This window comes from Pinus tabuliformis, chromosome X (genome assembly GCF_031772625.1).
Source record: "Pinus tabuliformis cultivar Carrire ecotype Pingquan chromosome X, CPIR1, whole genome shotgun sequence".
In the NCBI taxonomy this organism is placed as follows: Eukaryota; Viridiplantae; Streptophyta; class Pinopsida; order Pinales; family Pinaceae; genus Pinus; species Pinus tabuliformis.
Window position 1 is genome coordinate 624,464,124 of NC_142308.1, and position 72,089 is coordinate 624,536,212.

The 72,089-nt window shown below is 37.3% G+C and overlaps 1 protein-coding gene across 1 annotated transcript; it reads right to left on the reverse strand.

Moving 5' to 3' along the window:
• Positions 1 to 5,206: 5,206 nt before the first annotated feature.
• LOC149141557 (BTB/POZ and MATH domain-containing protein 1-like) lies at positions 5,207 to 27,034 on the reverse strand. Its single transcript, XM_089449583.1, has 4 exons — positions 26,179 to 27,034; positions 6,249 to 6,597; positions 5,870 to 6,146; positions 5,207 to 5,758 (listed from the first exon to the last, which is right to left on the reverse strand). Exons 1-4 carry the CDS (start codon positions 26,595 to 26,597, stop codon positions 5,553 to 5,555), a joined length of 1,251 nt encoding a protein of 416 aa, XP_089305709.1. The 5' UTR covers positions 26,598 to 27,034; the 3' UTR covers positions 5,207 to 5,552.
• Between the last annotated feature and the right edge of the window lie 45,055 nt (positions 27,035 to 72,089).

The window sequence follows — 72,089 nt, forward strand, 5'->3', positions numbered from 1 at the left end:
TAAGGAATAGTTTGGGTTCCTCAACAATAAAAATATCCACGATGTTGTGGCTATTGCTTAAGAGGTTTTCCATTAAGTAAAACCACAAATTTGTGATCGACTATTCTAAAATTGGATCTATCTAAGGCCTACGATAAGGTTAATTGGACCTTCCTTTGCTTGTTCTTTTATAGGTGGGCATTTCCCTCTAGGTTGTTAATTGGATTATGGGTTGTATATAGTCGGCTTCCTTTGTGGTCCAAATCAATGGAGCCCCATCAATTTTTTTCAAACAACAAGAGGGCTCAGCGAGGGCTACCCATTATCCCTGCTATTATTCTTAATTATTGCAAAAGCCTTTAGTAGGCTTATCAGTGAGGGGGTTCACTGAGCTCAAATCTCATGGACATATTCTTGGGATAAAAGTGTATGAAGGGGTGGCATTACCCACTTGTTATTTGTTGATGATGTCTTCCCCTACATATTTGGGGATAAAAGGGATGGTGCTTCTCTTAAAGGTGCCCTAGAGCTTTTTTGCAAGGCAACAGGTATGGAGATAAATGAAAACAAGTCTTGGATTATTCACAACAGTTTTTCAGTGAACTCCCTCTCCCTAGTCATGGAAATTTTCCCCTTTCTTGTCAAAAATCTGGAGGATGGTTTAAATATTTGGGCTTCTATATCAAGCCAAACAAGTATCAAAATGCACACTGGATGTGGATGGTCCGAAAAGTTGAAGCTCGGATTTCAATTTGGTCAAATCACCTTCTCTCAAGAGGAGGTAGGCTCATGTTAGCAAAATCAATTTTGGAAAGCATCCTATCTACTGGAATTCAATATCGGTTGTACCAAAAGGTGTCTTAAATATGATCAAAAAGGCCAGCGTCCATTTTCTCTAGTTTGATGCCAATCGCCACAAAGGCATCCCCCTTGTCTAATAGTCTAGACTAGCAGCTCCAAAGGAGGTTGGAGGATGGGGCTTAAATGATTCTACTCCCTTGGCTCAAGTTCTAGCCATCAAGGGAATTCTCTATGGTACAAGGTGTTTCAAGAAAAATATTTTCTTAGAATAGCAATGGTTGATTGGTTTAGTGTCCCAAGTAAATCTTCAAATGGATCGATTGTTTGGAAATCTTTGCTTTAGGATTTTCCCTTAGTAGGTAAATGTGCCACTTGGCATGTGGGCGATGGGCAACTAGTCTGCTTTGGCCTTGACCCTTGGTTCAGTGCAAGGAATGATTACAAGTAGTCAACTCCTTTATTGGATGAACTTAAGCATTCGAATATCCACTATTTGGTGGGCGTCAAGGCCAGAACGTCTTGGATGGAACTTTGCTACAAATTTAGGATTGTTGGGAGCCTTTGTTTCATAATGGGATAGATACATGAACCTGCTCTTAGAGAACTTTGTCACCTTAAAAGACTTTATGCCTGATTCAATATGTTGGTCCAAGAATGTCCACACTGGTTCTTTCACAATGACACTGGGATATACAGCCTGGTTTGAAGATCGTTTATTTGAAGTGTTGGTGGTGGAAGGTGTTATGGGGAATATGCACTCCTCTAAAAGCAAAGATGATTGCGTGGATGACCCCCTTTAATAAATTGCTTACCTGCAACGAGCTACAAAAGTGGGGATAGCAAGGGCCAAATCAATGTCCTATATGCAAATCCCATGATGAATCTCACTATCACCTTTTCTCAGTCTTTTGAACACATCACATATTTTCATATCCTCCATGAACTCAATTCAGAAGCCAATAGTTTGTCTAAAGAAGCTCTCACCTTGCCCATGTTGAGAAGAAATCGAGACTATGGTGACAAAAGTCTCTTTCTATTTTTTTTTCTTAACATAAGTATTACGATGCGGAAACAATCTTTACTCTTTCCATATTTTTATAGATGTACGCTGAAATTGGTCTTTTTGTCAAAAAGAACACCATTTTTTTGGATGGCATCAGTGTGATCCACAAGGTTTAAATCGTTGATCTTCACACAAGGAGTGCTTCAACAGCACAATCTATTATCAACCATTATACAACCCATGGGCTAAAATAAACTATATATTAAGATGTGGGATGTTTCCCAATATTTATAGGTTGGTTTTGTATACATAAATTAATATCGTGTCCATCAGATCCATGAAATCACTTTAAAGTAGTGGTCCAAATGTATGGTTAGACCTAAATGATCTTGTAACCCATACCTATGAATATACCAAAGCCCATGTTTCTCCTTTTTTTTCAAACACTTACCACATTATGGTTCTTGCTACAACTTGGAGCAATTGCAATCCAACTCCAAATCATAATGAACTTGCTCCTCCCAACGTGGGCTTCACCAATTTTAGCGCGTGCTTAAGATGCCTTCGTTGCCCATGTTATATAGAGCCAAAAGTTGTCTTCTTGAGCTCTGCAACAAAAATAGTGGCAGATTATAAGTGCATTGAGTTATTTCCCTTTGAGGTAAAAATAAATTAAAATTAAAAACGGTCACAACCAACTATATATTAAGAAATTATGAAAATCAACAATTATAGATTTTGCTATTTCAAATATTAATTTATCTAAGTAATGAAGACATCCCTCCAAAACTTGCTATCTTTGTAAGTAATGAAGACATCTCTTTCCAAAATTTGCTATCTTTCTAAGTAATGAAGACATCTCTTTCCAAAACTTGCTATCTTTCTAATGAAGACATCTCTTTCCAAAACTTGCATGAGTGTCTTGTAAATGGATTATCATATCAACCTCCACTTTTCAGTCTAATATTTAGAATCAGGAAATGTGAGATGTTTGGCATTAAATATCTTTACAAAACTACTAATGTGGTAGATATCACATTTATTTTACAAATATTGTTTATTAAAACATAAATATCCTCAATGCAAAATTACTTGCAAGTATTGAGATGATTATAAATGCAATTGAGAATACTAATGTATTGAGATGATTATAAATGCAATTGAGAATACTAATAAAATTGAAGGACGTGATATAATACCTCTATTCAATGCAAAATTACTTGCAAGTATTGAGATGATTATAAATGCAATTGAGAATACTAATGTATTGAGATGATTATAAATGCAATTGAGAATACTAATAAAATTGAAGGACGTGATATAATACCTCTATTCAAAACAAAGACATGATATAAAAAAAATTGGCAGAAACCAAAATCACAAGACAACCTAACAATGAAGAATCGACAAGGCAAAAAGCTGAGACCTACAACAAAAGTTTCTTGTACACTCCCAAACACCGCATAAAAATACTCACATTGCAGATTGATATGCAAAGGCGTCGAGGTATTGGTTGTGTTTGGAAAAGTTATCGGATTATTGTGAAATGGGACCAGATACTTTGGCTTATATTGTGAAATGGGACAAGATACTTTGGCTTGAAGAAACATCTTAATATGTTAAAACGCTCAATAACATTCAGAGTGCATTTTAATGTGAAATTACATCAAAGAATTATTATAAACAATAGTTTTTATATATATAATATATATATATATAATCAAAAATAAACATGTGGTGTTCCAGAAATGCTGTTAGACCTAAATAATTTGGGATTACATTAACAAATCATTATAGGTTAAAACGCTCAATAACATTCAGAGTGCATTTTAACGTGAAATCACATCAAAGAATTATTATAAACAATAGTTTTTATATAAAATATATATATATAAACAAAAATAAACATGTGGTGTTCCTGAAATGCTAAATGATTGTTAGACCTAAATAATTTGGGACTACATTAACAAATCGTAAATAGTGTTTCAGAAATTCTAAATAATTGCTCAGAACACATTATAATTTGGAAATACATGCGAATGATTATATAATAATACACTGCGCACAAAGAGAAAACCCGAGTTTTCACTGATCAAACATACATTGATTATAGATGGTTGTCCAGATTACTTACTAATGACAGACAAAATCAATCAAACAAAATTATTGCATTACTCGCTGACATTCTAATTGGCAAACTTCAAATCATATAATAAGTACTATAGCTCACTCTTTAGCTGTGAACAACGTTATCAAACAATATTATATTTTCCCGGATTGAAATAACAATATTATATAATAGATGTACCTCTGAAAAGTCCATCTCAGCCTTTAACATACATGAAAAACAATCCAGGGACAGAAAACACCCCTACACTAATTTAATAGTGATTTCCAAATATAGCCAATTACAACCCTAATGTCTTTCTGTTAAAAAAAAATCACTGGGATTTGGGTTTATCGGTTGCTTGTCGAGTCAATTATTCCTAATACATCATACCAGAAACACTGAAAGGAAATAGCTTTTTCTTTAGTATCTAGATCACATAACTATAGCAATTGAAACTTAACGACATGTTTCACAGAACATGACTAGCACTGGCAACCAACCACTCTGAAAGGTTATTTAACATCTATTCCTTGAAAAATGAAATCCACAATAAGGTGAGCCCGATACTCTAACAAATGCCACAACAAATATCTCAAGATGCAAAATGTTCACCCATTTAACAAGTTGAAAATTACTTAGATAGATAAATTTCTGTTTTCAGAAAATCCAAGAGCAACCAAACTAAAGATACAGAAATTCAGTGACTGACTGGTTTAGATACGATATCAAACTATCAGAGAAGCAAAACCAATCATCAATAGCGACTTCTTATATGAAGTATTAGTTGGGCAAAGGTTAGCACACACTTTGAAACGAATAAAATATAGGTTTCCAAATAGTAAGTTAATTGACGATATAGTCATACTGTAAACGCTAAATCAGGCATACAAAAAACTCAGTCATACGCATTTCTCTCACATGTTGTATAAGAACCACTTTGGATGGGAAAATCGGAAGATGTGCCAAACCTAACTAGAAATCTCAAATAGGAAAATATGCACGGAATGTGCAAATAAATGGACGAGACACTCAAGCTTTCGTATACAAGAAGCTCCGTGAGTAACTACTAATCTGCATGCCTGAGAGAACAAACCATGCCAACCTACTGGTTGTTAATACTAACATTCCATTTGCTTTATGGAAGCATGGAATGAGAAGCCTAGGGAATCCCCCATGATTTTACAGCACTAGCTCCCATTTAAGTATACTATCTAACAAAATATGATTCTATAATACAAGCACATGTGAAGCAGCCCTCCGCCCCACCTGCTCCCCAAACCTACAATAACAAAGAGTTTATTTATTTCATATAATTCAAGAAACCAAAACAGACTAAATTATATTCTGATAGAAAAAGCTCACAGAGAAAAACAGGTTCCCAGTTCTTGGTGATAGAAATCATAAGTTTAATTTGCAAAAAAATCACTACATCCATGCATAAAGAATCCGTTCCATAAAGTATGAACAACAACATCAACCGTGTAATTTCCAAGTGAATAATCGTACAATCGCAGATTACTTCTCTGCCTGCATAAACCAGGACAATCTTCACGTATGAGTGAATCAATGGATGTCCAGAGTTTTTAACCAAACATCCAATAAAGCACGCAGTTCCATGAACATATTACTATGTACCAAATCTCCGTGTATTTTGCATGATTATGCAAGAGGAAGATAATGTGTTCTCTGCCTAACGCGCCTTCCATTGACATCAGACCCGTCATCTATTTGCACCCAGCCATTGTTTCTTTTTCTGCTAGCTGTCTTACATTCATCCTCAACTCCTGCAACGGTTCCTAAAAGCTCAGTGACAAGAGAACCGCAACTCTCTTGCAGGTATTCAAATCCCTCCGTTTGCATTACAGCTGTTGAATAAAGACAGGACACAAGCATCAAAACAAATTTCAAGTTTTACACCATGGATGTGTTCTAAAAAGACAAAATTGCTACCTATCATTTGGATTCCAATTACTTGCCTCCTAGATTTTGTGGGGCTGCAGCAAACTTCAGGCAAACAGATTTCAGTTGAGAAGAATGATGCTGCTCTGCAAGAGCTAAAGTGGTTGCAACTGTCTCAACAGATACTTCTTCACATAACTTGGCTTCACATAGTAACCGGAGCCTATCCAACCCATAGCGGTCTGCAGCTGCTAGCAGGTGTTGGGCCATCAATGTTGAAGCAGATGTTGACACAGTCCCCATAAGTTCATGTGTGTCTGGAAGTTCATCTAGATAGATAAATTGAAGCATTGCCTACAGTCAACAAAGGCAACATCGACGTTAGTTTTCTGCAAAATGAGTTCCTGGTGAAAATAATTCTATAAAAACTGGCATGAGGGTAAGAGAGAATATGACCTTAAACACTGGTGCTTCCATATCTTCAATCTTTATGTTTTCTGTGGTGCGATCTCTCATCGGTCCATAAAGCTGAGCCTTAAAGACAGGTGAACGGGTTGCAAGCACCAACTTGTGTGCCCGGAATATCTCCCCGTCAACTTCAAAACTGACATCAGCACCCTCGCCACTCTCCAGTAATGCTCCAAAATTTTGACCCAGATCTGAGCTTGGTAATGGAATGGCATACTGCTTTGGTCCTTTGGTATGGCTTACCACTACCCCTACAGTACAGAATATATCAAGGCTGTCATCCTTGAGGTAATCTGATGTTTCAAGAGCTGCCCTTCTGAAAAAGCGTTTGTAACCCCTGTGTAATTTCCAAAAGTAGTCAAATTATAAGCACTGCCAACTGATAAAACACTCCTACTTCCTCAATTTGTCCATTACATTAACTATTCACAAAATCTGTTCTCGTACATTAGATGAAATGCAACAAAATCAAATGCAGATTCATCTGGTGAAATCTGAAATAATTTCCATAAAGTATTATGCACTATTTCAAACACTTCAAACATCAACTATTTCAAACACTTATTAAAGGAGGCACTTAAAAAATACCACCCACATGATCTCATTAAAGATAAAAATCAATTCAATGTATCAACTTGGAAAATGTAATTAATTTATGGCCAAAATTTAAGTATAACATCATTTGGAAAGAAAGAACAAAAACTGAAAAGCACAATATGGGATCAAACAAATAATAAACTTGAAAGATAAAACTAACCTTGCATGAACACAAGTGCAAGTAATAACATAACCCCAAGCTTTTAGTTTTTGCTAGCCAGTAACCATGGTTAAATAAAAGGGCAACCTCCAAATAAAGGCCAGCAGACAAGTTCTCCTGAGTAAGAAATTAGAATAGAGATGGACTCCCCAAGAAGATAAACTAAATTATGATGGCGCTGACAAAGTCAGTCCAGGATGTGCTGCGGTGAAGAGTTTAACGGAATCAAAGCGGGAAATCCTAGCATCTTGCCTCTTGACAAAGTCATGACTGAAATCTTTGGCACCTATCTCTGCATGTGAACTTTCCTTAATTTTTGTCATTATGAATATGGGCACTATCAAAGACGAAATGCTTGGAGTGGCTCTAGTATTTTGGCTTAGAAAGAGAGTTTATGGCACAAGGATCCAACAAGGTTTAACTCAAGGCAATCGCAAACTCCAAGAGCTTACGCAATATTTTGTGATGCTTTTCATTCTTTAAGACCCAACACATGTACTCTACAGAGTAGTCTTTTATGGTGCACCAAGTTAGAGAGGTCAAGACAATTCTCTGCGGAGTCAGATAAAATGTGGGAAGATCATTGGTGACAAGTGACTGTTGTAAATCCATTCAAACAACCCCATAAGAATGGGCTTTGTCCATTCTGTATTTTTCAGCATAAACGGGTCATGAATGACTGTTGATTTAATTTTACTTTTTAGTCATGTTAATTAATTAATTGGGGTTTTAGTGTACCAATGTTCTCTTCATTTTTATTAGATTTTACCTTCGTTCCTCCTGAAGGTGGTTCTCCACAGTGATGGCACATTCCAGTGGGAACAGCGGGTCAGAAAGTTGGAGCAGCAACATAGGAACAATGAAGCCACACAACAGTTTTCTAGCGCCAGTGAGGATGCATGCAAACTCAAGAATGCATGCACTGACCTTTAGTTATTTCCATACTTAACTGCTGTCCAGAATTAATAATTTCCAGATTAAGATGAACTTCAGTTTGACTTTGTCAGAGTTAGCAATTTCCAGAATTAGATACGGGAGGCACTGATCCAAAGAGGAGGTTGACGAGCACTGCACGAGGCTACCCACTCTAGTTATGGCACAACTATCTAGAGGTCCCAGAACATGCACTGCATGCAGGCTGGGTGCTTCCACCAAGGTGCCTGTTACCCCCACATCTAGGCATAATTAGAAGAGACTTTTCTCTATTAATTCACATCAGAGACAGTGATCCCAAAGATGACATTCAGGGTCCTCCACAAACAGTTGCCCACATATACCTCCCGTAATATGCTCAGCTCACTCATTTGATGATTATGGTGCTTGATACAAATGAGGTACATTTGTTCATTGCTTCAAATTAAGTGATAATGCATAACCTGTTTGGCATGAAAGTAGTGACAATGGGTTGAATTAGATAATGAATCATGATGCTTTGAATTTTTTCCTTGTTTCACCTTGGTAGTCATCATTATCTCTTGGATAGAGTTGTATTACTGGGGACTTTGATTGGGGTAATGTGTCCATGTCCCAATCCATACATACCATGCTCCATCTTTGCCATTTCCACTGTTGTCTCTTGGGTCGGTTGTCATATGTCTAACACATAGATTCACGCTTCATAAACCCATGAGAAGGAGGAGCTGGGATGCTTGAGGTTTATGCAACTTTAAAAAAATTGAAAGAGAAAAACAAGCATTAAAAGGAAAGCCAAGTCAAGAACCAAGGAGAATAAAGCATGAGTGATTCCCCCTTGCTACGAGGCCATCGCCCAAAGTCCAATTCAATGGATGCATATCTAAAAAGGACTTAGCAAATGAAATCAAAAGCAGAAAACAGTTAAATGAATAAAGATAAGGCAACTCAAATGCCTAAGTGCTCTCTCATACAAAGGAGCTCGTGAGGATGAATGTCATACATAACCTTGCATGACTGTGCCACCACCTATGAAATAAACCCCAAACCATCCCATATGTCATTACAATTTGAAAGAGCAAAACACAGGCATTAAAGAGAAAGTGGAGTCAAGAACCAAAGAGGATAAAGCACGAGCAATTCCCCCTTACTACGAGGCTACCGCCCAAGTCCTATGCAATGCATATTTAAAAAGGACTTAGCAAATGAAATCAAAGGCAAAAAACAGTTAAATGAATAAAGATAAGGCAAAATGGGTTTGGAAAGACAATGTCAAGGAAAGGGAAACTCAAATGCCAACTGCTCTCTAATACAAAGCAGCTGATGAGGATGAATATCATACATAACCTTACATGACTGTGCCACCACCTACGAAGAAAACCCCATACCATCCTATGGGTTAACAATGATCTCCCCATACTTAAACTCAGTAAATTATACAAACATATGAGCTAGTGTGAAGTTTGAAGATGCTACTTAATGTGATCTACCTAATGGTTTTTACATTTGACGTGCCTCACTTTATATGTTGCATTGACTTGTCTATATGCCCTGAATTGATGGTCACATTGGGCACTTGGAGCCCCTCCTTAGACGATGCACTTCACATTGACATGACATGGATATGAGCTTTGAGTTCTTTGGAAGGGGACGTTGAGGGGCTAGTTAAAGGTTGTGATCCAGGATTAAGATGGAACTATGCCAGAGATAAATCATAAAACTTGCTAACGGGCACACATCGCATGAATTATCCTTTCCACTTTCCTATTTCTATAGAGCTGGGGTTTGTATTTGTAGAGTTTTTTCCTCTTTTGTAAGTTTTTCCCCATGCTCTAGAAAGGAGGCGCTTGACATGCTCACTGATTTTGCTTCCCTCTCAAGGATCTGTCACATTTTTCAATATTTTGAAGGAATAAAATTTCGTGTATGAGTTTCGTTCGATTGTTCCATGTGTTATGTAATGAGAGCTTTGAATACATTGCAGTCGAATAAAGCTGAAAATTAAGTGTCAGAATTGGGATGGCTAAAAATAATAATTAAAAATAGACAAAAATAAGAATTGACTTTTATTGCCATCGAGACTGCAGTTAGCAGTCATATTTGTTTAGTGATAGTCATTTAAGTTATTGTAGAAGTCAGCCAAATCTTCATGATGATTACTAAAGCCTTTCTGAGCCAAACCAATGCCCATCATAAAAACACAAATTAAAATAAAATAAAGTAGCACGTTGCCACATATAATACAAACACAAAATAAATTGCACTATCACTTTGGTGGCCGATCAATTTCCATTATTTCAAGTATATGACTATTATCAGTCATTTTAGAAATAAAACAAGTTAAGTTTGCCACTCAATTGTTTGGTACTTCTATGATCATTAGATAGTGAAGACTCGAAGCAATTCAGAGATTATTGCAATGTGATTTGTATCCAAGCCTTGACCATTTTCTTCAACCTTTTTGATTAGAGAGCTAAGCAACAATGTGGATTTTTTTCAATGTCCTTTTTATTGTTTTTTATTTAACCCCATTTATTTGAAATTTGAAGTTGTTGAAAGATACTTTCCATAGGTTAAGTTGAGTTCTTTGGAAGAGAATATGCTAAGTTCAATATATATTGAAGACAGCATGCTAGGTGTTGTGAAAGAAAATCAAGGTGGTTCGATTTGCAAAATTCAAGTGACATATGTTCCATCACTGCATCATTTAATCATAATGCTTTTAGATTTGCCAAAATATACGATGGAGTATATACTATCTATTAAGAGCATGTCCACAATTTCTATCTGGTATCACAGGTGTTTATAATGGAATATTTGAACATAAAAGAGAAAGTGGGAGATTAACAATCCTGGTTCTTCACAATTCAAAATATAGATTTGAAGATGCATGTTATATCCAGTGAGTGCACAGCTCTCTTGCACATATTGTGGATTTAATGTTCATCCCTTAAATAATAATAGAGTAAAAAAATCTACCAGTTATAATTTATTAATGTCCAATGAATAACCAAAACTAGGTCAATGGGACTGCTCAATACAAATGTGTCATTACAAAGTGGGAGTTCAAAGGCCACTCTTATAGAAAGCAAATACAGAAAAAGCTAATCTATAAAAATCTAAGCTCTATTGGTGCAAACTGCAAAGCCAACATGATTCAAGGGTCAAACAGATAGCCAAAAGAAGAAAGCCTCATGAATCCAAGTGCCTATTTCCTGAAGAAGAGGGGAGGGTGTCCTCCTAAGGTATCCACTGTCCAATGTGCAACTCCCCTAGCATCCAAGGCTGAAGATAAGAAACTTTAGGCAAAGGACTGGCTAGAAACACTAGAGCTGGCTTGGGGAAATGACTATCTAGAGGAGGAGGTTTGCTGATAGGATTAGGAGGTCGATTGCCTCTTAGGTTGATGTAAATTGTCCTATGGTCTAAGACAACAACTCCTCAAGGGTCTTGCTAGAGCTCTGGGTCGAACCACTCTTAGGACTTTGACAAATGAGGGATCCAAGAAAGCATTGCCCTATGCCTGTCCCTTGGTGCCCTTGTCCACTAGGAGATGTGATCCTATGAGCCGTGTCATAATGGGGGATTGGCCAAAGGATGTGAGATCTAAGCCGAAGGGCCTCTCCCATGGCCTCATGACTCCAAGGGCTTGTCACCTAAAGGAGATGAGAGATTATACTCTTCTAAGACATCCAAGGTCCAATGTGAAACTCCGTACCATTTGAGGTCAAAGAGAAGAAACTATAAATCAAGGACTAGCTAGATGCACTAGAGCTAGCTCAAGGAACGAGTTTTTGTATAGAAGAGACAATTTGTTGTTGGTAGGTGGAATATCTATTAGGTTGGAGTAAAATATCCTATGGTCTAAGATGGCAATACCTCAAGGGTCCCATTTTAGTTGGGGGCCATGCCACACCTAGGAGTCTAACAACTCTCAAATTCAAGAAAGAATTGCTCCTTGCTTGTCTCTTGGTGCCCTTGTCCACTAGGAGCACCAAAAGGAGAGATGTCACCCTATAAGTAGTGTCAAGTTGAGGGTGTTCATGAATGATGTGAGATATTATTTGAAGGGCCTCCCCTGTGTATAAAGTTGGGCATCATTGGTTAAACACCCATAGAAGGTGAAGCAGTTATAGGACTCCATGAATAAACAGCACAAACATCCCCATATTTCATAGTATTAAGGCCATGTTAACATAAAGTGATCCTCCAACTCAATCCCACACATGTAGTAGAGCAAAAAAAATTATATCCTCTCATGGAACCTATTGCTCAACTTCCCCTCGACATTGGAGAGCCCACCCAAACGTGCCTAAGGGGATCCTAAACCCATGCATCCAATGCAGCAATGTATAAGCGGGTTGAATAATGAGGCCATCTTCAAGTTCCATAAGTGCTCCAAACAAAAGGCCATCCTTAGCTTCAACCCCCAAAAAAGGGTGCTTTGCATGACCAAGATACATTGCTTATATATATCCTCCTTGATCTCATTCATCCCCTGCTTATTAGACAAGAAACAACCAAAAGCATCTACAAACTACTTCAATGAGGGATGTTGATCCATCAATATATCAACAAAATGTAAGAAATATGATGCCCGTGAGAACCAACAAGTTCTGCCCAAGGGGGTACAAACCAAGTATCTAAAAGTAATAAGCAAGGATATCCATCCTTGTTCGCTACTAAGTTAAAAAACTCCAAAAACAATACAATAACTATGCTAGTTAGAAAATTGATGCAAAATAAAATCTTATATAGTTTGTCATCTCCTTTGGTATTATCTAGGTGGAAAAACTGGAGCTATTGGCTTGTAAGGCCCGTTTTAGGAGCAGAACTCGCTTTGGTGATTTGGGGTCAAGAAACTTTGAGAGCCTATTTGAGGCCTTAAACCACTGATTTTTAAGGTCAAAACCTTGTATTTTATGTTCCCAACATCTCAAAGTTGTTCTACACATTGAGAAATTTCCAACGACACAAAGATCACTTCAATCAAAGTTGACACTTCTCACAAGTTGACCTATGTTGTTGATCATTTTGATATTGAGTGGATGTCATGTTAGTTCACATTACTCACACAGTGGAACTAATCACATATGGACTTTCAAGAAGATTCTAGAAGGTCCAAAACCCTAACCCTAATAGATATGAAGCATGCAAAAACCCTACCCCTAATACTAGACAGCAACTTGGGCATATAAACACTAGGTTACAAGGAATGGGGTTCCACTCTCATTGTATTGTTTATTGTTCCACAATTGAACAAAGCATCTAACAATGGGATATTGAAGCAAGCCAGAGGATGTAGATCTTGTGGTAGCTATACAAGCCACAGTGTCCCTAGCAACTTCATAACGAATAAACTTTCTTTGTATTTGCATTTCATCACTGAGGAGAAAAGGGGAAGGCATAGGCCTCAGCTTCTCACTAGGTTTTTCCCATATTTAGTTTTACCCATGTATATCATGTGTTTATTATGTGGATGGTGCATTGTTTTCTCATCTTCTTTAAGTTAGTGAACTTTCTTTGTATTTAGATTCATCGCTAAGGAGAAAAGAGAAAGGGTCCCAACTTCTAGCTAGGTTTTCCCATTTAGTTTTACCAAGCTATATCTTGTGTTCTTTATGTGTATGGTGCATTAGTTTCTTATCTTCTTTCAACTTGGTTTTATTTTATTTCATTATTTTGTGGACCGGGGAAGTAAAATTAAGTATGAATTTATAGGAAAACAATGCATAATGAGATATTTCATAATATTGTAAGCTCAATTGTGAGGAACTATTCTAGTGCCATACCAACAATAATTTACAAATCAAATTGGTATCAAGCTAGTGTTTTTTGGGGTTTTGGTGGGGAGTATTAGGATCTTGGAATTGGCATAAGCAAGAAGTCTTAAAACCCTAATCATGATAGATGAGTATAGTAACAACCCACAAGTTGAGTCGGGAAATTTTCAAAGCTAGAAGCACAAGTCATTGACATCTCATGCAACATGGTCATCCTCATTTCAACTCTAGAGAACAAGTTTGGGCCTTCTAGGCGTTTTGTTGCTCTAACACAAACATTGCCTCAAATAAGAATTATAGAGATAACATAAATGCAGAAAAAGAATCCCAAAAAGAACCAAAGAAAGAGAGACCAAGTACTAGTTCCATCGCTTCTTCCCAATCTCTGTTTAAACTGAAAGCAAAAGTGGATGTCGAACCCTACCAAGGCGAGATTGATGTTAAATTGAATCAATGCTTGCAACAATTAGAAGTTTATTTTAGTGTCCAATAGCTAAGTTGACACTTAGAGTAGAGGATGATCCCCCAATAGCTAAGTTGAAGGTGCTTAAAACCATCATTCAGTGCCAATTCTACCCTAACGGGTATGACAAGGACTAGCAGATCTATTAGCATTACTTCCAACCGAAGCATAGTGTGCAAGAGTACACCACCAAGCTTAGAAAAATGAGCACTGTGTTGGGTATCTCTCCCATAAATGTACTTGTTAAGTATTTAGGAGGTCCACATATTTAACTATGAGAAAGGTGATGCTCTTTAAACCTAGTTCAATTGATGAGACCAGTGTGTAAGCACAATATATGAAGAATATGAGTAAGAATGAAGGACAACCAAGTGGTTTTAAGCAAAAAGACCACCAAGATGCTTCCAAGAAGACAACAACCATAGCACATCACTGCAAGGATTCAAACAACCAAGGTAATCATTATAATATTGATGGTCACACCAAAGGTAAGCATTGGAAGCTACAGCCAAAGCTAAATCCAAAGAATCACAAGAAGACAAACATGTTAGTTTTGGATTTAGGCAACTATATAGGCTGCAACTCATGTAGATGAAAAATATTACTTGCACTACAATGCAAGAGGAGGTGAGCCTAAGTAGACTCGATTCTAAGGAAGAGCAAGAGATGACTAAATTCTTCTATATCAAGATCTAGGTCAAGAAGGCAAAAGTGAATGTTCTATTTGATTATGATTCACGCACCAACCTCATAGTAGAAGATACAACTCAAAAGCTTGGATTAGGAGTTCAAGACAAACCTCACCCATGTCCATTGGGATGGTTAGGTAAAGATGCAAAGCTTGAGGTCACTAAGCAATGTAAGACTAAATTTGCTATAAAGTGCAAACTAAATTGATGAAGTGGAGGTAGATGTAGTACCACTTGATGTATGTGATCTAGTGTTTGGAAGCGCCTACATGTACACAAGGGACGTAATCTTCATGAGGAGAGAAAACCAATGCCACCTAATCAAGATCTCTCTGATAAGTGTTAACCAAGCCAAGATATTGATCAATTCTAGTATGAAATTTATATTACTCTTTTATAAAAAGAATCAACTAGTTAATGAATCAATAAAACTGAAGGCATATCTAACGGGATGTAATAAAGAGAAGTGTTCCAAAAGCCTGTAGGGTTACCACCTAAAAGGGAAGTGGAGCACGAGATATAGTTGTTTCATGTCTCCGCATTGCCAAACATTGGGATATCCTAACAATACATTCTACAAGCAAATGCAATAAAGACACAGTTGCAACAATAATTTGACCAAGCACCTCACCTTGTGGATTACCAATCATCATAGTACCCAAGAAGGATGGAACTTGGAGAAAGTGTATCAGCTATAAAGCTCTAAATAAGATCGCCCTCAAGAATTGATACCCTCTATCCAGGATTGATAACTTGCTAAATCAATTGCAACATGCCAAGTACTTCACTAAATTGGATCTCAAATTGAGATACCACTAGGTACATATTAAAGAAGGCACTTGAAATATCACATTTAAGGTAAGGGAAGGTCTAAATGAATCGCTAGCAATGCCTTACGGTTTATGTAATGCACCAACTATATTGATGAATGATGTATTACATCCCCTTCTAGAATCATTTGTTATAGTGTACTTAAATGATATATTCATTTATATCTCACCTACGAAGAGTATATCACACATCCCGTGCAGGTGTTAAAGGACCTAACAAGGCATCAATTGTTGGCAACCCTTAAGTGTGAATTTTCTTGCAAACACTGATGTATTTAGGGTACACAATTGGTGGAGGGGAACTCAAAATAGATCCCATAAAGATAGCAACTATCCTCAAGTGACCAAATCTTACTACTGTAATTGTGTGGAGGCAACAGAGTACCTACAAAAGTTTATAGCATCCTTTTCAACAATGACTACACCATTCCATGCCATAACAACAAATGAGAAGTGTTGAATTCATGTTTGGTTTAGCAACAAAAATAAAGTGTTAAAAATTAAAAGCAAAAGTGCCTTTCCATAAAAGAAAGAAAGAAAGAAATATTATCACAATTATGATAGAATTGGACAATTGAATTCAGGATTGTTTGATATAATGTTGTGACATTACTTTTGGATGCATAACTAAAGTTTGATATAAGGAAAGATGTTGATGTGAAGAGAAATCAATTAAAATTAGCAACTAGGGCCAAACTCCATGTGGATCACCTTATTTATGGCTTTTGATATTTTTCCTAGATTCCTCTCATTGAGAGGTGTAGGATTGATCTAAAGATCATCCGATTCTGATAAGTATTTATGGAGATATGAATTTATTTTGATTATGGACAAATTGTCAAGGTCGGCCAGCAAACTTATGTAGGCTCAGAAGCCCAACAGTCATGTCTATTCAACCTCAACGTTTGCATATAAATACAAGGAGCATTCTCCTCATTTGGACAATTCAATTCACCCATCTTCTCTCTCTTTCTCCCCTACGCATAAAAGGAGCCTCTCTCTCTCACACGCGTGGCTGAAAGGAAGACGTCCTAGGGCAAAGAAGACGCAAAAAGGAGGACGCTAGGGCAGCAGGTCATCTCTTTGACCAACATTGACCAAGCGTTGACCTTCCAGAAGTGTGGATTGGGTGGGGTTGCCTCTCCTAGGCAGGCTGCAATTTTTGGCATGAAAATCGAGGCGATTTGACCTCTGGTTTGACTGGTATTGACTGCCCTAGTTTAGGGTTGCAATTGACTTCAGAAATCTGCAAATTGACTGAACTTTTGGGGTTGTTCAAGGACAAGTTGATTGGAAATTGACCAAGTATTTTAGAGGTCAATTTCAGCTAGTTTGACCAAGTTTGACTTCGCTGATCTAAGGTTTGTTGCTACTGATATAAAATTATAGAATTCAGATTTTGTATTATTTCTCTCTACTAAACTATTCAAGATAACAAATGATTTGATCAAAGGGTTTCCCCGCATTGGGGTTTGTCTTTGGCTAGCCAGCATATCTTGTGTCTCTTGTCTTGGCTTGTTTTCTGTTGATCATTTAATGTTCTATCTGCACTTTACTTAATATATATGTGATTGTCAATCTGTGGCTAATAAGAAGAAAAATAAGTAAATTGCTCTAAGCATAGAACATACCATAATTTAACATGGTATCAGCGCCCTGTATATTTTCATGTGCCGAAAGAGAAAAGGAATAAATTGGGCGCATCTGGAAAGAAAGGAATCTTCATGGCTATAGCGAATCTTCGAGATTAGTCATGATGTCACCTTTGACGAAGATATGGCTCTTATCAAGGTAGACAATCTTCCTACTTTAAGGGGATCTAAAGAAGCTGACACCAGGGAATCGAAGGAAAAGGAAGATGAGACGATGCCCGATGTGGAAGAACCTATGGATCCTATTGATCCTCCTCCGCAAGAGCCTTCCTCTTCTAAGAAGAGGCCTTCATGGCTTAGGGGGACACTTGATGACGCTGAAGGACACATTGCACCCCAAGGAACCTTCTGTGGAAGTAAGAAGCTGAACAGATATCAGGGATACCTGACCATCATGAGCACGATCATCCAAAATGAGCCTTCGTCATTCACAGATGTCGTCAAGCATCAAGTATGGAAGGATGCTATGACCGAGGAATATGAGTCCATTATGAAAAATGATATTTGGGATGTGGTCCCCAGACCCCAGGACAACGCAGTTGTCACTTCAAAATGGCTTTACAAGATAAAGTATGCAGTGATGGAAGTACGGAAAAGTATAAGGCTTGTTTTGTCACTCATGGCTTCTCCCAAAAGGAAGGTATATATTATGATGAGATATTTGCACCTGTTGCCCGATATACCACCATTCGCTCGATCATAGCCCTTACCGCTTCGCAAGGATGGAACCTACATCAGATGGATGTCAAGACTGTGTTCTTACATGGTTCGATCAAAGAGGAGGTCTATGTAGAACAACCCAAAGGATTTGAGATTTATGATCGAGAATCTCATGTGTGCAAGTTGAAGAAGGCCCTCTATGGGCTAAAGCAAGCACCCCAAGCATGGTATGAGAGGATCGATAGCTACTTGATGAAGATGGGATTCACTAGAAGTGAAGTTGACCCTAACCATTCCTTTAAGATTATAGATGAAAAGCCTCTCATACTGGTGCTATATGTTGACGACCTCTTTCTAACAGGTGCAAACCCTCTCATTCACGAATGTAAGAGGGAGTTGGCTTCTGAGTTCGAGATGAAAGACCTAGGACTTATGCACTATTTCCTAGGACTGGAAGTCTCGCAGAAACCAGGGGAGATTTTCCTATCTCAAGGAAAATATGTGGTGAAGATATTAGAGAGATTTGGCATGGTGGACTACAAGCCCGTAACTACCCCAATGGAGCTTGACTTCAAGAAGTTAAGCGGTAGTGTTGCCAGACCTATTTTACGAAATGCTACTGAGTATCGTCAACTCGTTGGAGCATTAATGTTCTTGGTGAACTCCCGTCCAGATATATGCTTTGCAGTCAACATATGGTTGAGCCTCACCACTTACATTGGATTGGTGCCAAGAATCTGTTGAGATATCTTCGTGGCACAACCACTCATGGGTTGAGATACACTGTCCGAAATGTGAGACTACTTGGGTATACTGATGCTGATTGGGCAGGCAGTGTGGTGGACCAAAAGAGCACTTTCAGGTGTCGTTTCTCTTTGGGATTTGCCTCGATATCCTGGATGAGCAGGAAGCAAAAGTCAGTGGCTTTAAGCACCGCTGAGGCAGAGTACATTTCTGCTAGCATGGCCTCCTATGAGGCAGTCTGGTTGCAAAAGCTCTTCAGTGCGCTGTTTGGATTTACATTGGATACCACCGTGATTCTGTGTGACAACCAGAGCGGGATCCGTTTATCAGAGAATCTCGTATTTCATGATCGCTCCAAGCATATCGATATCAGGTATGACTATATTCGAGATATGGTGCAGCGAGGAGCAATAAGGCTCCAACATATCCGTACAGATGAACAGGTCACCGACATTTTGACAAAGCCCCTAGGAAAAGTCAAATTCCTGACTTTCCGAGAACAACTTGGTGTCATTCAGAGACCCTCTTATGAGGGTCAAGTATGATGTATTGAGCTCTGGGAGCTCCAGGGGGCGTGGGGTACTTCTTGGAGCGACATGTGACCATAGGGCGACTCACCATCCCCTGGTGGTGCACTATGTACAGGGTAAAGGTTCAACTCTCCCCTGCGACACCTCGTGGCGACTGTGGAACAGGATGATTAGTTCTCCTGTGGGCCAGGATGATTCGTTCTCCGTGGCGAGTGTGGAGTAGGATGATTAGTTCTCCTATAGGCCAAGATGATTAGTTCTCTGTGGCATCCAATGGACAAGATAATTCGTTCTCCTGTGGACAGGATGATTAGTTCTCCTGTCGAGGCATCCTACCCATGTAGTCTGGGACTCATGGGAAGTACCTCTCATCTGATCAATGAGCAGGGAAATGAGGATAGGGACCATAGTAGTACTATCGATGGACGCATGGCTGTATCTACCGTATTCCCTATGCTAGGATTACCTCCATTGACCTGGTACCAATGATACTAATCTGCGATCAGTGAGAGTGGTTCACACTCTGAGACTGACTTCGGTTCAATGGAGGATGGTATGATACATCCTCGATCATTTCTTCTTATTCATAGTTCAAGCAGAGCAGAGTGGGGTCAAGTTGTACATGACAGTGCATTTGATGGATGGATAACAGCGACGGTCTAACGGATTGCAAATGAAGTTCTCCCTAGTTGAGAGGGAGTGTTAAAATTGGCAACTAGGGCCAAACTCCATGTGGATCACCTTATTTTTCTGATATTCTTCCTAGATTCCTCTCATTGGGAGGTGTAGGATTGATCTAAAGATCATCTGATTCCAATAAGTATTTATGGAGATATGAATTTATTTTGATTATGGACAAATTGTCAAGGTCAGCTAGCAAACTTACGTAGGCTCAGAAGCCCAACAGTCGTGTCTATTCAACCTCAATGTTTGCATATAAATACAAGGAGCATTCTCCTCATTTGGACAATTCAATTCACTCATCTTCTCTCTCTCTCTCTCTCCTACACATAAAAGTAGCCTCTCTCTCTCTCTCTCCTACGCATAAAAGGAGCCTCTCTCTCTCTCACACATGTGGCTGAAAGGAAGACGTCCTAGGGCAAAGAAGACGCAAAAATAAGGACGCTAGGGCAACAAGTCATCTCTTTGACCAACATTGACCAAGTGTTGACCTTCCAGAAGTGTGGATTGGGTGTGGTTTCTCTACTGGGCAAGCCACAATTTTTGGCATGAAAATCGAGGCGATCTGACCTTTGGTTTGACCGGTATTGACTGCCCTAGTTTAGGCCTGCAGTTGACTTCAGAAATCTGCAAATTGACTAAACTTTTGGGGTTGTTCAAGGGTTGTCTCTTCAAGCTGTTCGAGAACAAGTTGACCAAAAATTGACCAAGTATTTTAGAGGTCAATTTCAACTAGTTTGACCAAGTTTGACTTTGCTGATCTAGGGTTTGTTGTTGCTGATATAAAATTACAGAATTCAGATTTTGTACTATTTCTCTCTGCTGAACTATTGAAGATAAAAGAAGATTTGATCAAAGGGTCTCCCCACATTGGGGTTTGTCCCTAGCTAGCCGCCACATCTTGTGTCTCTTATCTTGGCTTGTTTTCTATTGATCATTTAATGTTCTATCTGCACTTTACTTGGTGTATATGTGATTGTTAATCTGTGGCTAATAAGAAGAAAAATAAGTAAACTACTCTAAGCATAGAACATACCATAATTTAACAAAATCACTAGAGCCAAAGGGCATCTATGAAGCATCAAGTGCTAGGGACCAAAACCATTTAAGTGTTAGAAACCATGCTCTCAACAATATTGAGATGTTGAAGGGAACCCTCCAATGGAATTCAAGTTGGCTAGGACAAGTGTTGCATTGGAGAATTAGGGACCTATAAGGGAGTTGAAAAACTATATCCACACGATCCTCTTACTATCCAATCAAGTGGTTATCAATATACCCTTCAGAGAGTACCTCTGAGGAGCTCAACCATAAGTTGTAATAGATATATCTTTGGGACCCTTCTTAAACACTTTTTATTTTGCCATATTAACACTACAATAAAGGGATATTGAGAATTCATAAAACAATTGCTCTAAAATGAGTAAATGGATTTGTTATTCAATTGTGACAATTGTAATGATTTGTCTAGACATGAAGATAAATTAACCACTCCCCAAATGACCTTATGGTGCCTTAGCCCAATTTCAAAGTAACACCTAGCTATGGAAGTTCCTCTTTATAACTAGCAAACCCGCTTCTTAGGAAGCATTCCTCCATATGTTCAATTAGATTAGGGGGGCATTCTAACAATGGAATAGGGGACAACTGAGCTCTAAATCCCTCGTGAAGGTTAAGAAATGAAAGAAAGAAAGAAAGAAAATGCCTAATGCTATAGGGGATTTGTAGACATGAAATTGATAGGAAGGTTAAAAAGCACCAAGTCTAGAGAGTTGGGATTGGTATATACGAGCAATCAAAAATGGCGGCCAACGCAACAAGCAAGAAGGTTGAAAATTCTAGTTTGACAAACCCAAAAGGATTTTAGAAGGGCAAATATTTTCATAGTAACTACTAATTTAAAAGAAGAAATTTATTCAACTTTGGGAGGTCTAGGAGAAATATTTATTACATCAAATATAGAGAGGTCCAAAACCAATCACGAGTAAAAAGAACGTCTAAGGTTGTGATACATTAATAGACTACAATTCTTGAAAAACCTACATGGAAAGTTTATGGGTAGAATGTCATGCCAACAAGTAGAAACAGGGAAAATATTCCAAGAGACCCAATTTTGAAGACGATTACTTTCGACCTATGGGGGACTTGAAACACTAGATCGACAAGATCCTCTTATTATCCAATTAAGTGGTTATCAATATACCCTTCAAAGAGTACCTCCAGGGAGCTCAACCATAAGTTGTAATCGATATATTTTTGGAACCCTTCTTAGACACTTTTTATTTAGCCATGTTAACACTACAATAAAGGGATACTAATAATTCATACAAATTTTGCTCTCTAAAATGAGTAAATGGCTTTGTTATTCAATTGTGACAATTCTAATGATTTGTATAGACATGAATATAAATTAATCACTTAAATCATTTATCCAAAAAGGGTGACATGCACCTAAATTCTCATGGATAAAATTTAAGCAATCAATAGCCATAACATTATGCAAATGTGCTTGATTAAAAGTTTTATATGTTTTATAAGGCTTCAAGGACTTTGAAGTATGATAATATTACTTTTTAAGTTTGTATACTTGCATATTGGACTTTGATCTATTAAGTTCAACAACTTTTGACACATAATATGTCTATCATAGGCAATATCATGTTAATATAGAAGGTTTAACAAAAATTTAACAAATGCCAAGGATGAGAAATAGCATTACCATGCAATGGTCCTTTCTTGACGTCTACCACTCCCCAAATGATCTTATGGTGCCTTAGCCTAATTGTAAAATAACACCTATCTATGGAATCCATAACTTCCTCTTTATAACTAGCAAACCCACTTCTTAGGAAGCATTCCTCCATACGCTCAATGGGATTAGGGGAGCATTTTGACCATGGACTAGAGGGTATCTGAGGTCTAAAGCCCTCGTGAAGGTTAAGAAATGAAAGAGAGAAAAAATAAGGCCTAATGCTATAGAGGATTTGTAGACATGAAATTGATAAGGTGGTTAAAAAGCACCAAGTCTAGAGAGTTGGGATTGGCATATACAGGCAATCAAAAATGGCAGCCAACGCAACAAGAAGGTTGAAAATTCTATTTGGACAAACCCAAAAGGATTTTAGAAGCGCAAATATTTTCACGGTAACTACTAAATTAAAAGAAGAAATTTATTCAACTTTGGGAGGTCTAGGAGAACAATTAATGGAATCAAATATGGAGAGGTCCGAAACCAATCAAGAGTAAAAAGAAATCCTAAGGTGTGTGATAAAGAAATCCTAAGGTGTGTGATACATCAATAGACTACAATCCTTGTAAAAACCTACATGGAAATTTTATGGGAAGAACGTTATGCCAAAAAACAGAAAAGGGAGAAATACTCCAAGAGACCCAATTTTGAAGACACCTCCCCTCCATCAACACCGCAGAGGAGAGAAGACAACTCCAAGGAAGGCCTTGCACAGCGAGACCAAAACGAGTCAAATATGACTTGTAAAGCATTAGGTTTCTAGCATCACAAAATATTTGTGAAGTCAAGTCATCAATATTTAGTAGCAGTAATTTGAAAATTTCACAAGTCTGAAATTTAGTTTACAAACTATGGAAAAACAGTGCCGGCTTTCTGCAACAGTAATTCTTTTCATTTTTGTTCTTTAGTAGCAGTAATTTCACAAGTCTGAAATTTAGTTTACAAACTACAAACTATGGAAAAACAGTGGCAGCTTTCTGCAACAGGAATTCTTTTAAATTTGATTACTCTGCCTTGTAATGTTGTGTATTCTCAATAAAAACTTCTTTATTAGCAAAAATAGTTAACGGGGACAACCATAAGAGCTATGTATTATAGGCATAGCAGCTAATATTTGAAAAGCCTTTCATCATAACAATAATTTCAGAAATCAATTACCCCCTGTCAAGAGCGTTCCAATGTTTTTCTAGTCAATATCTGAACTCAATAATACAGTGTAAAAGGTTGCTTTTAACATGACAATTTACCGCATTCCCTAGATTTCGGTTGTGTTTTACACTGTTCACAATTGAGAATAATAATTTGCAGCTATAAAATTTCAGGTGAATTAAGGAACTATTTAAAACTAATCCTTGACAATTCTGCTTTGGTTTAATATAATAGCTAGTTTATAAGATACAGTGTATTGCACCTTTCCACAACTCAATGGCATCTTAATATTGTGACATTAATTGGTCTAATGCTTCTGAGTATGCATAAAGGTTACATGAAGTTAACTGACCCCATATTTTTAAACACCTCCATATTAGTCATGAAAGAATTTAGATTCCTTAGATGAGATGGCTGCATGCAAGGAACACTGGTTGATATTTGTACCTTAATACATCCAAAATCATTATATTGTTTTGATAAATGCATCATCAAATTTAATTATAATAAATTGTGTTCAAGTATCATCATTATCATGTTTTGATGACAATATTTCATTATAATAAGCTGTGTGCAAGCAGCATGATAATGTGAAGTTGGGTTGACACTATCAACCTGAAGTTCATGTAGCATACCCAACTCTCTCTTTGAACTCAGTGTTAAGGAAGTGGGGCACCTCAACCTAAAGCTCTCAACCAATTTTGCTCGAACACAGGTGAACAGGATGTCAATTGATCATAGACATGACAGATTTATACAAATCATGCATTTAAATAGAAGATGCACTCACTTGTGACAGATGCAACCCTAAGCAATTAGGTTAGCAAAAACTCGAAATGGATAAACTTGCAATAAATTGAACACTCATAAATACACCCATTTCAACTTTGTTAGTATTTCAGCTAAAAGAGGTGATCAAACACAAAACATAAACTCACCAAACACAAAATATATTTGGTACATGCTATATAAGTGAGAAAACTTTGTATATTCGGTCTCTAATTATTTGGATTACATCAGTATACATGAATAAATTTTTATTGAAATTTAAATATTTTTTTGTATTTTATTTAATTGATTTTTTTGGTGTGTTATACATAATTTTAGAGTATTTCAATTCCACTCTGGTTCTGGTTCCTATTCTAATGACTTTGGATGGTGTTTGGCTGGCAGAGCAATGGGAATGATGATGATGCTACAGAAGCCAAAAAATCTCAGGCTTTTCTAAATTGTCATGTATGCATCATGTATTATGCAATTTGTCATTTTAAAGTGTATTATGCATTTTGTCATTTTTAAGTGTTATGCATTTTGTCATTATGAAGTTGTTTTCATTTTTCTTTACAAGCTTTCCTTCTTTCCATTGTGGAGGTGGAGAGGACTGCAAACTATCCCTTGCTACAGTATGTGACAACAGTTAATACTGATGGTTACAGGAGATGGTTATGAAATATTTCCAACCATCGTTTTCAAACTTAGTACACCAGGGTAATTCGTCATCTTTTGGGAAAACCTAGGCATGCAGTATGTAACACGTATTTATCATTAGTACTCACTATACATCAAGTATGATGTATCATCTATCCTGTTTAATTTTTTAAATTCCTATTTGCAAATTTTATAGCTAGTTTTTAAATTTAGTCCAAACCTCTAGCATTACTCGAAACCTGTAGTTGTACACTCGTTCGGGAAATTTGTGTGACAAAGAATATTATGCTACATGAACTTACGCACTGCACACAGAGGCGGAAATAAAATTTTGGTTTAAAATCATACATTACTTCTTTGTTGCCTGTTTGTCAACACCTAAGAATGAGTCACGTGTCATTACCAAACAATACATGGCTTCAGGTTATAGTTGAAGCACAAGCCTTAATTCTTGGTTACCTCAATATGGTTAAGTAATTATGGAGAAAGTGTTAGCCTACATAACCTATTCATGCCTTCGGGCTAAAATTCGAACAATTGATGAAGAACGCTATAGACAGCCCACGTTGTCAATTATTATCGTCTTATTTTCGACATTTAAAGACTCCTCAAAGGAAATGCATGAGAGTAAGGACTAAATATTTGTGACCAGTGTAACCTGTAGGTATTTTCATAAGCTGCGTGTGTTCAATTGTTCAGGAGATGGTCATTGCCTACATATATTACATATCCTACACATCATGGACATACTAATCTGCCAGTGGAATCAATTCCAAATTGAACTGACAACCAAAATTTTAAACAAAAGGATAAAAATAAAGATATCATACTTTAAAAAAGATCCAAAACACTCAAGACCAAATATAGAATAAGAGAGAATTCAAAACTTACCACATACTCCCTCGGTATTTCAAGGTGTAAGGACCACTCTCAAGCGCCCGGTCGAAATGGCTATGAACCTTGTGTTTCTCCTTCCCGCTCTGGTCCCGGAGAGTCAACTCAAACAATGCCCTGACATCGGTGCCATCACTGGCCAAAGCAATGAAAATTGAAACGTACAAGGAATTGTCCTCTGCATTCTTCCCATCGGGATAAAAATATATCGCCCACTGATAACCTCCTACTGTAAACGTGTCGCTCGTTATGTACTTCCCTACCCCCATGCCCTTGGCAAGGGAATAGCCATTAATGACAAAATGGTGGGAACCATTTGTGGTTTCCGTTATCGATTTCGAACCAGAAACAGGGCTTGAAGACGGATGTCTCGAATCCCCAGCAGGTCCATCAAAAGCCGCATGCAATCTCGCCATTTGATTTTAAGCAACAATCTCTACGAAAATATCTAAACCTTTCTCTTTCATATGCTTTTTTGCCCGTTCCATAACCCTAGAAACCCTAGAATCCCTCGAATTCAACCATTTCTAACAGGAAAGATACCAGGAGACACAGGACCCGACGGCCAGGAGGATTATGAGGCTGATTTCTGAGGAAAATGGCTCGTGTCCGTGCTAAGTGTACGAATTTGACCTGGAAAAAAAAGGGCTTCACAACGGACGTGGGTTCAAATCCTGTATGCTATTGTCCCCTTCTACCAAACGTCCGAAACAAAACATTTCATTCATTTTTCATTCCTGTCGCGTTTCTTATAGAGATGTTGGCATGTATGTATGTCAATGTGCATGTCGGTAGGTATCATGGCCATCCACGCACATATGGTCTTTCAGTGGGAGTGGAATTGCTTTATCAGTAATAATTAATCCAGACTTTACCCCACTTTCTTTTCATTTCCAGGTTAGTGTTTCCACAATTCGTCCCTCTTAAATTTTCCGTGGAAATTCGCCAATATCGCTTCATCCATAGATTATTGAACTTCTGTGTTTACAACGAATATTGCATTTGTCATGACCACACGTATCTTCCAAAATTTATAAATCTATTAAAACAAAATACTTTTAACTTAATTATAACCATTTTTTCTTATTTTAAATAAATGGCTATGAATTTTTTATATTTAATTATAAGAAATATTTTAAAAGGGAAAAAGGGGCATCACGACGAGGGGAGGGGTCTTGTTTAGTTTAAATCTTGTTAAAAAGTATGTATAGGGATTGGGACAAATTTCAAACAATGCAGAGATGTATGGATTGTTGCAAGGTTTGATATTGGACAAAACTATACAAGTGACAAATATGAGCATCTTGGGGGATTTGCTTATCATCATTCAATATTTATACAAATGAATGTCACCCAGGGACAAGCATTTGGAGAATCTTCTGAAGAGAAGAAAGGGGTGGAAGATAACTTATAAAAAAAAAGTACTTTCAAATCTTAAGAAGTTGAAATGAAGAAGTTGGCAGGTATGCAAACCAAGCTTGTCAACTTCAAGCAGGGCAATTAGAAATAAATAGTGATTCACAGTGGTAGAACCTACCGTAATCTCAAAGACATAAACATTGTTTTATGAAAGGATCCATTACCTATGTCAATCTATTAAAAATTTACTACAAGACCCGTGATTATAAAACCAGTGTTTGGGGATGGGCTCATTATAAAAATTGAGAATGGGGCCCAACGGATATCGTGGCACCCCAGTTATTTTATCTCTTATAAAGGAAACGGATATGAGATTTTATATTAAAAAAAGAAAGTCAAGATCTAGTCCCTTGTGGGTTTGAGATTGAGCATGATAGCTCAATCCAAACCCTCAAGCGAATACTCCATAATACAAAAATTATATTTCCTTTCTAGGTAAAGACTTTCCAAAATACTCCTAAGGTCCAACTACATTTACATTTCATTTTTTTTTGCTTATCGATTCAACTTTGACTGACATCTTATTTTCCTCAGCAAGATGTTTCTATCCTTTTTTCCAACTTGAATCCATCCTGTATTTTCTGCTAAATCCAAGGAATCGCCCTTATGTGGGTGATCCTTATTGTCTTTGTCACTTTTCCCATTTTCTTGATCAACCCAAAAAAATGCTTTCCCACTCTTGCTTCCTGAGAATTACATAGAGGGTCCAGAATTGGCAAGGGTTTGATGGGCATGGGCCTCCTATGTCTCTGGATTCGGTGGATCCTATTTTACATTCATTTCTTCCTAGTTGTCTTTTGCTTCCTTCGATGAATCCTCTTTAACATGCACTTCTTCCTGGTTTTTTGTTTCTTTCTCCTTAACTTGAGTCTCTTCTTCTTTGAATACAGTGTAATGTTATATCTAGGCACCTTCCCACCATTTGGGCCTCCGTCTATTTTTCCGGACTTTATTAATCTATAGTTGCTTGAGGCAATTCTTAATTACATGCCCTGTTTCATAACACACTTGGCATCAAAATGCAACATTTTCATAGTCAAGCTTCTGAACCCATGCATAATATAGAGTCGTTAGACTTATTTCAGCAGCAAAACCTTTATTAAAATCCATCTCCATACATATTCAAACATAAGTGGTCTTGAGGAAATGCTCAGTTTATGCGTTGTTATGGTAAAATTTCCCTATTGAATTCCCAATAGAAGTTAACGAAATAAAATTCCAAATATGTAGGCGAAGGTTCTGAAGCCTTACCCAAACTAGAGTTGAGTAGATTTTTGTCATAACCGAATCAAAAGAAGGAGTCCAGGGTTGCATGAAGAGACCAACACTACCCCAAAACCATGGCCTAGAATCCCAAATAATATTCGTATCCTCATGGTTTTCCAATACAACAACAACAAAAACCCTGAGCCAAAGGGTAAATATTCAACTTGTTAGTCAATAAGGGTTTCCATGAATCAGATATCCACTTATGTAAATTAATCAACCGCGGCCAAACCCCATTCTACAAATCAAACCTAGATTTGAAGAATATTTTGCACAACTTAGAGATTTGTCCTCCAAGGGTACATTAAAAGCAGGAACTTCCTAAACTACTAGAAGAGCAAAATTGGATTTCAACACATCACTATGAGAAACCTTGGCTTCAGTTGCCTAAGAAGAAGAGCCTATCATACCAGTTGTCATTCCTTCATGAGATGTTGTCTTCTCCACTGAATCACTGGAATTCACCATTATTCGATGGGCTACAGAAGTCTACAAAAAGATCCTCTCAATAAAGGAAGGATCAACCAGGTAGGGAAAAACCCTACCCATTGATAGGTTATGTATAGCCCATTCCATCACTTTCTTAGCACCCCAATTATGTTTGATGCATGTAGAAGGCATAATCTTGCAACCGCTACAAAGAAGGGACACAACTTGATGGTCACGGTACAAATCTGCCACAAGACATCCACATACAATGATGATTGTATTTAGGGGAATGGAAATTAAGAAAAGTTATGCTACTATAATGATGGCCACATGTGGGATTTGGTGATAGGTGTATGAATTGTTACTGAAACAACACAACAAACCAATGTAGCTTACCATTTTCAAAACTCATCTTGGGGATAAAACGCTGAGGGATTCGCAGAAGGATTTGGTAGGTCTCGTGGAGTAAATCATACACTAGCCTAGTGTGTCATTTTCCTCGGCGGGGATAATTCGATTCCAAGTTAGTTTTTGCCTTTGTTTTGAGTTTTGGATTATTTTCAAGCCTACTAGTGATCTCTGGATTTGGTGGGTGGGAGAAAAGTATTTGGACTATGGCTAGTTTATAACATGAGGGCGAGTCTCTACAACATGTGCATGGACTCAGCTCTTGACGGGTCAACCTGAATGGAAATTTGATGAGGGAACAATCATTGTCTTGACATACAGAAACTCGTGTTGGTCTTAGAGAACAATAGCTTTTGGGAAGCATAGAGATTCCTATGGCTGGCTTTGTTTGGTGACATTATGTAAAATTGGACAACCTGCTAGTTTGAGGGTTATCATTGGATCAAAATTGGGTCTGAGCCCGTTGGTTTTGGCAATGGGTTCACGTATAGGCACTGAAGTACAAGGAGGCTACACAACTACATTAGAACGAGACAAAAATGGGAGAATGGAGGCAGAGAAACAGTCTTATGGCTCTGGGTTGAATGCTTATGAGAATAATACACCAATTTGGGAGACCTATAATTGTGCTCGACGTGGCTCGAGGGGAACAATGGTTGAGTGTATATTGAATAGTTGGTTGAGCCAGCTCCTGGAGGGGGGGTACTATGGGAAGCAATCGATAACAAATACCATTTCTGGAGCAATAGGATCATGATGTGAAGAGGTAAGGAAGGTGATTTTGGCACCAACAACTATGATAGGTACACTTGCTGCAAATGCAAGGAGATGGTCACTCAATTAATGGAGAAAATGGATGCCCTTCAACTCTATTTTCTAGTGATAAATATGAAATTGAAGGAACAGATGGAGTGTGAATGTGTTGGAGGAGGTCCAAGCTTTGATAGAGAAATCATCCATGCAAATGGATGAGACATAGGCGCTTCATTGGTAGAGAGTTGATTTGCAAGGATAGGTTCATATCCTAAATATCAAACTCAGTGAATATAGTACTGAGAATTGGAAGGAAAGGGAAAAATGCTCGGGCCTCAATAAGCCACCAAAGGAGGAAGTTGACAACCTCAAATGATGTATGCATTGTTGCAAATTTTGTCTTTTGTTAAGAAGTTATTGTAAGTTGTATCTCTACAAGCATATATGTAGTCCCTCGGAAATGGTAATACTCAATATCCAACACAGGGACAAGATAGAGAAAGAACAAAATGCAATACATTTCTTATATGCTTATTTTAACCAACACAAATTTAATAAAAGATATATACTCATTTCAGTTAATTATATATATGTATATATAAACTAGTCCAATATAAAATATAATCTAACCAAAAAAAACTTGTGATTTTATTTTGGCAAACCTAAGGTATTGTTTTTTATCTTCACTTAATTGTACTAAATATTTTTGAACTAATAAAAAGGAGAACAAATTGCAAAGCGAGTGGAAGATAAAGAATAATCTACTTTAAAATGCTATAAAAATTATAATACTAAAATTATTAGTATTATTTAATTTCATGAGATTTTATGGAGAAGGAGAACGAGAGCGCACTCGATCGGGCTGGATGTTCCTGCTAGGGTTCTTGCGCAAACCCTATCATCCGTCTCCGCTGAGCACAATGGTTTCTTGACTTCGCCTCCTTGCTAACACTAACTCCATGGAACCGCCTTCCGGAGGGGTGGGCACAGCCCCCCCTCCCCCCATCAGACCCTCTTCTGACAACTCTGCAAGTGCAGATGCAAACGCCAGTCCCGGTCCTACCCGTCTGGCCGTCCAAGCTACCGATCCTGTCATTGACAGCGCTGGCAACTCTGATACAAGCTCCGCAGCCGCTAGAGACAAGGGAAAAGATCAGAATGCCTCGACGTCACAGCCAAAGGCGTCCTCTGCTACATGCATCCCCAAGGCTTCAGAAAGAACCAAAATAGATCTCCCCAGTGAACGAATCAACGGCCAAATCCAATATATGAGGGATCATGCACTCATAGGCAAGTTCTTAGGACTCTGGCCTACTGAAAAGGCCTTGCAAGGATGGATCGCTTCCAAATGGAAGCCAAAGGGACAAGTCACCCTGCAGCTCGGTCCCAAAGGCTTTTTCACTGCCATATTCAACTGCTTGGAGGACAGAACCCGTATCTTTGAAGGAGGCCCGTACTTCTTCAACTCTGCAGGCCTGTACCTTCGTGACTGGATAGAGCGATTCAACCCAGACAAAGAAGATTTCAACTGGGCTCCAGTATGGATCCAATTGTACTCCCTTCCCCTGGAATACTGGGATGAGGAAACCTTAAAGGACATAGGCAACGACCTGGGGGTTTTTATCAAGGTCGTTGAGGAAACTAAGCATCGAAGATACACCTCCTATGCCAGGATTTGTGTTCACATGCATCTGGCCAAAGCTCTCACGGACTCGGTAAGTTTATTTCATGACGACTATGAATGGGTTCAAACAATAGACTACGAGCATGTTCCTTTTCGCTGCAGGAAATGCCATGAACATGGCCACCTTTTCAGGGATTGCCCTCTGAATCTTCAATCTAAAACCCCTGTCACTGAGTCAAGCAAAGATGCTGAAGGATTCACAAAAGTTACTAGTCGAAGAAAGCATGCCAAGAAATCTCCAGCCGCCCCAGATAATCTCAAAAATCCTGAAATACGGAACAGCTTCGAAATCCTTACCTCTCAAAACAACATGGAGGATCACCTTTCATTCCCACCTTCTTCAGATCCTCCTCCTACTTCACCCCCTCCTTTCTCAAAACCCTCAGCTCCGCCCTCAGCCTCCGACTTCACCAACATCACCGCCTCCACTTCCTCTGATAATAAAGATCAAGATACAGCCCTTCAAACTGCCAATATGGAGGTAGATGCAGCTCTAGCTCTCAGTATCCATCAAAAGCTAAACGAGGAAGAACAGAACATACCAATACACATGGATGAGGAACCAGAGAGTGTAGATCTGGGAGGTCTGGACATTCTCCGCCTGGAAACAGCGTGTCGACAGAAAGAATTCAGTGCTATACCCCCCCGGGAAATCGAACGTCTTGAAGTGGTTTTGGCCAGAGCACAGCATAACAAAAGCCTTGGTATTCAGGCAGGCAGTCCTTGGGATGGAAAAAAATACTGAAAGACACGAAGAAACGCGGGCGTAAAACGGATCTGCAGAGGACCATCATTATTGGAGAAATGCTGGTGGAATCTAGTAGATTCCCTAAGCTGACCAAGTTTTTCAAATCTCTTCCCCACTGTTCCTCATGAAGCTCATCTCATGGAATGTGAGAGGGCTTAACAGCCCTGCAAAACACAGAATGTTAAAAAATATGATCCAGCAAGATAAGCCTTCATTAGTCTACCTACAAGAAACAAAATGCAATAGCACTGTTCTGGAAAAGATTCTAAATAAAGCCTGGTCGGGATGTCGTTCAGTCTCAGTGGATGCTTCAGGGGCTTCCGGAGGGTTGGCAATCATCTGGAACCCTCAAATGCTCTCCCTTCATGATTTTCATGCCTCACACTTCTTTATTCAGACTACTTTCCACCTAATCGGGACCAATATCCATGGACAATTTTCTAATGTGTATTTCCCACAAGATTTACAAAAAAAGTTGGATATGCTTGACACTCTTTCAGCTCTCAACTATGTCAGGACCTTTCCCCTTTGTATTTGTGGTGGTGACTTCAACATCATCACTGCTTTGGAGGAAAAGTCAGGAGGGCGATCGAGGTTGGAAGGAGATAGCATCGGCTTCAAAGACTTCATCCACAGAAATCAGTTAACGGACCTAAAGACTTCCAATGGTATGTATACATGAACCAATAAAAGAAGGGGACCACAGCATATAGCCTCCAGGCTGGATCGATTCCTTATGTCGGATAATGCCATACATCTGGGTGGGGACTTTCATGCCTCCATCATGCCTCAAGTGGGCTCTGATCATTGGCCCATAATGTTACAATGGTCGCGTCCGGGTGCAAGGTGTAATAGACCTTTTCGCTTCGAATCTTTTTGGTTTTCACATCCTAACTTCAAAGATGTTGTTATCGATGCCTGGAAATCCTTCACTCCCCCAGAAGGAGCCAAGATGTTCCAGTTTCAACAAAAGTTAAAACACCTCAAACAAGCTCTCAAATCTTGGAACCGCTCTCAGTTTGGTAATATTTTTGACCATCAGAAAATGCTGGAGCAGCAAATGAATACATTGCAACAATGCATTATCACTGAGGGAAGAACGGAAGACTATGCACAACAGGAGAAGTCCCTCTTGAACAAGATTGAAGCACGAAGGCAACAAGAAGAGACCCTGTGGCGTCAAAAATCCAGGATCAGATGGCTTAAGGATGGGGAGAAAAATACAAAAAAATTTCACAGGTCTACTATTCAAAGGAGAATGCACAATAACATTGCCTTCATCAATAATAGGCAAGGAGAGCGTCTGGAGGTGCATGAAGAAGTGGAACAGGAATTCAGAGAGTACTTTCAGGACATTCTTCGAGAGCCTCCGGGCTGCAGAAATCAGGCTATATGTTCTATCACGCAGCATATTCCAAAGATCATCACGGAGGACCATAACAAAATGCTTCTCCAGCCAATCTCTATGCAGGAAGTGGAGGACGCCATGGCCCAACTTAAAGATGGCAAAGCGCCCGGACCAGATGGCTTCACAGCCAATTTCTTCCATGCTTTTTGGGAGCACATCAAAACAGAGGTCTGGGAACTCGTGGAAGAATCGAGATCGATGCATTGGATCCTTCCCTCCCTCAACACGACCTTCATAGCGCTAGTTCCTAAAGTGGAAGAATCCAACACTCCAGATAAATACAGGCCCATCGCTCTCTGTAACGTAATCTACAAACTCATATCCAAAGTCTTGGCGAACAGGCTCAAACCTCTTCTCCCTCTCCTCATCTCTCCAGAGCAGATCGGCTATGTAGAAGGGCGCTAGATTTTGGATGGTATCATTCTCTCACATGAAGTGATCCATTCTCTCAAGGTTCTAAAAAAGCCAGGTATGATTCTCAAGTTAGATCTTTCTAAAGCTTTCGATAAACTAAGCTGGACTTATATCAATCAAATGTTATTAGCATTTGGCTTCAGTGCTACTTGGACACGCTGGCTTATGAATCTTATCTCCTCCCCCTGTTTCTCCATCCTTCTTAATGGGTCTCCTTCCTCGCCTTTTCGTCCTACCCGGGGTATTCGTCAAGGTGATCCTCTCTCTCCGTTCCTTTTTGTTCTCATGGCCGAAGGACTCAGTCGCCTTCTTCACTCTGCAATCTCTTCTCATTCATTAAAGGGCATTTCTCTTCATGGCCAACCCCCCATCTCTCACCAACAATTTGTCGATGACAATATGCTTTTTGGCCATCCTTCAGTTCAAGAGGCCTCTGCCTTCAAATCCCTGCTCAATCTCTTCTCAGAAGCTTCTGGCACCACCATCAATGCCTCCAAATCCCAGCTCTTCTTTTTCCATACCCCCATCCTCACTCAGAGAAATATAGCCAGGATTTTGGGCTTCCCGATAGCTATGCTTCCTTCAAAATATCTTGGAGCTCCCCTGTTTGACTCAGCCATCAAACATGCTTCCTGGAGAACCCTCCTTGACAATTTAGAAACCAGGCTCTCTTCCTGGACCTACCGCTCGCTCAACATTGCCAGCAGGCTCATTCTAATCAAATCCGTTCTCCAAGCCATGCCTCTGTATTTATTCTCCATATTGGTAGCCCCTAAATGGGTTCTTAAAAAAATTCGCAATCTTCAAAGAAATTTCCTCTGGGGTTCCTCGGGCCTCAACAGAAAATGGGCACTTGTCAAATGGACTGAAGTTTGTCTTCCGAAGTCAGCTGGTGGGCTTGGTCTAAGGGATCCCCTTCACAGCAATAACACCATGGGTGCCCGTATCTGGTGGAACTGGATCTCCAAACCGTACTCTCCTTGGGCACGTCTCTGGCAAGCCAAATATGCTCTAGGAAGTCCCCTAGAGGAGCTCATCCGTATCAGCACGACCACCCCTGGCTCGTTAATTTGGAATGCGGCCAGGCAACATAGTGCCTTTATTCAAGCGCACAGTTTTTGGGAAATTCATTCGGGCACCATAGCAAGATTTTGGGAAGACTCCTGGCAACAGCTTCCCAAACTCGCTGCTCTCTTCCACAAACCCAAGTGGCAGGCTACTATGCAACACAATGATCAAATCCATGTTCATCAATTTTGGCAGCAGCAATCCCCTCAAGGTTTTCAACTCTGGAGATCAGCTGGCACCTGGCAGGCTAACTGGCAGGAGGAAACTTATGAAGAGATCGATCACGAGCTCAAACTAAGGAAAATCAAGCTCTCTGATCAGAAGGACAAAGTACGATGGGGATACACTCCCAAAGGGATGTTCACTACCAAGGAAGCATACCATCTTCTCTATCATCCCACGCAGGTAATTAAGGATCAGCTATGGGATAAGGTTTGGCAACCAAGCACCTGGCCTAAAGTCTCTACTTTCCTTTGGCTTTTAAGCAAACAACGGATCCTCACTTGGGACAATCTACAAAAGCGAGGATTTATTGGGCCTTCCAAATGTCCCAATTGCAATCTTCATACAGAGACCATCTTGCATCTTTTGGATACCTGCCCATTAGCAGCACAACTCTGGGAGAGAACAGCACAGTGCAACAGGAGAACGGGCAGACGTGTGGGAGATATTTTAAACACAATCCGGAACTGGCCTCAGCATCCTTTCCAAAGTCTTCTACTCAATTCCCTCTGGAACCTCTTACCGGGCTTCGTCTATTGGATCATCTGGAAGGAGAGAAATAACAGAATCTTTAAAAATCACAATTCGCCCCTTGACACCCTATGGCTTCTTCTCAAACAAAACCTTCAAGAAACTCTAGCCCTTAGACAGTGGCAAAACTCGGATTTGCCAGCTACACCCCAGGAACGCCTCATTCTGGAAAATTGGGACCTGAACCTCAATATTTCAGCTCAAGTCAAGCCCAGCTCCTCCATCCATACTGATTCTCCCCAATTCTGGTCTCCTCCTGCCCCCCACTCTTATAAACTGAACTTCGATGGAGCTGCTAAGGGCAATCCGGGGCCGACTGGTTATGGTGGTATTTTCAGAAATGTTGCAGGCTCGGCTTTGCATTTATATCATGGTTCGCTTGGAAGAGACACCAACAATGCTACCGAACTTGAAGGCTTATGGAAGGGCATCTGTATAGTAGAAATTGAAATTTTTTTCCCTCTAGAGGTAGAAGGGGATTCTCAAATCTTAATAGAGGCAGCTATTCGGATTCAGTCAGGCACCTCAGCAGGAAAGATCGCTTCGAGCTGGCGGCTTCTAAGCAGATTGGAGCAAATTGAAGAATGGCTCAAGGCTCCCCGCAGCATTACCTTCAAGCACATTCGACGATCAGCCAACAAGGTAGCGGACAGATTGGCTAATCAAGGCGCTGATCAGCAGTTCCCTTTCTTCTCTGGCTCTCCGAGCAGTTCTAATGATGCGCAACTCAAACAAGACTGCACTCTTCTGGTGCAACAAGATCTATCTCTCTCGGATGCGGGTGTTTAGTACTGCATATGGTACGAAGGCGGCTTGGTGGGTTGGCACGTGGCTCATTCCCACCGCCATCTGGCCTTGCGTGCTGTCGACCTTAATACTCTCTGCAAGCTCCTTCAATGTTGTGTTATTGCAGCTCATTCCTCCATACCTGCCTTCTCGTCCTTTTGATATGGTGCTCCTCCATTTTCTCAACGCTCCTCCCCTGCGAATGTATTGCTCCCTCGCTGCCGCGGAGCCCTGCTCTCGGTCCAGACTAGTTAATCGTTGTGCTCAGGATTGTAGTGTTGATTCTCAGTCGGGATTTCATGCTTTCCAAAGTCCTTCCTGCAATTTTAAGTGTCGCTCGGCCTCTGTCACTCTCAGCGCTCCTCTGCGTGCTGAAGCTCTGCCCCTTTCAGTCTCCCGCGGCCTGCACAGTCCTGCTGCCAGTTTAGCTCCTACTGCTCTTTTCAACATGCCTAAATTGCGCCAACGAATGGGCTGCAGGAGGGGAAGCTCTCGTGGGCGAGTTATCCGCCAACCCTCCTCCTCTACCACAGATTCCTCGTCTTACTCCTCGGGCTTCGGCTCTGATCGCTATCCCGCTACCAGGAGCGGTCGTGGACGAGGTCGTGGGCAGCATGGATTAGCGTCGAGCTCTCACAACTCTCACTCTCACACTACTCGTTTTCAATTCCCCTGCACTCTCAGTAATCACTCTTTCATTGCTTCTGTCACAATTGAGCTGCGCGAGGGTACTGTGGGTCTGGTGGCCGCAACTCCAGGAGTGACTATGGAGACGAGGGCGGAAGACTCGCCTGGCACTTCTCAGCTTCACAGCAAGCAGAATAAGGTTCCAGGTGGTACTGCTACCCAGGAAACACAAACTCATGCTGGTCCGAGTGTCCCAACTGTTGGCGGTTCTTCAGGCAAAGAGGGCCATCCCTCTGATGATGATGACCCCTTCAATTATGGGTGTCGTATCGTTGAAGAGTCGCCTTCCACCACTCATGAAGCATAAACAGGTCTGCGCTCTTTGGTTTTTGTTTCCCTGTTGCTCAAAGTTACGGGTACAGTTGCATTTTGGATCAGATTACAGTTTTGACCTGGGCAGCGCTTCCCTGCTTATATGCATAAGCCCAGACAATCCGTTTTGGTCCCTGAATTACCTCTGGTCAATCTACAGTTTTGACAATGTTGTATTCTGTGTCCATGCACTAATCATGGTCCTGGTCCTAGAAGCTCTTCTAGTCAGTCTACAACAAGTCTTTTTGGTCAATTTTCAGCTATGTAATGTGAGTATGCCGCCTCTCTGGGCTAGACTTCTCGAGGCCGCCGCCTCTATGTAAATATTTTTTGTATCAATATAGGAGTAGACATATTCAAAAAAAAAAAAAAAAAATTCATGAATTTTAAAAAATTGTAATTCTATTTAAATGGTATATTTTATAAAAATTTAGTGTCTATTTTAATGTTATGAATTTTCTAAATATTTGATAAATTTTGGTTTGAGATTGATTTTTTTTTTTTTTTGAGCTTGGCTATAGTCATCTTGGACACCCCTCGTGATAGTTTAATTCCCTAAAAGTAGCTTTCATCCTCAACCCCTTCCCATGAGGATTAAACTTAAGACCTAGTGAGCACTAAATCTCACTCAAACCAATTAGTCTATACCTCATGGGTTAAGTTGAATATGCATAATTATTTTTTTATTGTCATAGTTATGCACGTACTGAGTTGTCACGTAAATTTACGTGACAACCTCTTCCCTATATTAGGTTGTAAAACACCTCAACACTCTTCATGTAATCAACTCTTAGTAGAGTCCAATTTCTATTATTAGTGCAATCAATTATTATTTAAAAAACATTTCCAATCTATTTTTTTTCTTTTTAAATAAGTTTTATTTTGTATTAAATTGATACCACATTACATATTATAAAATTCCTTTTGTTTTGGTCTGCCAGATTGAAAACTAAACCAATGGAAAAAGTTGATGTATTTGATCCCAAATGTCCATATATTAACTAGAGACATACAAAAAAAAGCTATTGAGTAAGAATTCATTATGCAATACGTTATGCCACAATACTAGTAAATTCCAAGTGAATTGGAAAAACCATAAGTTTGCTTAAACCATTAGGAGGACGTGGAAATATAATAGTTCCTTCAATGGCTAGATTGACTGGAAGTACAAGATTTGGTTTGTTGCAAGGTTACTCCTCAATACTAGAAAGTCCTTCATGTTCTTCAAGGCCCAAGGAGGTTTCTCGATTTTTGTCTATCATCTCGACAAGTCTTAGTCTCCAGTCCTCCCCTAAGTGATTGTTCCAATTTTCCAAAAGATGAAGGTGAATATTGTTGCATCCCAAGTTTACTAGAATGTCCACTACCTTATTGCATGTTCTCCTGATGTGAGAGGGAATAATGACTAGAATCATATGGGTTAGATCATTAATATGTGTGATATATTTTTCCAATATCCAGATGTGGAAATGTTTTTCTAGAGAAGCTCTATTGATTAATTCCTTTGCTCTTGAGATGACCAACCAAGAATCACCCTCAATGATCAGCCAAAAGAAGCCTTGCGATGATTCCCTAACAAGGCCAATTTCTAGAGCTACAAATTCAACTGCCTTGTTACTTGAATGTCCCATACTATTTGTGAATAGAAACACACGTTGCCCATGTTTGTTGTGGAAGGTTCCACCAAGACCGGCAAAACCTAGATTGCATTTAGATGCCTTGTCAAAATTAAGTTTAAGGAATCCAAGGGGAGAAGGATCCAAGAGGTCAGAGGATTAGAAGATGGGCTTCTTTGAGGTAAAGGATTGAGAAGGAGACAAAAACAACTAGAGAATATGCAAAATTATGGCATCCAAACGTTTAGATTCCATGTGTGACGATGACCAAGAGTGGAGTAGTACTATTTCGCGAACACTTCGCAATTCTTTTGCCCATATTACCTCCCATTTTAATGAACAAATATTAAATATGTGATTGTTCCTCTCCTTTCATATGTTCCATTGAAAAAGCCTTGGAATGAGAGCCAACCTCAATTTATAATAGGATTTTTTGTCATAGAGGATCTCCACCCATCAATCGTTTCTATGATGCCATTCCTATTCCTCACTGACTGTCCAAAAAAGTTCAAGAGTTAAGACCATGAGTTTTTAGAAAAAAATGCATGTATTGAGCAAGTAATCCATGTCCTTTGCATCTAATCTACACAAAAAATATAAGGAAGGGCCTTCAAATCCTCTACAAACAATTTTATCTCATGAAAGGGTTCTTTAATTCACTAATAACCAAAGAAAATGGGCAACCTTATGCCATTATTTTTTAGCCAAAACTTGTTTATAGATCGGCTAATTAGGAAGATTGGTGTGACCTACAACGAGTTGATATGCCTTTTTTATTGTGAACATACACTTCTAGTTATAGCCAAATCGAAGTTTGCCATATCCCTCAGAGAATGGGACCTTTCGTTTGTGACGTTCTTCCATTAATGTGTCCAAATTGGCTTGACCAAGTGTTTGAAGCCAAGATTTCCTAATTTTTCCATTATCTTCATAAGGTGCACTCATCTGTCTAATGTTAATAATATAATACTGTCAAGAGACCTCTAAATTTCATAAGCTCTTTTATAGTGATAAATTCCATCGTACCGCCAAGCTTTGGATATCGTTGCCACAATTCCATCCAAAACAAGCATCCTTTCCCTCTTAGACTTCCTAGAAACAATGTTGTTGCATGATGAATGTATTAGTGCTAGCCAAATTCCACATTGAAGATCCTTGAACAAGGTTTTGGGCTCTCAATTAGTGTGTCCATGATTGATAGGGGTTGTATTTCCTTCTTCAAAATTTCCTCCATATCTCTTGGCCTCCTTGGATCCACATTCACTGTAATATAGCTCCCAAAACATTATTTAGAATTTATTGATCATGAATGCTAATACCTCCCACCATTTTGGGAAGACATCATTTATCCCAAGCTACAAGGGCCCATTTTATTTCCCGCATATCCCCTCACCAGAGAAAGGATTTGTAGATAATATTGATGGATCTAAGGATTCCTTTGGACATTGCCAACAGTGAGAGAAGATACATCAGAAGGGCCTGTAAGACTAATTTTAACAAGACTAATCTGCCAGCAAAATTTAGAGATATGAAGGTCCAAGAATCCACTTTTTTGGATATTTTATAGACCAATCCCTTCCAGTGAATAATTCTAAGGGAGTTGTCTATCAAAGGTGACCCTAGATATTTAGTAGGGAGATAATTGTGCTAAAACCCCAGTAATTTGTATAGGTTCCCATGCACAACTAAGTAATTATTAAAGAAATAAATTTAAGATTTACCTGTTTTAATGGATGTAGATGAGGCCTCCATCAAGTCCTCAAGGATTTGTTTTAGATCTCTAGCTTCTCTTATTGTAGGAACTCCTATTAGCATCATGTCATCAACAAAGTTATAATAGGAGATGGAAAGATCATTGCCATAGACTCATCATCCTTTTATCTTTCCTTATGTTATTGCTACCTTTATGGTATGTCCCAACCCTTTTGTAGCAAGAATAAATAAGCATGGTGAGAGAGTGTCACCTTGTTGAATTCCACGTGAAGCCTTGGATGTTGAGGAATGAGATCCATTGAGCATCACTGATAAGAAAGGGGTTGCAACCAAAGCTCCTACCTAGTTAATTTTATTACATGAAAAACTTAAATAGCATTCTTGCCTTTTTATATTTTTTCAATGAATGGAGGACCTCATGGGTTACTGTTATTCCATCCAACATCTGTTTACCCTCTACATAACCAGTATGCTCCTGAAATTAGATTTGGTAGGAACATCTATAGACAATTTGCAATGACTTTTGAGATAATCTTATATATCACATTGCATAAGGTTAGTAGAATGAAGCTGCTAGGATCTTGGACCTTATCAAACTTGGGTGCTAGTGTTAATAGTGTGGCATTCAATGCTAGAAATAAATAGCATGTATTGTGAGATTTCTCCACCAGGTCATGGATTTTTTCACCTAGGAAGTGCCAACAAGCTTATAAAAAGTTAGTGGTAAACCCATCTGAGCTTGATGCTTTGTTTTTTGGCATGGACATTACCACCTCTTCGACTTTGGCATAAGATACCTTTCGCATTAAGGTAGCGTTATGATTTGGTTGAACCATTGTTGGGATGTTTTCCATGATCTTTTGAATGTGTCTCCATTGACTTTAAATTGGTTCAACTAAAAGCGATCCATAATATCTAACCAATTCTTGCTCCATATCTTTATGATCTGTGATTTTTCGCCCTACTTCATCTTTAAGTGTAAATATCTCATTATGATGTCAGTTTTTGATCATCGATTTATGAAAAAACTCCTCCCCTTCTCAAAGCTAGTGGATTCTTGAATTTTTCCTCCATAATATTTCCTCCTATTGCCTTTTGTCCTCTATTTTTGTGAGAAGATTCTTAGTTCTTCCCTCCATAATTATTTATTTTTGAACCTCTTGCATCTATATCGCCAACTCTTGTTTTGCTTGGAAAATATTTCCAATGTCCTCTTTGTTTAATCTTTCTTTTTTTTACTTAATAATCTTGAGCTTATGTTGAAACTTGGCCATATTGGAAGACATATTAAGGGTTGTGTCCTCTGGAAACCTTTTTGTCACAATTTCCCTTGGGACACCAAAACGAGTAGAAATACAAGGGCCCATTTTATTTCCCGCATATCCCCTCACCAAAGAAAGGATTTGTAGATAATATTGATGGATCTAAGGACTCCTTTGGACATCGCCAATAGTGAGAGAAGATACATCAGAAGGGCCTGTAAGACTAATTTTAACAAGACTAATCTGCCAACAAAATTTAGAGATGTGAAGGCCCAACAATCCACTTTTTTGGATATTTTATAGACCAATTCCTTCTAGTGAATAATTCTAAGGGAGTTGTCTATCAAAGGTGACCTAGATATTTAGTAAGGAGAGAATTGTGCTAAAAACCCAGTAATTTGTATAGGTTCCCATGCACTGCTAAGTAATTATTAAAGAAATAAATTTGAGATTTACCTGTTTTAATGGATGTAGGTGAGGCCTCCATCAAGTCCTCAAGGATTTGTTTTAGATCTCTAGCTTCTCTTATTGTAGGAACTCCCATTAGCATCACATCATCAACAAAGTTATAATAGGAGATGGAAAGATCATTGCCATAGACTCATCATCCTTTTATCTTTCCTTATGTTATTGCTACCTTTATGGTATGTCCCAACCCTTTTGTAGCAAGAATAAATAAGCATGTCGAGGGAGTGTCACCTTGTTGAATTCCACGTGAAGACTTGGATGTTGAGGAATGAGATCCATTGAGCATCACTGATAAGAAAGGGGTTGCAACCAAAGTTGCTAGCCAGTTAATCCGATTACATGAAAAACTTAAATAACATTCTTGCCTTTTTATATTTTTTCAATGAATGGAGGACCTCATGGGTTACTGTTATTCCATCCAATATCTGTTTACCCTCTACATAACCAATATGCTCCTGAAATTAGATTTGGTAGGAGCATCTATAGACAATTTGAAATGACTTTCGAGATAATCTTATATATCACATTACATAAGGTTAGTAGAATGAAGCTGCTAGGATCTTGGACCTTATCAAACTTGGGTGCTAGTGTTAATAGTGTGGCATTCAATGCTAGAAATAAAGAGCATGTATTGTGAGATTTCTCCACCAGGTCATGGATTTCTTCACCTAGGAAGTGCCAACAAGCTTATAAAAAGTCAGTGGTAAACCCATCTTAGCTTGATGCTTCGTATTTTGGCATGGAAATTACCACCTCTTCGACTTTGGCATAAGATACCTTTCACATTAAGGTAGCGTTATGATTTGGTTGAACCATTGTTGGGATGTTTTCCATGATCTTTTGAATGTGTCTCCATTGACTTTAAATTGGTTCAACTAAAAGCGATCCATAATATCTAACCAATTCTTGCTCCATATCTTTATGACCTGTGATTTTTTGCCCTTCTTCATCTTTAAGTGTAAATATCTCATTATGATGTCAGTATTTGATCATCGATTTATGAAAAAACTCCTCCCCTTCTCAAAGCTAGTGGATTCTTGAATTTTTCCTCTATAATATGTCCTCTATTTTTGTGAGCAGATCCTTAGTTCTTCCCTCCATAATTATTTATTGTTGAACCTCTTGCATCTATATCGCCAACTCTTGCTTTGCTTGGAAAATATTTCCAACGTCCTCTTTGTTTCATCTTTCTTTTTTTTACTTAAGAATATTGAGCTTATGTTGAAACTTGGCCATATTGGAAGACATGTTAAGGGTTGTGTCCTCTCGAAGCCTTTTTGTCACAATTTCCCTTGGGACACCAAAACGAGTAGAAATATCCTAAAAAATAACGTAACTACAACATTTTCAGTTGCAAAAGGAAGTGGTTTAGCTTCTACCCATTTTGTAACATAATTTGTACAGACAAGTATATGCATTTTCTGTTTAGATGGAGGATTGATTGGACCAATGAAATCTAGAGCCCATTTTCAAAAGGTTTTACAAGGACCTGTGGTTGTAGAGGCATCTCATATGATGGAACAAGCTTTCCCATTCTTTGGCAGCTATCACATCTCTTTGACATATTCCTTGGCATCCTTAAAAAGAGAAGGCCAATAATATCCCAAAAGAAGGAATTTATAAGCATTTTCCTCTACCAACAAAGTGTCCTCCACATGGTTCATCATGACAAGGTTTCAATATTTTTGGTACATCATCTTCTCAAACACATCTTTGGATGATTAAGTCAGATCCAGTTTTGTATAATTCCCCATCTATCCAAGAATAAGGTGCACTGGATTTGGCCACTTTTTGCTTCTCTTTGGCTGATAATTGTGGGGGTAACTTTCCAGTAGCCGAATAATTAGCAATATTTGAAAACCAAGGAGTTTTAATAAATACTGCAAAAAGATATTCGTGAGGAAAATTATCTTTTATAGGAACATCATTATTATCATTTTTGCATTCTAGAAAGGAAATTGGCAACTCCGTTTTCTTTTCTTGGTCTGTCAAGAATAGTAATATTGAATTCCTACAACAATAACAACCATCTTGTGATCCTACCATTAGTAATTGGTTTGTTCATTAAATATCTAATAACAAAATGTTTTGTATGAATAAAATTTTCATAACCAATGATATAATGTCGAAACTTGTTAATGGCATGCACAACAACTAAAAACTCATTTTTTGTTACAATATAATTTAACTCTGCAGGAGTCAAATTTTTGCTTGTGTAATAAATAGCATAAGGAGTTAGATCTTTTTGTCCCAACACAACTCCTAAAGTTGTATCTGAAGCATCAGTTGAAATATGAAAAGGAAGAGACCAATTAGGTCCCCTTAAAATTGGTGCTTCAGTGATTTTCTGCTTCAATGATTCAAATGCTTTATGGTAGTCAAAATTCCAAACAAATTCACAATCTTTTGTAAGAAGTTTAAAAAGTGGAAAGGATATTTTTGTGAAGTTTTCTATGAATCTTCTATACTAACTGGTAAAACTAAGAAAACTTCTAATTCCATCACCTGAAATATGGTGGTCTAAAACAATTCCTACAATAAAAATCAACAAACGTTTCTCACAACTTAATGAAAGATTTTCTTCTTTGCACCTAATGAAGACATTTTCTAATTTTTCTAGAGCTTCTTCAAAAGTATTTCCATAGACATTAAAATCATCCATGTAAACCTCCACACAATCATGAATTAGATCCGAAAAGATACTCAAACTTGCTCTTTGAAATGTTGCAGGTGCATTATATAACCCAAAAGGAAGTACCTTATAGGCATATGTACCCCATGGACATGTAAAGGTTATTTTGTCTTGATCTTCAAGTGCCAATTGAATTTGGTTACATCCATTGAAACTATCAAGAAATTAAAATATTTCTTCCATGCTAAGTTATATAGTACTTGATCTATAAAAGGTAGTGGAAAATGATCTTTCAAAGTAGTTTTTGTTGAAAATAGCAACAAGAAATGATAAAAATAGAATCCAAAATATTCGAATTTTAATTTGTCCTTGAATTAAAATTCGAATTTAGTCTCACCAACTGCTTGAAAAATAATTAATTAATTCATTATGGATTAATTAGTTGGAGAAATTCAAGTTAGAAGTCTTTCTGAAGTCATGCAAAAGTTATCCCTTAAATTAAGGAGATAAGATTGAGTTATATTTGAGTTGTAATTAGTTAGCTCAGTTTACTGAGTTAAGTCCAGTTAAATTAATTCCAAACTGTTTGAGGGAATAATTGTGAGTTCAGTCAGTTAATGCATGCATGCATCCAACTAGTGTACTCCAGATAACTGAAGATTCTCTCATCGGTAACTCATGCATGTCTATTCTAGGGACAATGTACTATTAGTTGCATGTTTTCTCCTATAAAGGAAACTCATGCATGCATAAGGAATAAGGTTCCTTGAATATTGCGTAGTTTTACAGGGTGTGAGATCAGTGTGAGTGATCAATGTTACACTTGGTAACAGGAGGATCACCCAGGAGAAACTGTGTAAGGAAATAGGAGCTTAGAGGGCAAAGGAGAAGGCTTGTGAGAAGCTTTGACTTCCTGTGAGCATCCAGGAGGATTGTACTGAGAGCTAGCTAGTTGTGAGAGCTAAGGCTTTGTGTAATTCTGATGTATTTCCGCCTTGTATGAAAATACAGATAGTGGGGTTTTTAGCTGAGGCTTTCCCCTGAGTATTTTCTGTGTTTCATGTGTATTGATTCTTCTTCTTCTTCTTATATGTGTTTAGTTCGATTCTTGCTCTATCTTTAAGATTCCGCAAGTTTGATAGTAGAAGTAGATTATAGTATTTTGCTTTGATATATTGCATGATTGAGTTAATCTACAGTCAGATTTTCTACATAGATCTCAGAGGTAGATTTGTAGAAAATTTGCAGGAAATTCTACATGGTATCAGAGTTGAGTTTATCGGAGTAGTGAACGGTATACGGAGAAGAGAATTCGAAGTTTGAAGTTTGGGGTTGCAGGTGAAAATCGAATTCTTATCATACTTCAAGGTTGGTCAATGGCGTTCTATGGCTTGAGACTCGAGTATGCCTTGGAAGGCAGCTTGAATCACATAGCATGGAAAGATCACATGGAGGCTGTATTAGAAGACAACGGCTTGAAGGATTTCATTGATCAAGAAATCCTAAAGCTAGGTTCAACTAATGCACAAGAGTTGGCTGAGTGGAAGAAGTGTGTGGCAAGGGTGAGACAGATCATCCTTGAGGGAGTTCGAGACCATATTGTCTCGAGTCTCCATGGGAAGGATACTCCATATTCAATGTGGAAGACATTGAAGAACCTCTACCAGAACAGTAGTGACCAGAGGAAATTGGTGCTCAATGATAAGCTTCGAAGAATCAAGATGGAGAACTGCAATACTATTTCCACATATCTGAACAAGCTCACCATTTGCAAAGATGAGCTTAGCAGTGTGTGAATAACTACTGATAATGATGATATGGCGAGCCTTGCTCTCCTTGGCCTTCCAAAGAGCTGGAATAGCTACCAGGACTCTGTGAATGGAAGGGAGAAACTACCGGATTGTGAACGACTGTGGTCGAATCTCATGCAAGAGGAGATCAAGAGGAGCACTCGAGATGCTTCTTCATCCAAGGATGATGATGAAGAAAATATGGTCTTAGCAAGTAAGGCAAGGAAAGGGAAGGAGAAAGATTCTCATTCCAAATCGAATTCTTCTCATGGAGGGAAGAAGGTTGACAAGTCTAAAGTGAGATGCTTTAATTGTCACGAGATGGGTCATTATGCGACTAATTTCCCATCGACGAAGTCTAAGAAGGGATCCTCGGAAGGATCTGAAGGTGAGGCATTAGCCTCTCAGTTCCAAGTTGACTTTACTCTCATTGCATGCATGGTGTCATCGATGATGGGTTGTGATTGGTATCTTGATAGTGGAGTCTCATTCCACATGACCGACGATAAAAGTTTATTCAGTACCTTGGAGGAGAAAGACCTCAAGATGCGCATAGAGATGGGTGACGATGAAGGGTTTAGTGTTTCAGGAGTGGGCACGGTTGCTTTTTAGAGGGAGCATGGAGCTCTTATCACCTTGATAGATGTGAAGTATGTGACTGGACTGAAGAAGAATTTGGTATCGATCGCGATGTTGGAGGACAAAGGCTACGATGTTGTATTCAATAAGGGAAAGGTTTTCCTTAGACACATCACCAAGAGACAGGTGAAGCAGATCGGTTCACGAGTCAAGAATCTGTATGCTCTTGAGGTTCAAGATGCATGCACAGCCTTGAGGAGCAAGGCAAATGTTAGAGACTTGGTGGTTGAGAGGGGGAGTAAATTACCTCTCAACATGCAGCCCCAAAAGAAGTCTCAGACAATTGTGGAGGAGCCACAGTTGGAGATGCTGAGAGGAGACCGAGTGGAGGCATCCACTCATGTAGAGACCTCCAGTAGAGGGAAATTTCAAGCCAAGTGGGCAGAGGGATCACATGCAGCCATACCTCCAGGAGTGAGGTGGGGCGATGTGAAGTGATAGTCCCAAGAAGGCTGAAATTTGGCAGGGTCCATTGAGAGGTTTTATATCATGGATCGTACCTTGCTACGGGAGCCCAAAGTACATAGTAGCAAGAGGAATCAATGGGATTGATGCAGTCAGAGGTCATAGTGACAGAGGCTAGAGCAGTCAGATACTAAAGAGTGCAGAGAAGGATTGACAACAATGCAGAAAGGCTGAGTCAGAAAAATGCAGAGTTTTCAGTCGATAGAGGCAATAGGAGTCAGAGACCTTTATGATAGAGGCATCATTCTGATTCAAGTTGGATTTTTTTATTTTTTATTTTTGTCAGAGTTGCTGGAGCAACAACACTAGAGAGAAGTGTTGCATGCATAACATTCCAAAGGTTCAGGATCAGGATAGAGTTGAATTCCTTTCTTATTGAGAGGGAGCGTTGAAAATAGCAACAAGAAATGATAAAAATATAATCCAGAATATTCCAGTTTTAATTTGTCCTTGAATTAAAATTGTGAATTAAAATTCGAATTTAGTCTCACCAACTGCTAGAAAAATAATTAATTAATTCATTATGGATTAATTAGTTGGAGAAATTAAAGTTAGAAGTCTTTCTGAAGTCATGCAAGAGTTATCCCTTAAATTAAGGAGATTGTCCCTTAATTAAGGAGATAAGATTGAGTTATATTTTAGTTGTAATTAGTTAGCTCAGTTTACTGAGTTAAGTCCAGCTAAATTAGTTCCAAATTGTTTGAGGGGCTAATTGTGAGTTCAGTCAGTTAATGCATGCATGCATCCAACTAGTGTACTCTAGATAACTGAAGATTCTCTCATCAGTAACTCATGCATGTCTATTATGAGAAAGACCTAGTTGAGATTAAAGACAGGGACAGTGTATTATCAATTGCATGTTTTCTCCTATAAAGGAAACTCATGCATGCATAAGGAATAAGGTTCCTTGAGGATTGCGCAGTTTTACAGGGTGTGAGATCAGTGTGAGTGATCAGTGTTACACTTGGTAATAGGAGGATCACCCAAAAGAAACTGCGCAAGGAAATAGGAGCTTGGAGGGCAGAGGAGAAGGCTTGTGAGAAGCTTTGATTGCTTGTGAAATGAGAGCTGGCTAGTTGTGAGAGCTAAGGCTTTGTGTAATTCTGATGTATTTCCACCTTGTATGATAATACAGATAGTGGGGTTTTTAGTTAAGGCTTTCCCCTGAGTATTTTTTGTTGATTCTTCTTCTTCTGGTTATATGCGTTCAACTCGATTCTTACTCTATCTTTAAGCTTCCGCAAGTTTGATAGTAGAAGTAGATTATAGTATTTTGCTTTGGTATATTGCATGATTGAGTTAATCTACAGTCAGATTTTCTACATAGATCTCATAGGTAGATTTGTAGAGAATTTGCAGGAAATTCTACAGTTTTATTCAATTCCCTATAATCAATGCACACTCTCCATTTTCCATTCTTCTTTGGAACTATCAAAAAAGGTGAAACCCTTTCACTATCTGATATCAGATAAATGAAATTCACATTAACTTTTGTAATTCCTCCTTAACAATTCCTCTCAGATTAGGGTTCATCCTTCTCTGAGGTTGTCTAAATGGTTTGGCATTTTCTTGGATATGAATATGATGCATACATGTTTTAGGATTAATTCCTTTTATATCAGTGTATTCCCATGCACAAGTAAAGAAATGTTTTTGTAGCATCTTTATCAACTTTTTCTTTTGAAATTATTCTAGGTTATTATTGATGTTTAATGTTTTACTTGGAAAGATTTATACTAAAGAGTTGGCAAACTTTTCCATAGAATGTAAAGCCATTTGATGAGATGATAAATATTCAATATTACATTGTTCCTGAAAACTTTGATCTTGCTCACAATATGAAGAAGAATAATTATTGTTCACCAAATTTATTAATTGATCTTTCTCATTTATTTATGAAAGAGTAAATACTAGTTGAATATCATTAGTCTTCGTTATCTTCATCTATCCAAACTTCACTTTCTACTTCAGTTATTGTTTTTGCAGGTGGATATAATGTGAATTTCTTAGTAGAGCTACCATCATAGATATACATATCACCAAATCTATAACTTAAGAATGCATTTACTATAGCTAGTCAAGGTCTACATGGGATCAATGGGTGGCCTCCTAAATTATTTTGAGTTCACATAAAATCAACAGGGTACTCCCATGAATCCAAAGAGACAGACACATCTTTTAATATACCATCTAGTTTGATAATAGATCTATCTTCTAATTGTAGTAATGTTAGGGTATATTAAATATTGGGAAGCTTCAATTGATCCATAGTTTGTTTGTTCATAATATTGATGGATGCTCCTAAATCAATCAGTGTGTTTGGAATTTAAGTACCATTCATGTGAATTTTTAAAATAGGGCTACTTGGATCTAGATATTTTTGAACTGTTAGTTTTCCCATCATAATATCAACAATCTTTCCACCAATTGGATTTTCTTGTCATCTTTTCTTTTTCTTCCTGATTTTCTAATGCACAACTCCTTAATTGTTTTTGCAAATATTGGTATTTCCTTTATAGCTTGGAGCAAAGGAATTTTGATGCAAATATTTTTCAATTCATCTAGCATATCATATTTTGGTAAAACAATTTGTCTTTCTATTCCCTTATTAATTTTAAGCCTTTCAGGAAAAGGTGGATTTTGTAGGGAAATAGAAGGTTGTTCTACTAGAGGAATTGTAGAAGCTGGGTTTATTTGGTTATCATCTAAATGTGTAGGAACATCTTCCTTTGGAGGAGTCTTTTCTTGATCAAGAAGTGTTTCTTTTTCAAGAACCTCATCCTCTTTAGATTTTTGGATGACAACTAGTGGTGACTTCTTTTGCAAAACCCTACCAGATCTAAGTTGGACATCATTTAGACCTAATGGGGCTATCATACAAGCTTGAAAATTTTGACCTTCTACATTGTAGATAGGTTGTTGATTTTTATTATTTGGGTTTGGGAGTGGTTGAGTAGGTAGTTGATTGGATTTTTGAGGAAATGGAGTGGATGGTAATGAAAGTGGTTTATTTGGTGGTTGGGTCTGGAATTGAGGTTAAGGAGGTTGGTTTGGTTGAGGAGGGTAGTATTGAGGTGGATAAGGGGAATAAGGTTGTTGGAATTGAGGATATTGGGGATTTCTGCCATAAGAATTATGCCAACCTTGTGCCCAATATGGATTTTGGGGTTGGGGTGGCCAAGGTTTCCAAGGCATAGGTGTAGTCCAATTATTATGTGGTTATACATATGATTAATATTGAGTGTTAAAACCTTGTGTCATGCCTGACTGCTGGGATTGCCATGGTATTTTAGGAATAAAGGAAAGTGATTCAACTTGGCTTATTCCAGGTTCATCCTGAAAGACAATTTTAAGCCCATGTATTAAAGGGAATTCACTTTTATCATGATTGTCAATACATATGACATGAATTTATACACTATCAAGAGGAAATTCTCTTAGATCATGTTTTTTCCTACACCTAGGATAGAAGATAGATAATGCAACATTCTCAACTTTTTGCTTGTTTTGTATTTTGAGAGTATCTAGTTGTTCACTAAGATTTCCAAGAATATATGTTTTGAAATTATCAAGCAAATTGCCTAATTCTGCTCTACTCATTGTTCGAGTTGCAGATTTAATAACTCTTGACATGACTAGATCTCTTGGATTCTTACTAGATCTAGCCTTGCATCTCGAAATATGTTTGCACAAATCATAGATTTCACCAAGTGAAAGTTGGGAAACATCTCCTTTTCCCATTAAGTCGAGGAGGTCAATCGACTTGTCTCTTATATCTTTTAACAAAATGGATTTCAATGTTTCCTCATATAAATCATGCATCCTATCCCTTTTAACATTGTAGACAAATCTTTCCACTAAGTCTTCAGGGCCTCCATCCTCCTTTTGCATCATCTTAAATACTCAATCCTTAAGGTTATGGGGCATACAATAATCTTTATATTTTTCTAGGAACACCCTTTTCATCTGCTCCCATGTTCTAATATTATGTGTTCCTAGACCCATAAACCATTTAAGTGCTCCATCTTTTAGAGTGGCTGGAAATAGTTTCAATTTTTGAGTATCAAGTAAGTAGTCATAGGATCTACATAATACTTCAAACTCAAAAAGAAATGTTTTTGGATCCTCAACTCTTAGGCCATGAAATTTTGGAAGAATATGAGGTGAGATATTTTTCATTGTGGCTATGGTATCCTCGTCAAAGATAGGAAATCCATAAGGATTTGATTCTCCCCTACCTCCTCTACCACTTTGTCCTCTATTTCCTCATTTTCCTCTTCCACCTCCAATCCTAAGTTCACCATTTACATTGTGTACTTATCCTTCCCCTTCTCCTGCCATTTTAGACTCTTTAGATCTAATATAATGTTCAACAATACGATTGCCTAGCTCTTCCTCTAGTTCTTCTATTAATGGTATTTCAGAATAAATCTCTTCTTCTTCTTCACTCGACACTTCTAACTCCTATATTAAGAGTTGTTCTCATGTTGAAGAGAGAAATATAACTCCTTTAGTAGGAGATGTAGGTTCTTCAACTACAACTTTAGTGGAAGAAGTTAGTGATTCCCTAGGTTGGATTTAAGATCTATGCATCTTAGGAAGTCTATGTATTCTTGCTATGGATGGAATGTGAGTGTCATTGGATGGTGTGGAGCTACGTGGTCTAGTGGAAGTGAGTGGTGATGTTGGTATTGAACTTTGTCCTCTACCTCCACTTACAAATCTACCCCTAGAATCTCTTTCTTTATTCATGCATTCTAAATTATCCTTAACGTTCTTTAATTGTGCACCTATAAGATTGAATGCATCTAAATTATATGAAAACCAAAAATAAATTCATGTATACACTTCCCCGGCAATGACGCCAAAATGTTGGGTAATTTAATTGATGGTTAAATTACTTCATTAATTTCCAACCAAGGTTCGTGTACTTGTGAAGTGCATGTGCACAATATATGCTAGGAATTTGATTTTTTATTTTAAAAGGTGAAATTGAACTAAATGTAAATGGAATATGGTTAACTCAAAACCTTCCAATGCACATGTCCTTTCCATCAAAATTACTCTTTTAAAAGCAAATCAAACTTCAAGGTGAGATCAATTGAAAATTCTGACTATTAAATTGAATTGAAATTTAATCTATTGCAACAATAATTAAATATTACTCTATTTGAACTGAATCAAAATTTACTTTGTTGCAACAAGACTTAAAAATTATTCTATTTGAACTGAATTGAAAATTCTATTCTAATGGCAGTATTGAAATTCTAATTCTACTTGTAGGAAATTGAAATATTCTAAATTCTCTTACAAATCGAAATTATATTCTATTCAATAGAAAAAATAAATCTAAATCTTAATTACTTCAGCAAAATAGAAAACTAAGATGCAACTCAGAAGGATTACTAATGTGTGCAGTTATGATTTAAAATTTCTCTATCCATTACTCATGAAATCAAAATGAAAACAACTAAATAAAGCAAACTGTGAAAATGAAATATTTTTGTCCTTTTATGAGCATTCGACCTCTTAAAAATTACTGAAAATTAAACTAGAAATCGATGGACAAAATACTAATAAAAAACATCAACAAATTGCAGTGAAGAAAGGATTATTCATTAAATGAATTAAAATTAACATAACCTTAACTAAACTAATCTTACAACTCTCGAGGGGGCCCTCCCGTTGAGTGCAAGCACGAAATCAACTATCTTAATATTCAGCCACACAATGATCAAAGGAACATAGATTTTGTATTAAATTCCAAAGCCTTCAATGGGAAATGATTAAAAATTTAGCAAGAATAACGATGTCTATTACTTCACCTCATGGCATTTTATAATCCTCTATTAAACAATTGCCTTAAGAGTCATAAGCCGAGAAGCAAGTTTCTATTTTGACAACTAAGAAATTAAATCAAAATTGGAGTGTTTCTTCTCATGGTTTTCTACTAAAAGAGAAAATCATGAGAATATTTTGATTTGACATATCTACTCCAAAATCTTCTCATCCAATTCCACTCTCACTTGATAATTCCACGAACCTCCTTCAAATCCTGTGCATTGTTGTAGTGTTATAACCAGAGTTGACTTATGGTTTAACCATTAGATCTCTTGAACCGGGTGACTTGCAAGATCATCATGATAGGTGGATGTCCATGTTTTGATCATTTTCCATCTCCCTGTGTCCTTTATTCCTTCTCCAACGTGTTGGAACCTATCTAACCATGTGTGTAGCTGCGGAATCTTCGGTTAGCTTCTGAATGAGTGCAATTTGGTAAATATAGGAATGTTTAGATTAAATTTCATAAAGAAAAAATAGATTATAAACCATGAATGCTTGATACCTTTTATGATGTTTTAGCATGGTGACCTTTCAACTTGAAAAAGTAGTGAAACTATCATGAAAAGGATGAAAAGGAAAGCAAAAAGGGTTGTAAAAAAGAAGACAATTTTGGACTCAACACTTGTCTGTCCATTATTATATGATTTTTGAGAATGCAATTTCATCCATATCCATGTCTACTCACCTGTCAACATTCCATATTCCCTGTATGTCTTGCATATCAATTTCCTTTATTGTTGCATTCTTTATGGATTCCTCTGGCACTTTTCTCTTATGAGGTTTCACCTCTGGTTTTCCATTTCCCTTCACTTTGTCTCTCAAGGATGCAATTGATATGGAATATCCTTCTCTCCTATAGTCAATGCCTCATAGCAAATTTTGGACTGAAGGGGCTCCTTTAATGTTGTTTTATTTTGTGCTCGAAGGTTTTCCAACGAGGTTAGACTTTCTGAAATCCCTCGTGATCCAACCTCTGTTTATTTTATTTTGTTTCCTTTGTGCAATTTAGGGGAGAATCCTTAAATACATGGCCATATTCATTATACCCACAACATCAAAATGGCACATGCTCATAATCTAGTGGTTGTTTCCAAACTTCATCATTGTAGCAAATTTTGACTGAATTGGACAATGGCTAGGAGATATTCATTTACACACATATCCTCACATATGAGGTATAACATCCTTGCTTGGTCACTTCAAATATTTTCACAAAATCTCCAATCATGTGTCAAATACCTTTTAAGATTTCTCCTCCTAAAATTCTTTTGGTAGAGAAAATAGACAAACCCAAATTGTGGTTGCAAGGAATTTTTCCTTTTTTAGGTTATACATTTCTTGCCAAAATTTTATGAATAACCTCGCATTATTGAAAAATATGGGTTGTTCTTGAATACCCTATTTTTGTCTTCTAAAATTGCAAAAATTACCCTAAATAAAGCCTTTGATTCTAGCTTGAGACCATTGTGTCCCTCTAGTTTCCATTTTTGTTGGACCTGTGAACCAATGATCTATCCACTATGCCAATAAACTTGCATATTAAGGTGCGATCCTTCACATGTTGAATGTAGCTCTCAATTTTGTTTAATTTTGCTTCGTATTTTGGATCTTTGATTGCCTTAAGGAAGGCATCTCCCTTTCATATGGTTTTTCCAATTCACCCCTAGTGGAGGATCATCTTTGTTTTTGTCCGCACAATTTGGGCTTGGAGCCAATCGATGGGGTGCTTGCATATAATGGATTGAACCAGAACCTCCACCCCCCATGAACACTTTCTTGAAGGATGGTTTTTACCCTCGAGGTGCTTTCCATTGCTACTCTCATGCCAAACTGGGTGGGTTAAGTGCTAGACCAATGCCACAACAACACGAAGGGGATTACTTCTACACAACGATAGATTTGGGCCCTAAAAAAAACCCTAACTTGTTTTGTTATGATCCTTGCACCTTAAAAATGATATGAAACCAATCATTACAGTCCACTTCGAGGGGGAAACATTCTTTTATAATAAATGCAATGGACAAAACAATATTTGATGATCCTAAGACTAGGTCTCCTAATGTGTGTGTGTAGGAGAAAAAGGATGCAATTATAATAAAATGGGACCATGAGGTGTTCTAGCTTATATAACAATATAACAATATAAATGTAATCACTCAATATATAGGGTTTAAGAAGGGGTTTTGCATTAACATGGGGCTTATATAAGGCTTAACATGCCCCTTCCTTCATAGAAGTGTTGTCCTCAACACTTGACTATATATGGGTGTTTTTGCATGAAAAACACATCTTCCCATGTCACTTCTTCCACTGGTAGGTTCTTAATTTTTATGAGGTACTCAACAGTTACTTCATTCCTCAACTACTTAGTCCTTGTTTCCAAAGATTTTGTTCTAGTATTATTTTCCCTTCTTCATTAATCTTCGGCAAAAGAGATTTGACTAGGATCTTAACACTGATTACATTCTTTAAGAAAGAAAAATGGAAGATTGGATGTATATGTGAAGATGGAGGTAGTTCCAATTTGTAGCCCACAGTTCCAATCCTTTGTAACACCTTATAGGGGCCATAATATCTTGAAGCTAATTTAATGTCCTTCTTTTTGTTGCTTAAGGGACATTTATTTATATTGTTGTAGTCTCACAAATACCCAATCCCCATTTCAAATTCCCTTTCATGCGATGGTGATCTTCTTGTTGTCTCATCCTATTTTGTGCCATAACCAAGTTATCCTTCAAAAGTTTGAGAACCTCTTGTTGGTGTTAAATATGGTCCTCTATTGATTGAGCCTTTATAGTCCCTTTCAAGGGTGATGTGATGGATGGAGGATGATCTCCATAAAATGCCATCAATGATGACATTTTTAATGAAGTATGGAAGGATATGTTGTACCACCATTCTGCTAAGGGCAACCATTTGACCCATTATGTATGTTTATCAGATTTAAATCAACATATATATCATTTTAAATATTTATTCACAATCTTAGTTTTACCATAAGATTGAGGATAGTAAGATGAGTTGTAGGCCAATTAAGTACCCAAACAAGAAAAATAATTCAGTCCAAAAAATTTCGGTGAAAATTGGATCTTTGTAACTTACAATAATATGTGGTATTCCATGTAGTTTTTTTTGGACTTTTTCCATGAATTATTCTACCATAGTACTTGCTTTAAAAGGATGAGAAATAGAGCAAAAATTGGCATACTTTGTCATTCGATAAACTCTAACATAATGACACTCTTTCCTTCATATTTGGGTAAACGTGTCATAAAATCCATTGAAACTTCTTCCTAGCACTACCTTGGTATCCCTAATGGTTGAAGGGGTCCTAGGATCTTGATAGTCTCTCCTTTATTTTTTTGGCATACTAGGCATTCCACCACAAATTTTTGCATAGCCGCTTTAAGACATTCTTGAAAAAAATGTGTTTTGATCCTATGGTATGTGTTCAAGAACCCTGAATGTCCTCCTATAGGAGAAGTGTGTACTTCCAATAAGACCTTATGTTTGGGTTGGCAATTCTTACACAAGTATAAGCAATCTTGATACCATAACAAATAATTTTTCCATGTATATTTTTCTACTGCATGAGGTCCTCCTGTAGTTGTTGAATGATCTTGCATATCTTCTCATCTTGCTACCATTCTATCCTTGCTTCTCCCACCCAGTCAGATTATGGAATAGAAGTAGCACATAATAAACCATTTGTGTCTTCCTCTTTCCTTGAAAGTGCATTTGCCACAATATTTTTTTTTTCTCTTCTTGCATATAATTTCAAATTCATAACCCAAGATATTTGTGACCCATTTTAGCTGCTCTTTTGAAGATAGTCTTTGCTCCAAGAAGTACTTCAAACTATCATGATCTATATTTACTTTGAAGTGTCTTCCTATTAGATATGGACGTCATTTCTTAATTGTATGTAGTATGGCCAACATTTATTTTTCATAAATGGGTCTAAGTAAGTTCTTTCCTTTAATTTTTCTACTTTCAAAGACAAGGGGCTTTCTGTCTTGCATCAAAACTGCACCAATGCCATTCCCTGAGCCATCACACTCCACAATGAATATTTTTGTGAAGTATGGAGTCACTGAGACAGGAGTTGTACACATAGCCTCTTTAAGTTCTTAAAATGATTTGATTCCTTCTTTAGTCCAAGAAAATGCTTCCTTATTAAACAATTTTTTTAGGGGAGTTGTTATTTGACCATAAATCTTGACAAATTTGAGGTAATATCTTATCAATCCTAATAAACCTCTGAGTTTCTTCAAGGTATTCGGGATTGTTCATTCCCTCATAGCTTTAATTTTGTTACAATCCACCTTGAAACCATCGTGATACAATATGACCCAAATATTCCACTCCTTGAAACCCAAAGGTACACTTGGAAGGATTTGCATATAGTTGTTTCTCTTCCAATAGTTTCATGACCTTATCAACATATTGTACATGCTCTTCCCAAGGTTTGTTGTAAATTAATATGTCATCAAAAAATACTAGTACAACTTTTCTAAGGAAGGGTTTGAAAACATAATTCATCAAGCTTTGAAATGTTTAAGATGCATTTGCAAGTCCAAATGGCACAACCAAAAACTCATAATGACCTTCATGTGATCTAAAGGCTATTTTGGGGATGTATTCTTCCCTCATTCTGATTTGATGATATCCAAAACAAAGATCCAAATTAGTAAAGAAAAATGCTCAATGTAATTCATCTAACAATTTGTCAATGACAGGAATAAGAATCTTAGCTTTGATTGTCATTTTGTTGAGTTGTTTGTAGTATAGATACATATTCCACAAACCATCCTTTTTGATAACCATCACCACTAGTGAAAATAAAACACTCTGGCCAGGCTGAATGATGCCTGCCTCTAACATTTATTGAGCCATATGCTCAATATCACTCTTTTATGCATGTGGATATCTACAAGGCCTAATGTTAGGTGGTACACTTTTAAGTTGTAAATGAATAACATGATCATGATCTTGGATAAGTGGAAGAACCTTAGGCATTTCTTCAAATACCTTAGCATGATAATTGATAACTTTTTGAAGATCCACTAGAGTAGAGGATATATATGTTTTAGCATATAATGAACACAACAGTGCAACTACACTTGGTGTCCCTTTTTTAGCAATTTTGTCATGATATTAGAGCTTATCACTTTATAGCGTTTCCTTTGGATGCCTCTAAGCTCAATTTCCTTTCCTTCCAAGATTTTTTTTTATGAAAAGATCTTGGAAATTAAGGGCCATTATTCCCAATGATTTTAACCATTGGACCCCTAATACAACATCAACTCCACCTTTTGGATTGCAATCATGGGACTAACCAATAAATACTCCCCCATATTCAACTTAATCTTAATGCACTTCACTGAACAATTTATGGTACCTCCATCTACAATCATCAGTTAAAATTCTGGTGTTAGATATACAAATCAACTAAGAAGTTATGCCAATTCGTAATCAATGAAGTTATGGGTACTACCTGAATTAATCAATATTGCTACCCTTTTCCATTTGATATATCTTTCTATCTTGACGGTTTGTGGAGTGCTAATGTCGGCCAATGTATGACAAGAGATTATTGGAGTAGTTTCTTCTAGCTCTAGATCTTGTGAAGTTTCCACTTCTTCATCTTCACTATCTATGTAGAATAATTTATTATCATTGCATTTATTCCCTTTACTATAATTGTTGGCATATTTGAAACATAGTCCCTTTTCACTTCTTTCATCCATTTGACTAGGAGTCAACCTTGTTAGTTTAGGAAAGGGAGCATGCTTTTCTGTATAGTTATTAGTGACCAATTTTCTAGTGGCCATATTTTTACTTTCAACTTTCCTTGCCATAATGAAAACATGTTTAGAGATTTAGGTTCAAAGTGACGCACCTCTGGTTGGATGCTTTCCTTTAAAGTACACATAAATAGGTATAACAAGTTATGCTCTAAGTTATTCTATACTCTGAGACTCAATTTTTGGAATTGTTGAATGTGCTCTGTAACTGGACCTTTTGTTGCATATTTACCAATTGACCAAATAATGTGTTTCTCTTGATATCTCCATAATGTGTTATCAATTCCTTGTAAAAATGGACCAAGATTTAACAAAATCCTATTTTCTTTCACAAATCCATTTAAACCATACATGTTTATCTTGTTCTAAAAACATGGATGGAATATTTACCTTTGCAAGGATGTGGCCACTTGGTGCGGATCAAAGTATTGATCCATTTGAAATATCCATCCTACAGGGTCACTACTATCTAATTTCCTCATACCAATTTTCAGAATATAGTAGTTTCTTGGTGTTGACTTAATGTCTTGATGACGTGGATCTTGGATTAAAAATTCATGACTATGGTTCTGTGATTCAAAATTTATGCTCTCTAATTGTGATATCATACTCTCCATGTGAGATTGATTCTCAACATCATGTTTCTCCTTATTTTCATGATTTCCTGGGATCTCCACACCCCTTTTAGGAAGCTCTCCAAGAGAAAATTTTCCATGACAATCATGGATTTTTGTATTTCTTCGTTGTTTCATTCATATTATTTTCTATCCCTTCCTTATTTTCATTCATTTTCTTTCCATTTCTCTTTTAAGATTTTGTTGAGAACCTGGGAACTCTACCTTTTTCAACATACCACCATAAATTTAATTAACTTTCTTCTCCAATTGAGATAACCTAAATTCTAAGTCTTCACTTATTTCATGAGTTAAGGATGGAACTTCAATAGTGGTGTAATAGCTTTCTTTGGGAACACGCTAGAAAATAATAATAACCCTCCTCTTTATTACAACAAAAATAGGGGATCTTGTAATGAACAGTTAGGTCACTACTAAGTTACATAACTTAATTTGGAGAATATTTGAATGTTTGAAGCTTTATTGACATATCTCTGAGATTTGAGGCCTTCTTGTTATGAAAATTTGTTCTACCATATGTTAATATGTACTTTATGCAATTCCACTGGTGTGAACTAAATTTGATGTGCCAATTGAAAGTTATAGTAACTTTCCCAAAACTTGTTGATTTTTTGGCCTCTTCCCATGAGCAAACTTGTATAGCGTGCCACATGTTTAATTAATGAAATGTATTTATGGAACCTGTACCTAAGGTACTTCTACATGTCTCCTAAAATTCCTGAAGATTTCATATATGAAAATTTCCAAACAAGAAGATGTAGCCAAAATATGAAGCGAACCTACTTAAAATTTATTTTATGATTGTTCACAAACCCTAACTTCCATAGGCTATAACTCCCAAAATATATTGAACCAACCTCTTAAAATGGAACAAGTTATTCCCCAAGATTTATCCTTAATATGGTCCAAGTTTCACATGATGAAGCCTTATATATATAGATAGCACAAATGCCAAACTAACTTGTGTGAGACTAAATTATGGAGCATAGAAAAACCCTAACTTCCTTGGAGCATATCTCGCAAAATATAGCGAACTAACATTTGTAACTTGGAGAAGATTTTCTTTACGATTTCACCTTGACGTGATCCAATTTTCATGGTCTAAATCCTCACAGAAAATTTTTTATAGCGAAAATGTTGAACTAACCTCTTTGAGACATAATTTAGGAGCATTTAGAAACCATAACTTCCTTGGACCATATCTCTAAACAAAACCAAGATCTGAAACATGAACTAGAGATTTCTTGGGATGTATTTTCAATCTTCTCCAGGTTTCATCATCTGAAACCTCCTAGAAAAAAGTTATAACGAAAATTCCATGATGATTTGATTGAAGCATGAAAACCCTACGATCAAGATCTATGATTCCAATTGTTATGATCCTTGCACCTTAAAAATGATAGGAAACCAATAATTATAGTCCACTTTGAGGTGGAAACCTCATTTTATAATAAATATAGTGAACAAGACAATATTTGATGATCCTACGATTAGGTTTCCTTTGTGTGTGTGTGTGTGTATCTAATTCAAAGTATGAAACTGCAGAGACAAAGTATACAATTATATTAATGGGACCATTAGAAATGCAATCACTCAATATATATGGCTTAATAAAGGGCTTTTGGGTTAACATGAGGCTTATTGTAATGCCTCGTATTAATAATAATAATAATAATATAATAGTAATAATAACTAAAATAATATTAATATATAAATAAATAAATAATAAAGAGCATAATGATAGTAAATAATAATAATAATAATAAATTGAAGTTCTAAATGAATATATACAAAAATAAACTATAAAAATAGTAAGAATAAGTAAAGTTAACAAAAGTAAAAGGGAATAAAATAAGCAAAAGTTAAATTAAGAAAAAAAGGTTGAATTAAGTAAAACTTAAAGCAAAGAAATAAAAGTGGCATGTTTACATATGGATTGTGTGCATGCAATTCCCTTTCCAATCCCTCTTCATTTTTGGAACTCTTTGTTCTAATTAATGGACGAAGAGAGAGATGAGAAGCGTTATTCATTCCTTTGGAATGAGAATGTTGTGAGACAAAGGATTCCCTCACAGTACTAGCTGATTGAGGGCTCTGGGGTAGCCAACTGTAGAAATATTATTTGCAGCTGAGCCTATGGTTGGGTGGAGAGTTGTCCCCAAAACTTTGTTGCGGTTAGCAGCATTTGAGTAGAGTTACAACTCCAGAATCACAAGTAAGGTATATCGTCGCTACAGGTAAGTCTTCTTTGCTCGCAATTTTAAAAAATTATATGCCATTTAACTGAACAGTTTGTGTGTTGATTATTAACTGCATAGGTTGATGAACATGGTTGCATATTTTAATTTTGGGTTGTTACACTTATCTAGGGCTTAACATGTTTACTGAAAAACCCTAGCAAAGATCATGTAAGTGTGTTAACATCCACAATTTTCCAATTTAATTAATGACTCGTGAGTATAAATAAATCTTCATTATTTCTGTATTTTTCTTGATAGGAATGAGTAGAGTTTTATATTAAGTCTATGCCAAATCAAACAAATACCCAGGAAATTTGCTATATTTTTCCTTTGACTTCTTGTACCTTTGTGTGAATATTTTTGATACATCTAAGGGACTACATTGTATTTCAAAATTTATTATACGCCTACATGAATACATCCTTCCAAAAATGCCAAGAAAAACACAAATTTTGCAACAAGAGTACATCAATGCATATTATGACTTCCCTCTTCTGATGACCAGTTGAGGTATGAAAGTGAGCCCCCTTCTTTCCTCCTTGTGGCTATGGTATCCATGAGGTTGGAATTTAGAGCATAGAGTTGGTTTTGTAGTGCCTCTATCTATGAACACAGTGCATCGGTTTCATCCACTTATTTGGTTAGTCTTCCCTCTAGTTCTTAGACTTCCTCCATCAGATTGACAATTTCCACTAGCTGCTCTTATTGTTTCATGTTCATGAGAAGCATGTCCAATTGTATTGCATCTATTTTTTCCAAAATCTTAGTGCCTCTCTCCTTACATTTACATTTGGTGCACTTCTCTTTAATACTAACACTTGGATCTTTGTCTTTACTTGGCCACATCACAGTCCACATGGGTAAGGGTTGGCAGGGAGGGTCCTATGTTTCTAGTACCCTCCCTTTCACCACAGACCAATTGTTCTTGTCAGTCGAGAGCACCGTCACATTCCAAAAATTTTGACTTATGTCTGACTCCTATTTTTCTAAGAGGTTTGGTTGTCATTGATTGCCTATGGTAATTCCTTCACAAGCCTACTTATCCTCTTGGAAATATATCTTCCATCCAATGTTACATAATAGCATAGGGTTAGAATACTCTCAGGTATGCTCAAAAATAAAAGTACTCAAGGAACCTCAAGCCTCACACAAACTAACGACCCTTTCATTTAAGTTCTTGCCACAACTAGCTTTCAAGGGCCATCTTTGTTCACAAGAAACTGAGATACATCTTCTGGCGACATTTTCATGAGCTTCCCCACTTCTTCTCTCGGTTTGAAGACCCAAATTATGCATGCAAAATTCCAACCAGAGATGGAACCTAACTTGTTAGCCTTATACACCATTGAAGATAGTGTTAGCTTGGGTGGGGTCTTACCCCGTGAATTGTTGATTTCCCATGCAATGTCTTTGAATTTTCTAGCCTAGCTGAAGTACCGAATTAGTAATGCATTCCTGTAAATGGGTCTTCGACTTCATGATTTCATATTGTTTGCTCCTGATCCCACAATTGCCCCATGATCGACTAGCATAACGTTTCATTAGTTCCCACGACCCGAATGTAACCATCGTCACGTGCGTGGGGTCTACTGTTAGAACATGTTGTGTCCTTCGTGCTGGGTGGTAGCTGTGGAGATAGTGTGAAGTACTATTTTGTAATATGCAAAATAAATAGATTTTTAACGATTATGGGATATTAGAAAATGTTTCGCTTCTTTTAATTCTAAAAATTTACGACCCCGATAATTTTCACAAATTGCAGAAACATTAAAAAATAAGAAACACTGCAAATTTAGAGAAAGGCAGAACAAATAATGGAAACTCAACTTTATTTATATGTTATAAGATACTATAATAGAAATAGTTGAGATAGAACAAGAAATGAAGCACCAATTGAGGATTTGAATGACCCTCACTCCAATATCGCTAAAGCTCTGTGAAACTTTTGGATGAAGTCTCCTCAAGGAGTGTTGAAGTTTCGTCCAACACACACAATGGAAACCCAAGGGTTTTCGTCCTAGGGCTTTTCTGAAGTTGGGAACTCTATTCTCCAAACCTTAAGATAACAAATGAATAACAAAATCAAGATATCCCAAATGATCTCCTCCTCATTTTAAAGACTCGATAGATAGATCTACAATATTCTATAAGTATTTTATTTTGATTATTTTAATATTTTTCTAGAAGCTCCTCCTTGATTCCATCTAAGTCTTTTTTTTTTTTAATTTAATTTAATTTCACTTAATTCACTTTGGCCTTTTCCTTCAATTAATCATTTTCCCCTTCTTTTATTCAATTAAGTGACTAATTAAAGTCACTTGTAATGAGGAAAAATGGTAAATCGCTCACCATACTTTATATGGGCACTAGAATTCTCTTCTTAGCAACTCATCCTGGAGATATTCTCTTCTAGTTCCAACGAGCTATTAGATTAAGGTGTTATGTCAAATATTCGTCCCAAAATGCCACCTTAAGTGTAATTAATTAAGTTATGCTCAATAATAACCCCATTTTATGTGAATTATCAGAAAGCAACATAACCAAAAACAAGTTGTGTGAAACTCCTTCTAATGATGAATATGGCAAGCGAATGTCGTCGAATCCCACAAAAATCTCTAAAACCCCTCTGGGACCCCCTGATGATGTAATTCTGCTCCTGTGGCCTGGTCATCACATACCCTAGAAATCCATCTTGGCCATACTATAGACGAAACTAAAAAATGGGGACATTACATGTTTACATGCTTTGAGCTCAAGTGGGGTGTCATGACATTCTTTAGTCCCCCACTTCTCTTTTTCCATTGAACTGCCAAATATCCCCCTTTCCAATATTGTGACATTTTTGCCTTAAGTTATAAGAATAATATGTTTTGGTGACAACAGAGAGCGTGACAACCTTCTTTAGCATAACACGGGTCTTTGGAATTATGGAAGGCTCCTCCATCCCAATTCCCCATTCAATTCTTGTTTCCCTTCTTGAAGTTGGAAAGCATGATTAACACATATGTCAACCTCGTCATTGTGATTTATAAGGACAAGGAATTATTTTCTTTGTGGTATGTCTTCCAAGATCCTTATTCTTTTCAAGAGGTTCTCAGTAAAGATTAAACTCTATTAAGAGTTTATTACATGAAAAGTAGTGAGGTGTTATACAACCCGGTATGGGGGAGATATTGTCGCATAAATTTACGTGACAACTAAGTATGTACACAACTACGACAATTGTACATATATATATAATGTTGTTCACAGACTCCATATCTCCCCCATACCAGGTTGTATAACACCTCACTACTTTTCATATATATAGTTTATTACATGAAAAGTAGTGAGGTGTTATACAACCTAGTATGGGGGAGATATGGAGTCTGTGAACAACATTATATATATATATATATATATATATATATATATATATATATATATATATATATATATATATATATATATATATATATATATATATATATATATATTATATATATATATATAAATATATATATATATATATATATATATATCTATATATATATATAAATATATATATATATATATATATATCCAATTTCATTAATGACTAATCAGTATAAATACGCCTTTATTTTTTTATTATTACAAATAAATTAAGTAAATATACTTTTTTATTTACATCATTAATTCACAATAAAAATATATTGCTATCATTACTTTTTAAAGCTAAGTGAGTACTTCATGTTAGGTCATATCAAAAGAAAGATATATCATATATGTCCCTATGTGAACTTGTCTATCATTAGGGAAACCAAACCAAAACTATTTTAGCCCATGAAAAGAATCTTAAACGAAAGTAAAAATTCCTAAGATACTGATGTCTTAAATTCCTATCACTTAGATTGCATGTTATAATGTCCATGTTATCCATATTTAGTCCCAAAAAATTACGCATTAAAATACCAAGATTTTGCAACATAATAGCTAATAAGAGGAGATATCCACTTGGACGGTGATAGATGGACTGATGTCTTCATCTAAGTCATAAAATTCTAAGTTTGCCAGTGCTTTTTCCATCTTTGTCACTTTTATGTTCAACTTCCTGGCTTACTTTTGTGTTACATCCAAACAAAGCAAGATATCTTTCTAATCTCTCAATGAGCACCCTATCCATTATTGTTTTTATTGTCAATATATGTCTATTGTGTGCTTATATGTTGTGTGCATGGTTCTAGTTGTGCTTGTATCTATGTTGGCAGAAAAGTTCCCTAACACAAGGGTTGAAAGCCTCAATAGAGCAATATAAGATAATCAACAAAGAACACTCAATCAAGTATGCCAAACATACGAATTATCAAACTTTGGATTTGGAGACATACTTGAAGGTCCTATGTTTGAAGATGTTCCCGTAGGGTCCAAACCCTATGCTTCCTCCAAGATGTGCAGATCTACAAATCAATCACAGAAGTATATACATAATACATAATTCAATGTGCATAAATAGGAATATGTTAGATAATCATATATAAACATTTAAACTATCATTCATAAGATATCAAGAACAAGACATGAGCTTCTTTATTGATTAACAACAATAAGCACAAGAAAGATACAACCTAATCTAGGCCAAAGGCACTGACGAAGCCTTCCTTCAAATCCGTCCAGCTCGAGCCATGAAGACAACCTCTCTAATAAGTGAAAGAAGATGCTAGATAAGGATGTTGAGCATCTTTGCAAAGGAAACCAAGGTTTCCTAGAGACTAGGAGTGCAAGAGGCACATGCAAAGCAAAGTTGATATGGGATAAATAAAGTATAATGTCGATATCCTTCTTCTCTTGTTCTCTTTAGGCATACCCAAGGGGTGTATATATACCACCCCAAATTAGTTATTTCAGTTAGGCCACATGCTCTTGTAGGTGGGCTCTTGGTAAAACCCATAAACCCTGCCTGAAAAATAACATTTTATTTTATTTTTTCATATTTTAAAATGTATATGCGAGTATAGTATTACAGGACTCGAGTATGTACTTGTTTTTGTATGGCCAGAGTCGCGTATGGATTTTTAAATACGTTTTTTAGTATAAAGTCAAGTTTGCATAGGAAAAGGGACTACCGAGGGCCATAAAAGAGCATAATGTCTACATGAGTGTTGAATGATGCTATAACAAATTCTCCCTAATATATGAGGTCAGAAGGGGAACATGATGGCCGAAATATATTAAGTATAGAGAGAGGAGTCATCCAAAAATCTGGGAGGAGATCACCAGATTCCAGCCCATCGAATACCTATGGAAGGATTCAGAAAGAAAAATCATGTCTGAGGCGAGCATACCCATGCTCAGAAGTAGTAAATCATGTCTGATGATCAAGTATAAAGTGGATCCAGAATGTATACATAAGTGTATAGAAGGAGCTGAAGAATACATAATGGATCATCAAATCATAGTCGCAAAAGAACACAACGGAGCTATGTCTCAATATCACATATAGAAAATATCTGATCAATGATGCTAGAACACTGTATGATCAATGATACTAGAAGATTGTCTGATCAATGATGCTGCATAATTGATCCTCATAAAACTACCAGTCATATAGGTGGAATAGAGGTACTGCATAAACTTAGGTGTCAACATATAAGATGATGTTGTGAGAGACTGCAACATATAAAGCTAAGAAGTGTCATTGGCAAAAAAGTGAGGTAACTGTCAAGTGAACCAAGATGCTGACACAACCCAAGGTCTTCACCAACCGCAGATGGTACATTTCTACACTATGGGAATGAATGATCTGAAGTCGACCATGCGAGAAATCATTTGATTACTGGTTATTAATGTATACCATTAACAAACGTGAGACAAATCACCAATAATGATAATGAGTGTCAAAGTACCCCAGTACAATCTAACAAGTGTGAATAGATGTGTTGAAGTAGAAAACATGAAATAATCTATCAATCAGGAGACAATGATGAATTCTCACTATCGATAGCAAAGGTGTCTACCATTGATGACTGTAAACCCTAAGGTACTGATAAAAGGACTCTAGACCTTGTTCCGAGAGAAATGAGTTGGAGTCAATGGGAAAAGATCCACTGGAAGGAAGGCATTAAGGCATCCCACATCAACCAACGCGAGTGTAACCCGCAGGCCAATAATTTGGAAGAACTCTGACGAAGAGAGATCAAGTAACCATTCTGAATTACATTTACGATGTACACAAGATGTAGATAGCGCACAAAAAATCCTCTGAACCAACCAATAATGAAAGCTAACACAAAGCCGAGGAACCCACCAATATGGTCAAATGGAAACCAAGGTGTTGCACGAATCCCAATGTGTGATAATTTAAGCTGACGTCGAACACAAGGGAAACCACTCAATCAAAGACCCATAATGTTGATCGATGTTGAGCACAAGGTCACCTATCAATGATGTAAATAGGGCCAGGGTGCAACTCTAGGTCTACTCTCAAAACAATTTGTCAAAGTCGATGAGAGCAGACCCGCCAGTAAGAAGTCAATGGGGGATATTCTTAACCAACACAAGTAAAGGGCCATGTTGTTGATGTGATATTGAAGATAACTTGACAGACTGGATATGGCCGACAAAAATGAGTCAAGAGACGCCGCATAATGGCCAACAACAAGTTTATTTCCCTTGAACAAAAGCACAACTTGATGTGACTTTATGACATCATAAAATACTTTGTATAAGTTTGCAACGCCGGAGGCATTGAAAAACTCTCCATATTATTGAAATAGATAACCAACTGGTGGAGGACTAACTCAAGAACAAGGTTATGGCTTCCCTAAAGTCAAATTAAGCCCCATCCTGATGGAGGAAATACTCATTTTAAGTGTTTTATTCAAGGGCAACATGAATGACTCTTGCTGCCATCAAATGATGAAGACACTATCCCGTTCCCAATCTTTCTTGGAATATTTTATTTTATTTTATTGTCTTTTTCATTTTTAAAGCCTAAAAAGGAATAAAATATTTCCTATATTACAATGGAGAGAATGAGTGTCAAGGGTGAGTGCACTAGTTCCTGGGACTAGAACGTTCCTATGCTCAATGCAAGGTGGCAAATGCTGGTCATCGACACTCAGGCGATGTTCCCTCCACGGAAAATGGTGTCAAGTCACAAACGCTAATGAATGCATGGTTTGAACTTGTAGAAAAGTCATGGTCAAAAGTTGCTTATACACGAGTGAAATTAAAGTCAGTTTAAGGCCAAAAGGGGTAAAAGTGGTCAATATGCAATGCAATAGTACAACTCAACACATGGGAGCCTCTAGGGTATCAAGCCAGAAAAATAGTGAAGAAGAAGAAGAAGAATGAGGCTTCATCGCAAAGTCATGGCAAGACTAAAGAGTACTCCTGATCTTACTCAATACTTGCAGCATGGGAAACATATGCTAGCGAGGTTCTAACTAGGAATCCCATGGAAGGAAAGGCTCTACCACTATGTTACAATTTTACGAAACGACGAGTGAGAGAGGTTAAAAAATCGCAACATAGTGGGGTCGACCCTATGGCTAAATATCACAGTATGAGGTCAAGATGCATAATGCAATGGAAAAGTGATATGTCTTAACCTATATGCCAATTTATAATACGATACTTGCCATGATAGGTCAGTGATCGTGGAGTCGAAGCAACTGAAAAAATATCACTAAGTGATAAAAAGTCTTTGTCACCCTAAAAAAGACCTTTCCCAACACTTCAAGCAAAGGTCAAAAATTCATAAAAATAAAATAATAAAGTTAAAAATGAACTTTAGGAAAGTGGGTTTTAAATTTTAATTATAAAATAAAGTTTTGGACTTACCCAATTTCATTTTCACCATCCAAGTGTTGAGAAGAGGGCTTTTGGAGCGAATTTGGGCAAGCCAATCTGACCAATTCCACCAACGAATCTGGAAAACTCGAACTCCAGGTAATTCATGTCCTTAAATTCTTCCATTTGATAAAAAAATTAATAGATCAGATTGAAATTTTGAGTAGATTTTTTAAATTTCCAAATCACTCTGTGTGTATGCGGGTATGGGTTTTTAAAGTCACCTATACAAAGCCTTATACGTGAGTTACTAAAGGGAAAGTCGCATATATACACAACTGTGTCTTACAAAAACCGCATATGCGCAACGCACAATTTAAAAAACAATTTCTAACAAATGAAATCTCTCAATTTTTTAGAATGTTGATCATTTGGAGTGAAAGAGAACACAATGATGTGGATAATGAGGTATTAGACGATCAAGAATCATTGTATGGATTGAAAAATTGTGGTTTGTGCAAATTCTTCATAATGCCCAATATGAGAGCTCAAACCCTATCATTGGAGATGTTGATTCATTATTGGGACTTGGAGAAAGAGCAATTCATCATAGATTCAATGCCTTTACAGATCGAAGTATAATATATCGACTTCATTACATGACTCTCCCAAAGGGGAGAAGCATTTAATCTGAAGGGCAAGGCCAATGGATGCCTTAATATTGCTGATTATATTGTTGTATACTGTGCACCAGGCATTAACAAAGTTGGTTCACAAGTCCCAATAAAACAAATTACGAACCTGCCTATCAAGATAATCCTTTTCACTATTGTCAGGATATCAGGTTCAACTTAGTTGCACCAGGCCTCACGACCATCTATGTTCTTAGCAGTAGAATGTCTAAAATCAA

What these genes read in the sequence shown, in the direction of transcription:
- LOC149141557 (XM_089449583.1), bottom strand. Translation starts at nt 26,597, where the DNA reads ATGGCGAGATTGCATGCGGCTTTTGATGGACCTGCTGGGGATTCGAGA. An exon ending in AAATACCGAGGGAGTATGTG is followed by an intron (nt 6,598 to 26,178) that starts GTAAGTTTTGAA and finishes GAAATTACACAG; the next exon opens with GGGTTACAAACGCTTTTTCA. An exon ending in TGGAAGCACCAGTGTTTAAG is followed by an intron (nt 6,147 to 6,248) that starts GTCATATTCTCT and finishes TGTTGACTGTAG; the next exon opens with GCAATGCTTCAATTTATCTA.